At 38.6% G+C, this 68,054-nt stretch overlaps 1 protein-coding gene across 1 annotated transcript; it reads right to left on the bottom strand.

The window, feature by feature from the left end:
- Positions 1–23,280: 23,280 nt before the first annotated feature.
- aacs (acetoacetyl-CoA synthetase) lies at positions 23,281–64,297 on the bottom strand. The gene is made up of 18 exons (XM_080893650.1): positions 63,979–64,297; positions 62,859–62,962; positions 62,057–62,177; positions 60,975–61,088; positions 53,364–53,461; positions 52,661–52,775; positions 50,773–50,854; positions 50,539–50,692; positions 48,070–48,150; positions 47,216–47,340; positions 37,516–37,580; positions 33,722–33,844; positions 27,722–27,835; positions 26,712–26,837; positions 26,374–26,443; positions 26,119–26,177; positions 25,604–25,806; positions 23,281–25,486 (listed from the first exon to the last, which is right to left on the bottom strand). The coding sequence occupies exons 1-18, from the start codon at positions 64,115–64,117 to the stop codon at positions 25,349–25,351; spliced, it is 2,031 nt and encodes a 676-aa protein (XP_080749776.1). The 5' UTR covers positions 64,118–64,297; the 3' UTR covers positions 23,281–25,348.
- Between the last annotated feature and the right edge of the window lie 3,757 nt (positions 64,298–68,054).

Here is a 68,054-nt window from a genome sequence, read left to right as displayed (position 1 = left end):
TCATAGAAGAACATCATTTTGCCCTTGCAAAATTTACCCTGCATTACATTTTACATAGGCATACATAAACTTTCATTCTCCTTATCCAAACAAACATGTAGGCCTGGTCTACTTTGGGTGGCATGGTTGTGTTTTGGTCTTCACAATACGAAGTTTGCCTGGATGGGTTTCTTCCTGGCTTGCTCTCAAACTCCAAAGGTCTGCATGTTAGGGTAACTTAGTGATTCTAAACTGGCTGTGGATGTGAGGAAGATAAAATGCTTAAGATCATCGTATGATTGTATGATTAAAACACTTGAACTGGTGCTATTTATTCAAATTCATATTTCACTAGTTTAAGGAAACTGCAAAAACCACATAAAGGATAATTGATGTGACATTATTCATGAAGCATTACTCATTACCATTTTCAAAAGGTTGCCCACAGTATGCATCCACCTTCTGGGAGCACAGAACAGTAAAGGGTTAAAGCTATGGCTGTGGATATAATTACTTCTTGACTTTGTATTTTTGGCTGAATTTATGGTGTTTATATATGGTTAAACTAGATGTAATGTAGCTATTGTTTCCTGATCTTGATTTTAGCATGGGGTACATAGTATTCAAAAGTCCTGCACTTCCTTCAGAATATTTCAATCAACCTGGGCAGCTGACATTTAAAGAGGTGTAACTGAGATCTAGCAGTTGCAATGAATGTTGATTAGCAGCCACTGCAGAAGGTGAGTCTTCTCAAACTGCAGGGGAAATGATCAGGAATTTGTGGGATAATTCATAAAGCTGTACAACTACTATAAAAAAATTAACAAAAAAAATTCCCCTCTCACCCCTGCGGGCGGTCTATCCTTCAAGCTCGGGTCCTCTACCAGATGTCTGTGAGCTTGAGGGTCCTGTGCAGTATCTTAGCTGTTCCTAGGACTGCACTCTTCTGGACAGAGATCTCTCATCTTCCTGGGATCTGCCAGAGCCACTTGCCTAGCTTGCTCACTGCACCTAGTGCTCCGATTAATACTGGGACCACTGTTACCTTCACCCTCCACATCCTCTCCACCTCTTCTCTGAGCCCTTGGTACTTCTCAAGCTTCTCGTGTTCTTTCTTCCTGATCTTGCTGTCATTCAGTATCGCTCTAGTCCTCATACTAAAAAAATTGGAATTAGTGCATAATTTAATTTTAATTTCAAAATTTCCATTCAAATGAGTGTGCTTAAAAGTAAGTTTCTAATACTTTACACAATGTTCAGATGACAGCAGTAACACTAACACTTGTGTTTGACATGATTTATTACATATCTTAACACTATGTAGTGTATATCTATATCCCAAATACTAATAATACACATAATTCACATTTGCAGAGGAAAAAAGAAAGACAGAAAAAGTCCACATTCTCTAACAGGCATGGGAACAGGAGTGTTAAACAGTAAAATCCCATAAAAACCTTAAACCCTCTCCTTGGGCTCCTCCTGGTGCTTCTCTTCCTAACTTTGCCCCTTTAGAACCGACCTAGTCTACTTTGTTATTTCTGAGGCAATTAAACATGTTCCTTTACCCAGTCTGTGAATGGTAAAATGGAGTGGATGGCCTTCAGGATAATCCTAGAGAGGGGGCAGAAGGATACATTTGTAGCAGGTCACTGAGGAAAATGACACAAGAACTGTGTGGTAGTCTCTGAGTGAGGCAGGAAGAGACAGACCGAAAGAAAAGAAAAGAAAGCTTTTCCACAAAATCTCAACTCTTTAGATTCTTAAAAAGTGTAGAATCAGCATAGCCTAAACATTACGACTGAAACATACTGTACCTAAAGCCAGTCTGGAAATATCACAGATTTATGTGAGAACTGTAGACTATAAAACATGTAAAGTGAATTATTGTGGCCACTAGTAGTAGTAGTAGTATTAATATTATATTATTTAGTTGTTGTAGTTTTTATTGAGTTTGCTACTAATGTGGGTTTGTGAGGGGGAGCATATTTCATTTTACTCGATGGGAGTCACTGAGACTGTTATGAGACGTCATCAGTGAGGTCTGTTTGGAAAACTCAAAGACAATCAAAAGACCAAAAAATGTCGCTTTGTGTTACAATGGTGCTATTGCACAACAACATGCCCTGTTACCCTTCAACTATTCAACTATCTTTCTGGCCTTTAATTAGTTTCTGTCATCATTGGACGTATTAGCATCAGCCAAGATATTAGATATTCATAAAGATATCCATGCTCCCTAGAGACACTGATTAGGATGAGAAAACACTCCCAGGTGAGGGTTCTTTAGCCCTCTTTAATATCTTAGATGGAGATGAAATCGATCCACAATCCCATTCGGAGTGCTGAGGTGAGGATCTTCCCACAGTGAACTCACGATGTGTTATATAAAGCAGATTAATATCGCTGCCATATTTAGACCTCCAATAATTATTCCTCAACTTAATTTACAAGATTGTAAATGCTGCACTGAATGCATCTGAACACTAATAAAATAAAGTTTGCATGTCTGATGAAAGTGTATGTAGTTGATAAGGAAGAAAGACAGACTGTCGTAAGCCAAAACAATAAAACCAGTGTTTGTTTATTATTTAAAATTAAAAGAAATGTTTGTTTTTTATTCATTGCTGAAGTTTCTGTACTGCATTTCCTATTTTCTGCTGCACAATATTTCTTTATTTATAAATATTTATATAAAAACTGGGTTACTGATGTGAAAACCTGAGTAATAACCACAGAAAAGGGTGAAAAGGCAAGTTTAAAGTATATTCACTGCACATAAATTTTCATTAAAAACACAATTTTGCAAGCTAATAAGACTTCTATGCCTCAGTGAGTAGCATGTTTTTTGCCATATCTGCATTTTACATGTTGGTTAAAGCAGAAGCAGACCTGTGAAAAATCATGTTTCTCATTGATGCTTCCCTTCAATTTCATGCAAATATGCACATCCTGCTCAGCTCAGAGACCAAATGTGGATGTAATCCCCGTACTGCAAACTTACATATGCTCACAGGCAAACAAATGGAAAACATAAAAGGACAAAAATGCAAAAAGAAAAAAAAATGGCAGTGGAGATGCACTATTACTCTGACCCATGAAGGGTCTGTCTCCACCTGCCTATTTACTACTAGAGAAAGTATAAAATGACAGTAAAAGTGTGCTAATTTAGCCAAAGCTAACATGGTTTGATGAGGAGTTTGACATCTTTAGAAACATACATTTTTTAAAAGGAGTTTGATGACAAGATTGATTTTTTTTTTTCTTTTTTTTCATTTGTTGGCAGAGCAAAAACTAGTATCCAGTGATACAGTATTACTAAGCTCTTGCTTAAAGTAGGCCAGGTTTGTCAACTTTAAATGTGTAGACCACAGTTTCCTTCATTGCTTAACAAGAATTTGGACCAGAGAAAAACACACCTCTTTATAATTATGTGCTCCCTATCCATTTTTATATATACCGACAGCTTCATGCATCTTGCCACGTTCTTTGTATGGATGTCTTTACTTTTCTCCACTCCTTCCTGGCTGAAGAACTGTAAAATACTTACCATTAGCTAACGTAGCAATACCACACAGTGAAGTTATATAACTGTTAGTGTTATATGAATCTATATCACTGGTGTAGATTTTTATGGCTGAGCTGATTTTAAATATTTTATATTCAGTTTAATCACCAGTAATGCATCATATTCTCTATATTTATAAATGTATAAACATATTCATGAATATATTTTTATATTAACCTGTTTTATTAAACTGGACATGGACGGAGATGTTTGCTTGGTAACGACTCTCAAACTGGTCCCGGAGCAATGAAGATTCCCATCACCATCAAGGAGCTGGTCCACATGCATGTGTAAACAATCAAAAAGAGCTGCTTTTGCTATCGGAACGTGGACTTGCCTCTCAAAATTACAAGCGCTACAGATTTCAGTGAAATTGGAGTAAAGCAGTAAAGAGTTTATCATGCTTCTAGAAACACTAACCGCAAATTGGCAATAATTTAAAGGATGCAAAGGATGCCTGCTTTACGACAGAATGCCCTTCTGGCTGCCTCTGCCTCAATTTTATCCCACAACTTAGACATTCACATTACTCACACTCTCATTACACATACATATAGGATCTTGGGGGTGGGCACGATACACGGAATCCAAAGTACCATCAGGGTGTACACCCCACCCCTGGCGTCGTTGCCCACCTCTCAATGTTAAATACACGTAGACATTGAGGGCCAGCAGGAGGGACCATGCGCTTACCTGCTGCTCTCTGGCAGGTAGCTCCATGCCCTCCTGGGTTTTAAATAGAGATGGCACGATACCACTTTTTTATGTCCGATACCGATACCGATATCATAAATTTGGATATCTGCCGATACCGATATGAATCCGATAGTGTTTTTTAATCAACAAAACTGTTTTTTAAATATCTTGCTGCATTTTGTATAAGTTCATACTCAAGTTTAAAACAACAACTACACTAAAGCTATTCTGTTATACCTGTATGCAAAAAAAAAATATTTCATAGTTCAGCAATACTGATCAATCTAATAAACTTAAACCTACACCATCCTCCCTATTCTGGTATTTTAAAGAGTACTTAGCATAAATATTAAGCAACCTAACTAATAGGGTTCCAACTCCCAGCAACAACAAAAATAAATAAATAAAAAATAGGGAACCACCCCTCACGCTCCACCTCATGATGCTTAATCGACGTAATCAACCTTAATTTGATGCAGTGTGAAAAAAAAATGCACAGAAATCAATTATTTTTCAAGAAATATTAAATAGATTCAACATCTTTCTTCAACAAAATTGCAGACTGCACAGATGGTACCTTCCCAAAGAAAAAAGTACTATAGCTTACTAGGGTATATATATTAGACTTAATAGTTACTATATACAGTAATTGACTTCTATTCATTTTACATCAAATTAAAACTTTGGGTGTCAGATAATTATTTATTAAAAGCTAGACATTTTAAATGAGAATAAGAAAGAAAAGTATGTCTTTGTGCCCCCTTTTCCCTGTTAATGCCCTATCGGCCCCCCTGGCTAAACTTTGCTAGATCCGCCCCTGCACAGTTACCAGCGTCAGCTACGTAGAAAAAGATCCTCGAGTAGAAAGTAATATTAAATACATTCTAACAACAGCTGATCAAGCTTAAACGTGCTGCTGTTGTTCAGCCGCTAGTTTCCTCACTCGCGACAGAAAAGCCGATCAGCTGATCGTTAAGCAGTTTCATGATTGAAGTAGCAGCAGGAGAGGCAGTCGCTTGTTAAGCTTAACGCAGGAATGCTTTACAAACATTCAGAGATGGACTTACACACTTGCTTTACTTCTCTCGGGATAACTTTGTCGGAGATGAAATGCCGGGTTGCTAGCGAAGCTCCAAATGCTATCCAGACCACCGACAGGTCCCGCATGCCACAGCCGCTCTATCACGTGATGCATACTGCTCCGACGTGCTAACGTTCTGAGGTGAGTTACGGCGTGTTGCAAGTTTTGTGAGGTGCTTTCGTGATATTTAATGGATCGGATTACATTTTTTTATTTTTCTCCGATATCCGATCCAGTAATTTAGGTCAGTATCGGACCGATACCGATACGTAATATCGGATCGGTCCATCTCTAGTTTTAAATGCACCTTAGAACACACATGCATCAACACTACAATGAGCGGGTTGAGGGAGGTTTGGGGTCTTCTCTCACCCCCATTCTCTGCGACCTGCTGGAGCGGGGGGGCTAGGAGGAGGAGTTGGCCGTCCGACTGCGGTCTGGAGTGTGGGGCCTCCCTGCTGCTGCGGAGTCGGGGCGGTCTGCCTCCCCCCACCGCAGGGAAAAGGGTAACACCACCTGGGTCTGGGTGCAGTTCCCCCCCTCCAGGGGCAAGGGTACCTAGACCCGGGGCTTAGAGTACGCTTGGGGAGTGTGATCGTGTGTACAGCGTCTCTTTATGTCTGTCTCCACGTTGGTTGAGTGTGGAGTAAGTGTATATGAGAGCATGAGGGTGGGAATGGATGTTTGTATATGTGTGTGCCTGTATTTCTGTGTCTATATGTCAGGTTGGGTGTCAGGCGCCACCTCTCTGGGGACATCTTAGGCCTCCATACCTTGGAGGGCCTATCTCCCCCTACCACCACTTCCCCTGCCAGTGGCGGACTCCCTCAGACATCGGTGCGTTGGTGGTTCTTTGTGTCCGGGGATGGGCGTCCAGGTACACACCGGCTCACTCCTTGGCGGCCGCTTATCGGGGCCTGGAGCCTGGGGCTTGCTCGGGCCACTTCGGAGGTGGGGTGCCCCCGGCCTCTCGGCCTGGGGCTCGGTCACTCAGGCGCAGCTGGCTGCCGGCGGAGCTCACGGGCGCGTCACTGCAACTCCCCCTGGCTTCTGCTCCGCGGCTGCTGAGTGAGCCCTCATCTGGGACTCTCCTCAGCTCTTTCTGGGACAGTGGCGCGGCTGCCCCTCTGTTGGTCTTCCTTGGTCTCTTGTATTCTGGGGGCCTCTGGATGTCTGGAGTTTTGATCTCCTCCATACCTGCTTCATGCCCTGGAGGACGGGGCTGTGGCCCCCCCACACCCTCTAGCAGATCATTACATGAAGGAACCTTTTAAAAAACAAAAAACAAGCGCGTCCATGCTCACAGGTGTACACACGGGTGATCACACCCACAAACTACACCCTTTTTGGCTCCTACCTCAAAGCACACTGTGTTCTGTTGATCTTATGTGCTGCACAATAATGTTTAACATTTAGTATTTACTGTCATATTCCCATATATCATTGTGATGTTGTTTATTCTATTACTCTTGTTCTCTTCTGCTTGTTTTCTTTTTTCTTTCTCAGCAGGTGACCCAGGTGATTGATATGCATTTTCTTTTTCTTTTTTTTTTCTGCCCATTCTGTTGGTTTTTGGTTTTTGCCCTTCTCCCCCGTCCCTCTTCTCAGCTGTTTCTCTTTCCCTCTTTCTTTCTCCCCTTCTTTCCCCCAGTCAAGTCTGTCCCATATTCAGTAAGCGAAAATAAAATAAACAATAAAAGGTGAATCAAATGGACCATTATGGCAAGGCTGGGATGGTCAATTTGGTAAAGTAAATCCGTTGGGCATCTTTCTTTGCCTTTAGACAACAATTCTGATGGCAAAAGAGCCAAACGGGACAGGCAAGAAAAAAAAAAAAAAAAAAGAAATACAAGGAGAGAAATTGCTTTGATTTTTACTCACAGCTAATTTTAGATTTCATTGGACAAGCATTGCCTGTCTTGCTTGTCCAGTTACATCTCAATTGTTTGACTTTATTTCCAGCATTATAACTCACAAGTCGCATGAATTTTTTTACACAGTGTTTTATCATTATTGCACACCTATGCAGCCCCTGTTTGGTCTTACACCAGCAGCACACAAGCTGGAGGTAAAAGCATGCCTTTTCTGCTGCACCACATCATGCTCTTCCTGCTGAGGTGAGGCAGTTGTCTGCAATATATTACTTAGAAAATTTCATATATATTTTTTTAAAAGTATAATCATCCTTGGGTTTGGACCCAGGATTTTAAGTTCTCAATTTATATCATTCAGTTTAGGATTTTCTTTATTTTTTATAATAATAATTAGGGTTTGATCTATTGTCTCTTTGGATTGTTTATATCTCATTCCATGTGCCTTGGTTTATTCCCAGACCTCCCTTAGTGTTGTGAGACTGTGTATGTTTGTGGTTAGTCTGTGTATCTGTTGGTTTATTTCCCCCTGGAACTAGACTCTGTTCACCTCAAACATATATGCTGTGGCATTGCTGGTCCAGTTGTTGCATTTAACTCTTTCTCACAGAGTGAGTCAGAAACTTCAAGGAATTACCAGGAAGCAAAGAATTACTTTGAGAACCAGGAATTACTCTGAGAATGTTACAGAAGTCTTAGTCACAAGAGGTTGGCTGGAGTAACACTAAAGTGGAGACCAGCAATCTGTGAGAGAACAGTTGCCACAACTGATCCTAAAGTAGCACATACAGATGAGGGATATGAGCTGCAGGTGTAAAGAAGCAAGCTTGGGAAAAAAGATGCTCCACCCACCTCTCCACCTTAGATTGAAAAAGAAAGGGTGAAAGAGAGCGCTAGGGCAAGATCAAGAGATGGAAAAAAAAAACAGAAAACAGAGAACGAACCCTAGCCTGTGCTTAACCCTAACAGACCACATCAGAGTCTTGTGTTCAAGTCCTAAATTCTGAAATTCATGACATAAAGGCCGTGAATTTTTCCAAATGCTCATGTCAGTTTCCATTTCATGTTGTTTATTATGGGCCAGATTAAAAAATTAGGGTTCATCCAGGACATTTTATGAAGTTAAAACATCAGAGTATTTAAATAAGGGGAGCAAGCGTTGACTTGAGATGTTCACTGATTGAGTAGCCTGTTTTATATTTGCTGTCCATCTGGCTTCCCTTACACCTTAGTTTTTTTGTATTTGTGGGTCCCGCTTCTTGCTAATAACATGTGAATACTGCAAATAACTCAAAAAATCATTATTTTATGATGCATGCTGTGGCACACAACTGATGTAGCAAAAGTGCAGAAAGTTTTAGTTCTAAAAAGTAAAAGACAAGGACAGACAGATGAGACAATGGAATAATCGAATACAACATAACCTGCATCTGGATGAACTGCGTAATGTATACAAGAATACACACCTATTTCTATATCTGGGTGTGTATTTGCTGTGTGTACACAAGGTGAGCAAATGCAGTGTGTGTTTAGTCTTTGGGTCAATATCAAGAGTCAAGCCTTATCCCTGTGTAATCCAGCTACCCCGATAAAGCTTTTTTTTCTGTGTGTATGTTTCTGAAGGTGTGTATACACACACACACACACACACACACACACACACACACACACACACACACACACACACACACACACACACACACACGTGTTGAGGATGCACGTTTTATCCCTGTGTAATCCACTGAACTTGATGATCATGAAAGTGATACTTCAAATAGGTTTGTTTGTATGATGAAATCCTTTCTCAGTTTTTCTTTTTCAATTATATCTCCTTGGGAGTGTGATCTCATAATCAAGGACACAGACTAATGAGCATTTGCACTAATGGACCGTGGGAAAAATCAACATGACTCATTTTATCCAGACTAATATCAGGTAGACATTCATATGGTCCTTAGAGAGTACAGTTTGGGTCTTCTTTTTTTCCTGCTTCTTTCTCTCTCTCTCCTTCTCTAACCCTTTCTAGGTGGTTATTGGGCTGGCTCTGTCTTGCAGGTGCATCTGTTTGAGCCATCCCTTCCACACTATTTCCATATTGTGTAATCAAGTTTCTGGTATTTAAAGGCTGGATGGTGTACTCAGTCTCCACCAGACTGTCTTCATGAATATGGTTGTACTACTAATGGTTGTAGCTTTTGGTCTGTAACGTCATGTATCCATCTTCTTTTCCACTTGGAACCCAACCTGAAACCTGTCCATCTGGTTCTCCACTAAACTGAGGAGTCTTACAAGAACCTCAAGCCAAATCTACCCACTTCATTCTGTTTCTCCCATTCCCAGCCAAAGAAAGGACTTACCTGTGCTCCACCTGCCTGCCCACTCTCCACCTGCATTCTCAAGGATTCCCACCTGCCATTTGTGTACGTCTCTAGAGGCCTATTGAGGAAACAAACAAGTGAGCCAGTGAAAACACACTTAATTCTAAGCAATATTCTATTGTACTCACTTTGGCAGTTGCTAACATCCTCTCTCCTCTCTGGCAGGGTTTCCAGTCTCTGCCCTGCAAAATATACAACCTCAACCAGCCATTCACCAGTTGTTGTTTTTTTGCAAACACTTATCTTTCATTCAATAATCCTTTTAAAACTGCCAACTGTTGTTTGAGTCTGTTCTCTGAGTCTGCTTTAAGCCAATACATGACATTCAGAGACTTCTGCTGGTTCCTGAGCACTGAAGGTCATCTTGATTGTCTTGATATGAGTCATGTTTGTCCTTTTCTATGGTACACCAATCCTAAAAGGTTTTAACATATAGTCCATGTCTGAAACAAATGTGTTTATAGATTCATTACATTCCAATCAGTTTTACTAATATAACAACAAGTCATAATACCAGTTACATCATATTGTAAGATAAAGACCCTGCAAGGTAAAGCAATAATAGAGAGAAATTGAGACAAACCCCCAACAATCAAGGACTCTCTATAGAAAAATCTCTTTTAATGGGAAGAAACCTCCAGAAGAACCAGCTTCAGGGAGGGGCAGCCACGTGCTGTAACTAGTTGGTGTTTATGCATAGGAAACAGGACAAAAGTCCCACTGTGGAAGAGAGTCACAGTTTATTAATGAGTAATGATTAAATTCAAAATGGTGTGAAGAAGAAATATTGAATTTATCATAGGAAGCCCCAGCAACTCAGGCCTGTTGCAGCATAATCAAGGGGTGGGCGTGGGGGTGGCTGAATGTGTGTGGTGGGGGTGGAAGGTCATCTGATCAAACCTTAATTATAACCTTTATCAAAAAGAATCCAAATCTTACAAGTAGACAGGGTCTGTCTCCTGAATCCAAAGAGGTTCCACAGAAGAGTAAATAAAAAGTAGGTCCTTGAAAAACAATTAGACAATTCTACCATCTATTTTTGTGAAAAGGTAACTGAACCTAATATATAATATAATATAATATAATATAATATAATATAATATAATATAATATAATATAATATAATATAATATAATATAATAATATGTTAGCACATGGGAATGCAAACGTTAATCCTATCTAAATTCAAAATCTCACCTCCAATCTGTTCTGTATGGCACAAGCAAGTAAAAGACAAGTTTGTTTGTTTTTTAAAAATAACTATTTTCTTATATCTGTATTGTAGAGGTTGACTTTGCCTCCACACATAAAACAAAAAATGAATACAATCAATGGTTCCCCCAACTGCCATGAGATTTGGCAGTTGGGGGAACCCTAAGATCTGTTGTTGTGGCTAAATGTGGAGAAAAAAATAAATAATCTCTAATGTGAGCTCCAGTAAAGGCTGTGATCAGTTGACCTGGTCTCTGTGGATTAACACAAGTGAATTCAGCAACCTATATGCTAACTTGGCTGATTTCCATCCCCCACACATATACTACCTTTATACTAGACAGTGTAAAGCTGGTACAAAGGTTTAGTTAATAATTTGAAGAATAATCAGCTTGTATGCAAATTAATGTTTGCACTGAGCACCAGTCCAACACAGTGCACAGTTTACTAAAGAAACATTTACCACAGCTAGCCAACCTGAGACGAGACGAGTCCACAGTCAGAGGTCATAAGAGGACCATTCATCACCTTCATTTGTGCTGTTTCTAAACTTTAGGGATTCTGAATCCTGACTGAAACTCTTCAAATAAAGACAACAATTGTCTTTTGTCTTGTTTGTAGCTCTAGTTTGTCTGTTTTTTAAATCGTCTACATGACTATGATAAACATTATGTATTCTTTTGTCTTCATCTTCTTTCAGTTGCTCCCTTTAGGCGTTGTCACAGGGGTTCATCTGCCGCTTACCCTATCCCTGGTATCATCTTTAGGCACAACACCCCTCTGCATATCCTCCTTCACTACACTTATGAACCTCCTCTGAGATCATCTGCTTTTCCTCCTGCCTGGTTCCTCGATCTTCAGCAGATTAGTGTCTCCTGTGTTATATATTTTATTTATTGATGTTTCCAATTTGGACTAATAATTAAGGCATTTCTGGTTACTCCATCTGAAATCAAAATAAAAACTAGTATTTTTCCACAAAAATCTAGTTGGATAGATCATAACTTAACTATGAGAAAGCTGCGTATATCTACCCTAGGTCCTGAAAATGTGGAGTGACCAGGGAGTTTGTTACAAGAGGCAAATAATATGATAATAATCTGATTGTAATTTACACTAATCTGCACACAAATAGAAACCTTATCAAGAAGTGGAGTGGGTGTGCTTAAATTTTACTGACATATTAAAGTTTGCCTAACGACAAACCATAAAATGTTATTTTCAGGGTTTTTGTTGACACCTACTATCAAACCGTAATGTATACAATTATATCAAGGCTTATATGGTACTTTTGTAACAGTCTAATTTGTATTACATAACAAAATAAAAAGGGTACATTTAAAAAAAAACATAATGGCCTACTTTCTTCATCAATTTTGTATATATATACTTTTGTTGCTATGATGCCAGGTCTCTCTTGGAAATGAGATTTTTAATCTCAATGAGATTTTTTACCTGGATAAATAAAGGATTAATAATAAAAAATATATTATTTTTCTGCAGTGATCCATTTCTTCACTCTGGCTGAATTTCTTCCAATGTAAAGTAACTTGCAGCTCAGAAAGCTCCTTCAGCACTGCCTTTCTATCATTTGCATTTTGTCATCTCCAATGCCATTCATTTTTTAATTCATTCATGTTTCCTGCTGTCTCCCTTGAATAGATCTGTCTGTCAGTCAAATGTGAAATCTCAGAAGTCAGTGATTCAGTTTTTGGCAAAACTCAAAACCGCCATATTTCCATTTTTTCTGAGATTCCAGGTGTATTAACTCAAAACAGCTAGTGAGACACTGTGAAAGAATGGGTCACTTTCAGAAGCACAGTGATTTCCAGTGTGGTACCATGATAGGGTGCTACCTATGCAATAAATCAGTCATGAAAATTTCTTACGAAATAGTCCACGGTCAACTGTTAATGGTTTAATAACAAAGTGAAGGCAATCAGGAATAACAGCAGCTCAGCTACAAAGTGATAGGCTACATAGAATTATAGAGCGTGGTCAATGGATGCTGAGGCCCATAATGTCCAGAGGTCACCAACTTTCTGCAGGATCAATTGCTATGGACCTCCAAACTTCATGTGGCCTTCAGATTAGTGCAAGAACAGTCCTTAATGAGCTTCACAAAATAGGTTTCCATGGTTTAGCAACTGCACCCAGGCCTTATTTCAGTGCAAACTGTCAGATGCAGTAGTGGAAAACACACTGCCACTGGACTCTAGAGCAGAGTCTGGTGTTCTCTGGAGTGACAAATCCCACTTGTTGATCTGGCAACGCAATGGGCAAATCTGGATTTGATGGTTTCCAGGAGAATGGTACTTGTATGACTGCATTGTGCTAAGTGTAAAGTTTGGTGGAGGGGAGGTTATGGTGTGAGGTTGCTTTTTCATTTACCAAATATGGGCACGTAAACTAATCTCACTTTGCTCCTTTGAAGCTGAATGTTCAATTAGCTTTGAGCATCCGTGAACCTACCCAAAACAAGAGAATCATAATTCCTCAAGCATGCATCCATCTTGCATTATTGTACGATGAGTGTAAACACACACAAATAAAAACAGACTGACAGTGTTTTCCAATGTTTAGTAAAACTATTTAAAATGCATCTGACTCATTATCCATTTTTCACCAAACTAATTCCAATACACAAAAGAGAACAGAGCTGTATCTTCTCCAACAATCAGTCTCTCAGATTTTGTTGTGGCATAGGGGAGAGCCAAGATTTTTCAGGCAGTTAAACTGATGCACTTAGAAAGTCAATGATGTCTCCAGGAGTGGAAACTTGGTACAAATACACACTCACAAACTGCACTCAAATAAAAAAAATCATGCTGTGAGAGGAAGAGAGTGAGTACTGGTTACTTTCACAAAGCAGGAAGACACCTACAGATGAACAATCCCACACAAAAAGACGGAAAGATTGACGGGTAGAATTGGAAAAAAATCAAAATGTTCACGGCGTTCAGCCTGCCTGACTTATATTTATGACTTCATATATGATTCATCTTTTTCTCTTTCATTTCTTCCCCTTTTTTCCTTTACTGTCTTCCCATGTTTGATTTATATTTGTGTTTCTTTACACCATCATTTTGCATCAAGATGGATTAGCTCCACTTTCCTCCAACAGTCCAAAGATTTGCATTTTAGTTTAACTGATTATTGGCTATATGTGTCTCTCTGTGTCAACCCTGTGATAGTCAACCCAAATAGCCCAAAGGAATCTCAAATCCCATTTAAATTAATTTGAGCTCAAGTGCTACACCTTAGAGAGAAACAAGTTCTCTTTGGATACATGAGCAGAAAGTGCAGTCACTGAATTATTTTCATGCTATTCAGTGACCATTACCTAATAAAATTAACAATAAGTGAATGAAAGACATTTCAATATTTCTCTAATTTGATTTAATTTTGGAATACGGTTACACTGACGTCTTTCTTAATTACTTTTCTTTTTGCCCCTTTCACTTTATTCTGAGGTTTTCATTTTAGTAAGCAAACTGAAATGTGGCGCTTAAATGAATGCACTATGTATTAGCAAATTGTACTTAACACAACACCAAGTGAGGGTGTGGGTGGTACCAAGAGTCTTTGCAGTTGCAGCAGACAAGTGCAAAGACTCCAGAATAATAACACTGCTCCACAGGCAACTCAAATTACTAAAAGTGATGCAGGGGAGCAAAACAGAAACTCTTGAAAACAGCAGTGAAACATCGGGAAGCCTGATTCCTCAGACAGCGTTCGCTTGAGAGAGCTTATGGGGATACCTTGATGTTTTCTACTTAAATTGAATACTTTTATCTGTCAGGCACTTGTCAGGCGACAGTAAGAAAAAGTTACTCCTCAGGTAACCTAAAGTAACTGCTGCAGTCTCTTTAAAAGGACACTGCTCGGCAAAAGTTAAGAATGCATTTTCACAATTTCTCAGTCAGTGTTTTGAAAAGACAACAAAAGGCAAAAACTATCAAATGTAATAACTCAGATAAATAACTAGAGGACTTGAATGAACACTTAAGAGGCTGATAGTAAGGTAAAAGCAATTTGACTGATGATGATTTTCAAAAGCATGACTTGAGAAAGGTCTTAATGGACCATATGAGTAACATTAAATAAAAGGGAAAGACATTTTACTACACTGTGCATACAAAATAAGTGTGAACCAGATTTTTAACAATTTTTTAAAATTATTTTTATTGACAGTAAATTGATAATATAAAGACATGGACAGAAAAGAAATAATGAGAGATATAAAGAACATCAGAGGTTTGCTTATTGCAAACAGGTGGGTTTTCTTTTTGCATTATTTATGATTTTTAGTGATTGTTTTTACGCTGTGTTTAATAAATTTAGATGAATACTGCTGCCATTTATCTTTCAGGAGGATCAAGGATGTATGAAGAGTTGAGAGGAGTGAATTGAGGGTCAGTTCATTAATAGTATGATGCACTGTATGATGATGTATGATGAGACTGTGCACCGTATGGGAAATACAGTGTTAAATAGGAAGTTCAGAATAAGTGATTGTTATTATCACCATGGCAGTCTGATCAGAATGTAAAGACTACAGTCACCAGTGTTGCTCCAGCGCTCATTTTATTTTTAGATAAAGGCACTTTTAACTACATGGACTACTAAGCTCAACTAAACCGCTCCACATGAAGAGAGTGGAAGGGAATGCAGTCCTTTAATCATTTGTGCCAGGTGATTTCCATTAATTGACAAAGTAACACAGGAGCCAGTCGGTGATAAGAAAATGAGGACAAGAATTGACATACAGGAGCTGGAGGAGGAAGAGAAGGAAGCATGGATAAGCGAGAAAGGGTAAATAAAATAGGAATCTTTACAGCACATTGTCATTATATTAGAAACCATGCCTGTATAAAACATGCTCATCAGTTAATTAAAACTTGGGAACTAATTATATCATATGCACACAGCAGCATTTTTTTCACTTGCTATAGTTGCCTCAAAATATCTTTGTGCCTCTGTGGCTACTGCCAGGCTCTGTAAATCCTTACAAGAGCTGTAGTGCAAAAGAAAATTTGTCAGGTGACTCATGGAAAGGAACACGATGCAAATTTAGGAGCTGATGAAGAAAACGATAGCAGGTGTAGAGGTAGAGGTCAATGCTGAGTGCCAGTGAGGGCAAAAAAAGCTGAAGGCAAGTGCAAACCAGAGTTCTTGGACAAGAGGATTCAGTTAGCCGACAAAAAGCTTTACTTTGTTCAATGTTTTAACAGTAAACAACTTGAAAAATTATGTCACATTTTTATAATAACATACTCAGCTCCTTAGCACATTTAGAGGTCAGTATTCTCTCTCTGGATTTGCAGATGTGATTCGACATGGGAGGAAAAAAATCAATAACTCTAAAGGTTGGCCTGCCTGCATTTGTATATGGCCTGCATTTGTATAGCACTTTTCTAGTCCATAGGACCCCAAAGCGCTTTACACTACATTCAGTCATTCACCCATTCACACACACATTCACACACTGGCGATAGCAAGCTACATTGTAGCCACAGCTGCCCTGGGGCGCACTGACAGAGGCGAGGCTGCCGGACACAGGCGCCACCGGGCCCTCTGACCACCACCAGTAGGCAAACATGGGTTAGTATCTTGCCAAGGTTATCAGGTTTAAGGATACATGTACATGTTTCATCTGTTTTTCAGTAAAATAACAATACACCATATACCTTTGTATAGATTTTTAAAAATAGTTTTGTTATACAGAATCCTAAACATAGAATTCATTGTCACAAAAACAATATCAGCCTGTCTTGGTTACCTTGACCTGATCAGCTTAATTATTACAAAAAAAGCCCTTTCTGCACCGCAGTTGTTTCAAATGAACATTTGGAATGAAAGTGACAAATTATGAACATTACTTAGACCTGTTGCCACCAAATGTCCTCTATGCTTAGTCCTTTTGTCATGTACAAAGGTGAAATTTATGAATTCATTGTATGTCGCACGGATGTTCCCCACATTGCACCGATCCATCATGATGGGCAGACAGAACATGTATCAATACATCAACATTTGGCATTTTGCGTCTGTCATGCTTTGCATGTGCATAATTCTACCGTATTGTCCTTTAACCTTTTTATTGATTATTCAGAATAAATGAAGGTGACAGTTACAGTGAAATATAAGCTTTCGGGTTAAAATAGGTTGAACTAAATTGTACATTTCCCCTCTACTGTTGTTTGATTTGGGACTTTGTTTCATCCACAATCCCCTACCCACTCTGTCATATACACTCATGCCTGTGGCCTTTCTAGCACAAAATAAATTGCGTCTAGTCGGCTTTTGAACAGTTGGAGAACAAGGAAATTGCCATTCACAGGTCCCAGGTTCCATGGAGACTGTAACATTTAATTAAATATCCTTTAAACATTTTAAAAGAAATTACTATTTTAGGGGACATAAGAAAAAAAATTTCTATGTGACAATCTGAAATCAGAAAATATATGAGAGCAATTTGCAAAACTGCTCATCTCAATCTGAGCCACTCTACACAGCCGCGACTCCTTTACATTTTAGCTGCTTCCTGTGTCAAACTCAATTGATTGACCATATAAAACAAATTGAAATTCAATTGCTTGCAGGGGGACATGAAAGAATTACTTTTGGAGATAACAGAGTGAAGGGAAGAGGGACTCCTCTCGAACAAATTATTGACTGTGAATATGAAATAAAAGTCATGCTCAGTGTGTTCCTGCGAGAAAACAAATCTAAAGATCAAACAGGAAAGGAAGCAGGAAGAAAGCAGACTAATTGCCAAAGTCAGTTTTACTGTGTAACTAATGGATGGCTATTATGAATTCTCCTTTTTATTATATGGTTATAACCATACTTTGGGGTTTTTTGTTGTGTATGAATTAGATATGCTATGGCATACACAATCAATGTTGTGGTTTTAGGTGTTGAACATGATTTATTCACATCCTTTTTTGTAAATCATCAATGTTCATGTTCTGATTTCCAGTCAATTATACTTTCTGCCTCCTGCTGGTTTTGTGCTCCACTTATAAGATATCTAAATGCATTTATAATGTATATACCCAAACATCAAACACATTAGAGGCTGTATAAAGACCTGCTTATAATGAGATTTCCCCAGCTCCTAACCCTGCCAACATGTTGACCAAATATGCAGTAGCTTTTACAAAATTACTCTCTACTAATGGCCCCCATCTTCAATGTTATGTCACTGAAACATCAAAACAAATAAATATCAAAGCCATCCAATTTCTGCTGTTAGAAAGGACAAAAGCAGATCTCCGCAGTTTAAAAGCTTCATCTTCTATAGCATCTTATTGCAATCTATTAAATAGCTGTTGCAATATTTCACTCTGGACCAGACTGGTGGATTTACCACCACCTGACCCACATTGTCATTCCCAGAACTATATTCCTCGTGCGTCTAAAGATAAATCAAAAGTTTGCAAGTTCAAGGCTAGCTGTGTTTCACTTATTTTGTTTCATTCATTTGTTTAGCTGAGCAGTGATTTAGTCATATTTTGACATTATTAACTGAAAACAGGAAGCCTCATCCACTCCCTGCTTAGAACTACCTCAGATTTACAGCAACTTTTCAACCTGGGCGACAATATGGTTTGGTTTAAGGCACAGAAAAATATAGGTATTATTATCATATTATTATTATTATTCTACGAAGACTTTGTGACTCTGTAACTATGTCACCTCACTTGCTCCCCATCAAGCTTGAAAAAACAACCTATGGAGTCGTTTTGATGACAGGACATGAAGAAATATTCATTTGCTGCAGAATCCCTGCTTACCAGATTTCTTCTGAATTACAGTAGACACTTAGAATAAATAAAACTCTCCCTTTCTCCTCAACTCCCTGTGGTGATCCTGTGTCCTTTGATCAGCCTAAAACGGAGGCTCCCTCCCATTCCTTATATATGAATATGACAGAAACTGGGTGAGGTGCTTCATTTTCACTTCAAGAACAAACACGTCTCTGCTACATTTCTGTCACCACAAAGTCTGCTCAGAAGTACGCGTGTGCAAGCATGTGGAATATTCATTGATGTTGTGATCAGCCTTTCAGGAGAAAGTCCCTTTGGAGCAGTTTAGATTTAACAAGTCTCCAGTGGGGGGGAGAAGCAAGGGATGAACAAAGTCACCTGAGGATAATTGGGAACGCAGACAATGGAATAGACTAGACAAATTAAGTGAGATGGGATGACAAAGTAAACGTGGAGCTCCCAAGTAACTCCACTTTTGTAATGTATGCTCTTCTTTCGTATAGCGTGATTGATCTAACATTTTGTGTGATATCTGTCATGTGACCTCAGAAATGTAATAAACCAAGGTAAATGTTTGCAAACAAAAATATCTTTGTGTTTTCATAATGTATGTTGTCTGTAAATCTGTAACCACATAAACATCAACTACACACATACTGCAGCTAAGCCCCACAGAATATTGGATCTTCTTCTAACACCATAAATAATGTATCAGTATTAAATTTAAACATTGTCATTTAAATAAATCAGTATTGTGACCGGAAAACAACCTTAGTTGATTTCTTACGGCTGAAAGTTAATTTCAGTGTCATACAGTTAGTCCCCATTAGTATTTACACAATGACACAATTTTACCTCCGTACATCACCACATTTAAAACCTAACCCTAACCCTAACCCACCACATTCAGTTTAACCCTAAACTGAACAAATAATGTGTGACTGAAGAGCAGACTTTATGCTTTAATTCAAGAGGTTTAACAAAAGTATTGCATTCATTGTTTAGGAATTACAGCCATTTTGTACATATTCACCCATTTTCTGAGGCTCAAAAATAATTGGACAATTAACTGACAGGCAGTTTGTGTACAGGCGAGTCCTATTCCCTCATTATTTCATGACAAATTTAGCGGGTAAAATATCTGCAGTTCATCCCAGGTGTTCCAGTCGTATTTGCTAGCTGTTCACTGAAACACTGTTCAACTGGAAAGTAGAGATGCTGATGTGATGAAGTCATTAGGCTGAAAAACCAAAATAAAGCTATCAGCTATCAGCTTTAGGAGTGACCAAATCAACAATGCAGTTGATTTCTTAAAATTCTCTCATTCTTAAAAAGAATAAATGCACTGGCCAGCTCAGCAATATCAAAAGGCTTGAAAGTCCGCTGAAATAACGACAGTGGATGACAAGGAGGAAGGCAATCACGCCAAGGTTTATAAGGTACAAATCATGATGTTACACTAAAGAACCAGAAGACCTGATTAGGTTTTGTCAGAAAAGTTAAGAGCCTGAACACTTCTGAAGATAATGATAACAATAAAATTGGGGGGATGACAGTTAACCTGCTGCAGAAAATTGGGTAGAGAAAAGTATGGAGAAGGAAGGGAATAGCTTGTGATCTGAAGTATACCACATCATCTGTCAAACATGGTCGAGGTAATGTTGTGGCATGGGTATGCATGGCTCCAAAGTGAACTGAGTCATTAATATTTACTGATCATGTGACTCTTGTTGTAAGTAGCAGGATGAATTGTGAATTGTACAGATAATAAAAAATACAGAGAATTGCACACTGCTCAGATCCAGCTAAATGATGGAAAGCTGGTTGGATAGCACTTCACAGTGCAAATGGATAATAACCGAAAGCATACTGCAAAAACAGACCAGGACTTCCTCTGGGTCAATATTAGTATCATTTCCTCTTTATTGTCCAAATACTTATGGACCTGACTGTAAAAAGTAAATATGTTACTTGACCCAGTGGTTAGCTCTCTTTAGCATAATGACAAGAAACTATTCTCTAAGTCACAGGTGTCGAACTCCAGGCCTCGAGGGCCGGTGTCCTGCAGGTTTTAGATGTATCCTTGATCCAACACAGCTGATTTAAATGGCTAACTTACCTCCTCAACGTGTCTTGCAGTTCTCCAGAGGCCTGGTAATGAACTAATCATTTAATTCAGGTGTGTTGACCCAGGATGTTATCTAAAAGCTGCAGGACACCGGCCCTCGAGGCCTGGAGTTCGACACCCCTGCTCTAAGTTAACAATATCAGCTTATGATCACCACTAAAGTTCATGTTCGTCAAACCCAATGATATCGGCAAACCTATGAGAGGTTGCATGAAACGTTTAAGCTTGATACAAAAATAAAATAAAGAGCTTAGAATCTGTTGTGTAAACTTCAGAACCATAACATACTGCGGGCAACCTTCATAGGAGTGTCAAGCATGTAGTGTGACTTTAAACACATGTTTTACTGCCACAACTATACCTGGCCCATCTATGAGGGCAGTGTTGGGAAGGTTACTTTTAAAATGTATTCCACTACAGATTACAGAATACATGCCCCAAAATGTATATAGTAACGTATTCTGTTACGTTACTCAGCGAGAGTAACATATTCTGAATACTTTGGATTACTTAATATATTATTTAGCTTTTTACAACAGCATGAATGTACCATTGCTGTGTGGTTTATTACTATTACTGAAGGTTATTCACCATACCAATAGCAACTAGATTTTAAAATCTTAATATAAAATGAGTTACAGTAGGGTGGACATTAGGTAAGACTGCACGTTTTGCAGCGATCTTGTATAGAAAACTATTCCGCGTGTATATAAAACAGGTTTGCGGCTCCAAGCCGTAAAGGGACCTCCGTCGTGTTCCGTGTCGGGCTCGTAGCTGAAAACTAGCTTTACTTTGTTGTCTGGGTCAGCTTTGCTAAGGAGAGACGGAGAGAGACGTTGAAAGGCTGCTCCAACGGAACTTATTGTTTCGGAGGAAAACACGAACACAGTGTACAGTCGAGTCTTAATAGCTTACTTACAACTGGGCTCGTCAGGCACTCTTTTTGGCTGCAGTGGTTATTATAATATTTACATGCTTACAGCTCCCGTTTCTGGTCAGTGACAACTCGTACTTTTCCACTCTTTTTCTCCCTCCCTCGCGCTCACCGACACATAACGGGTATGTATGGCAGTACACCTGGGCCTGTGGTGCTGAACAATACCATCCATATTTCACCAGCGACAGAGTCATTATGAGACGCGAGATTGAGACACAGGCATTTGAGCCTCTTAATGCGTATTTTGTTTGGTTTCCACCGGTGTGGAATTACCAAAAATAGAGAGGGCATAGCCTAACATATAAAACAGGAAAAGACCGCTGTGTAATCCCTTTATTTCAACAAAGTAACTATTCTGAATACCACCTTTTTAAACGGTAACTGTAACGGAATACAGTTACTCATATTTTGTATTTCAAATACGTAACGGAGGTACATGTATTCCGTTACTCCCCAACACTGTATGAGGGTGACCTTAATTTTGATCTCAAACATGCAACGTTTTGTGAATATGTCCTTACATGATCAAGATGTTATAATTTTGTCAAAAATTGCTCACAAACCAGCAGTAAACGCCAGCCAACGTACTCAGAACTACCTTTGTGTTAGTTCCCACTACAGGAGACGTCGCCACAACCACATTATTTGAAGCACAAACAAGCTGATACACAGACACAAGGTTCGTGGATGGTAATTAACAGTCAACCTATGTAAAGTGCAACATCAGGTGGTAAACAGTCATTTCCTGGTTTGTGATGTGCTCTCTTATGAGACTGTTGGGATAAATCAAACAACTCAGAGCCCCTTGGGGAACTGTTTGGTACTCAGCACTGATGTTTGTTAGCCTTTCTACACTGAGGAACTGGACTCTAACCAAGCCTCCCTGTTTCTATTTTTCTCACTGCTACATTTTGAAGTTTGGGTGACTGGCAGGGCTGAGCATTCACACTTATAAAGGTTATAGGGAGCTTTTAAACTGCCAAGTTTATTTCTAAAGGAGCTGTCTGTCAAAATGACTGGCTTTACACAGATCAAAACACACAAGCTGAGACACAGTTACTCAAACACACACGTGCACACACATTTTTTGTTATTCAATGAGTGTGTCAGTTTGTTTTATGGTGTTTTTTTCCACAGTTCGTATGCCGAGTTGTTCATCTCACATCGAAAGCTATAGCACCAGTGCTAACTTAATAATATCATATTGGCTGTTGGCCCTGCGACAGACTGGCGACCTGTCCAGGGTGTACCCCGCTTCTCGCCCTATGACAGCTGGGATAGGCTCCAGCGCCCCCCGCAACCCTGAAAAGGATAAGCGGAAGCGAATGGATGGATGGATGGATGGATGGATATTGGCTGTGGATGAAGATAAAACTCAAATAAGCTGTATACCTCAGCTCAGAATATTTAGGTCTATAAACTTTCGGCAACTACTTATTAGTTGCTGGTAGTTTTGTGTCAGAGCTCAGAGGTAAATATTTTAGTTAAGCTGTTAAACATAAATGTTGATTCACACTCCTGTTTACTTCATACATGTGTGCTGTGCCTAGAAAGCCTTGGATGAAGAGCTTCCCAGTTTATCTTAGGAAAGCAATGTGGATGCGTACTGTAAATTTACAATAAGCATAAAAGGCTTACATTTTGGAACACAAAACTTTTTGTTTGCTCTCAGACTGGCCTCACTTTATTGGTTAGCTGACAGTTTCCAGCCAGAAAATGCATACAACAAAATCCCTGTGTTAAACAGCTTTAAAGTTGTTTCTTACACAGATATTCCCTCGGAAAACTCAACAAAGACAAGGTGTGCAAATAGCGTTCACAATCACACAGCTCGAAACCAGACCTACAGTGACCAACGTTATCCCGTTATCAAAAAGAACATACAACCTAGAATATCGTCCAAAACATCTGTCATGTTTGATTCTTGCATTCTCAAACTAAATACACACAGTAAAAATGCTTTATCATAAGAAATATTTGATGCCTAAAGAACATATATTTACTAAAAACAATGCAGATCTCCAATGTTCCACCTGATTTCACTCAAGTGCAAACCATCCAGTTATTTATGATTCTTGTCTCCTATAGGAGTAAAAGGACTTGTGCATCTTTATGAGACAAAATAATTAAATTAATTAATTTAATTTAATTGTCTACATACAAAAAAGCAGTATTCCAATCAAAACTTTGTTCCTGGAGCTTTTGTTTGATATAGGCATGATTGTGAACTCAAACATTAAACGCACATGTATCCAGTTAAATGGTTTACAGTTATACCAAATATTTAAAATAATCATAAAGAAAAGAAGCTTAACGCACCAACTTATACAGGAAACCACACACACAATAAGCCAAATGAGCAAATGGTCCCTATTTTTTTTTTTTTTCAGTTTAATTCTTATCCATAGATCAAATGGCTCTCTGACATCTGTTCCTTTGCACAATTGACACTCTGGTCAGGTATTTGCTTCTCATGGAAAATGGAAATCAAACCCACAGGAATTGTGTTTTATTACAGATTTACTAGTGACCAAAACCACTACAGTTAATAGCATCAACTAGGCTACAGAATTTGTTATTATAATTAGGAAATTTTAAATAAATAACTCATTTTTTCTATGTACAAAGTACAACACACTTTTCTTAGCGTTGTAACAATCATGGAACATAGATACAAATGTATACAACAGGCTTCTGTGGTGAAATGAGAAATGTGCATCTTGACTGAATCCTTGCTACAACAGATTGATAGATAACGACCTATTCTGGTTTTGGATGGGGGGACAACATTGAATAGAGGATTTCGAAAACAAAGGTTCAGAATCAAGTATGAAATGTGATATAGCTTTTTAGGCAGAAAAAAAAAAGCTATATTAGTTATTAGTAAGCTATATTAAATTATATTATATTAGTTTAGTTTTCTAGGCTTCCTTATTCAAGAATTAAGTAAACTAGAACTGTTACACAAACATAATACAACTTCCATGACTTTGGTTAACACGTTTGGGTGGCTATCGTTAAAGGCATAACTGTAAAGTCAACACAGTTTCACAGTTCCAAAATTTATACCGATATACAAATATCCACATTAAGATAGCAATCCACACCACATAAACATGATATGGTGATATGAGCAAAAGCTGAGGCGTAACTCCAAGATGCGTGGGTGTATTTATCTACACACCTCCATGGATTTTATTCAGGGACCCACTCAAGGTTATAGGCAGGTGACACGGGGAGATATGGTTCTTCAGTAGCTGATAACAATCAAAGTGTGAAGCCGAAGCAAAGCACTTTATACTGCGTTTCATTTCTTCAAGGGCTTCAAAGCATGAGCTTATTCACAAGCACTGCTAAACACACGATATTATATCCAAAGCCTCTTTCAGTGTTCCATTTCCAACACTTAATTGTGCAGTACGGTAGACTATGAGCAGCTGCTTGATGACTTGTGGAACACTATGTCTCTCTGTCTGCCTGATATAATTAATTTATTATTATAATACATCTTGTTTGGTATTGTTATATATTATTTTGACACACATCATCACCTTTTTGCCCTGTATGCAGCGCAGGGTGCCTGTTTGAGGAACCCATGCAATGAACTTTGCATATCACCCTGTACCTGTAAATTTACATAAACTTAGTCTAAAATCAAAGCTAAAATCTTTTCAGGCTACGTGTCTTTGCAGACCCTCTCTTCAGCTCTGTGAAGCCACATCTCTAATAGTTTTGCAGTTCAGGAATGTTTTTGTAGAGGTCCAGTGAGTCAGGATTGGAGAATGCTCCTCTTTGTGTCACCTCCCGACCAGCAATCACTTGTTTTACAGCTACCTCCACCTTCTTACCGCTGATGGTATACTGTAGAGGAATGAAATAAAGGCTGTCATTCAACAAAAAGGATTTTTCTATTTGCAGCCTGACAGAATAATATAAAGTTTTTTCATAACTAACTGATAGATTTCTTTTTTTTCTTACAGGAATGTCTCTGGTCTCCAGCAGCAGGGCGGGTACGTGTCGAGCAGACAGAGCTTTTCTAATGGCTCCTTTAATCTTTGCCACCAACTCTGGACTGAAGGGCTTACCAGGTGCCATCTTTAAGAACAAAATAACTCTCTCTTCTCCGTCAGCGTTGTACTGTGGAACACAAAGACTGTCTGACACTTCCTCAAACGCCTCCACTGCAGAGAGGAGAGGAAAGGAGAGGGCAGAGGGCAAAAAGGCAAACCAAAAAAGATGAGACACAGAGAGAAAAAGATGTGAGAGGTGAAAAGAAAATGAGAGTAAAGATTAAAAGAACAGAAAAGACAAAAAGTGTCAAACTAAGCAGCATGAGTACGTACGGAGAATGGCAAGTGAGTAAACTTTAAAAAGTGGACAATGGGATGGCAAAGTCTTATTTTTCCAGGAACATAAAAAGAACCATGACTCAGAACCATTTTCTTTTATTATCTTACACCCACACCCTACTCCATCTGCAGATAAAGACTCACCAATGTTGTAGATCTCTGAGCTGCCGAATCGGACTCCGTTGGGGTTCAGCGTGCCGTCACTACAGAAAAAACAGATTTTCTAAATTCAGAGCTGGCGTTCCTGTAATTGCGAGCCATTTTGCCACAAATTTCCACAGGAAAAAAATGACTCTACTGCCTAGAGTTGTGACAAAATATCACACAAAAGGGTATGAAGTACATTTAAGCCTGTCCTGATGAATCAATAAAACGTATTGATTGCAGTTAATGGCTGACCTTCTGCCCAGCATGACAATGCCCCCTGTCTTTGGATTGATTTTACAGTAGTCTCCGTGGGCCCACACCCCTACAGAATGAGAAAAGGAAAAATTTGTCTGAAACTTTGATTTTTTTCTTTTGTGCATACTTGAAGAACACATACTGAAAACAAACATTAAAAAATGAAGGAGCAATAAATGCAAATAAAAACAGTTACATAATGTAAGCACAGATAAATTTAAACTGGGCGATATTGCTTAAAGGGTAGCTGTACAGCAGGGGTATTACAGGTGTCTCTTTATGTACATGTAAACTGTAAATATGTTTCTATTTTTACACAACATTTGTGTGGTTACCGGGATATGTAGAAAAGTATGCTTTATGATATTTGCTCTGATTCTCGTCATTCCAGAAGTGTGTTGGCTGGCAGGGGATTGGCTTCAAGCAGACAAGCTCCCCACTCTCTCCCCACACAGGCTTACCTGTTAAAACACATATTTCACAGGAACAGAAAGTTGCGGTGTGTGTTTCCCTGCAACCCATATAAACCTGGGCACACGTCCATATGCACAAACACATAAGCGTATAAGAGACACAGTATAAATCCTTCTCTGATAAAAACAAAAAGAATGTGTGTCGCTCTCAAAGAACCTGATACCTTTAGTGTGTGGTTTCACACAACCCTAACAGCCTCCCTCAGGACGGTGTTATAGGCTTAAAGACTGACTAAAATAATCCCAAACTCTTTCTACAAAACTGCCTTTAAATTATCCTTCAATCCACTCTCCTTTGAGGTGGTGGAGACATGCCAGTACAGCCTGCAGCAGGGAGCTGGGGAAAGAGGGACTGAAATCAATGACAGAAACCTAGAGGGCTTTGAAGACTTCCACCATGATAAAAAATAAATAAATAAATAAATAAAGAACAACACCCTTTTTATTTGAAATTAATAATTTAAAAAAATGTGTTTCGCTAAAGTTGGTCAGTATATTATATATATATATAAAGTTATCTTTTTTGTCAGGTAAAGGTAAAGTTCAAATAGAGGTGGTTAAAATCATAACACAATGAACACGTCCATATATATATATATATATATATATATATATATATATATATATATATATATATATATATATATATATATATATATATATATATATTAATATTATTATTATTATTATTTTTTTTTTTTTTTTAATGCAGCCTGAACCTGAAACTTATTTAAAAGCTGACCACAATCCCCTTGACTCTGTTGCTCTATTGTCCCCATACAGTAAATCTCTTAATTGCTATTGAGGTTGAATGAAACAGAAAGTGGTAGGAGGGATTATTAAATTCTGAAGAGATTCACCCAGAGTCTTACCGTCAGGGCTCCAGGCTTCCACAGCCATGCCGAGATTTCTTGATTGAATCTCACCTCGATACACTGGAACTGTTGGGTTCTGGCCCATGAAACACGACACTATGTCAGTGCCACCTGGGAAAAGAGTTGAGAGAAACCGGGAAGTTTTCCATTATATTTCTGCAACAGACATATAATTTTTCTAAGAAGTTAAAATTGACCAGCTTGTGTCTTAAGTTTTTGTCATTAACGCTGTTGGAGGAACCTTGACCTACAAAAAAGACAGAGCAATGGGAAGTCTGTTAACTCTGTAGCGTCTTAATAAATTCATTGCTGTGGTTTTCATTGTACCCTGAATAAAGTCAGTGAACCCTATAACAGTTATAGCAAGGTTTTCCCATTATAACAGAGTACCATCTGTGTTTCAAAGAGGTGTTCTTTTCTTCTTTTTTTTTCTTATTCCTCAGTGAACATGGAGCTGATGAGCGATTCTAATTGTGATTTCTCCTACAAGCACTGTTGCTCGTCTACATGTATTTTAGCAAACTTTATGCTGGCTTTTTTATTTCTGTTTTAAAAGTGGAATCTCCTCAGCTCTTGCCACAAAGAACCTTGGCCAAACATTACTATTGCCCCTGACCTCTGGATCTTAAACTTTATAAATAATAGTAAGAGCTGTGGTAACAGGAACAGGAAGTTGCTTTGGTGATTCTTCAAGTCTTAACTTTGACCATGTTTGGCATATACTTTTAACGCCTATGATAAAGACAATCTTTAGTTTCCATATTCCACTTATTTATCACCATTTCTGAGGGGTACCAATAATTTTCTCTACAAATTTTAATTTCAAAAACTTTCCAGGAAGGCGTAGACCATTCTTTAATCCTTTAGAGTCATTGGATGTGCCAGTTTAAGATGACCTAGCAGCAAGACGCAGTTTCCTTTTAAATTATATTGAAAGTGCAGACAAAAATAGATTGAAGCCAACAATATCGGGTATGCTTCTGTTTTAGACACATTTTACTGTAAATAGTCAGAAGTCTCTTAGATATTTTATGATGTGATAAAGATAATGAATCACATTTAGTGTGGTAGGACTAGGGTTAGGGTTAGCACATATGATGACTTAGACCTCAAATGGTGAAACTGGTTGGAGGGAGGCAATGTGTACGTTTTTACCTTATTTCATTTAGTTTGGAATACTTGGAATGTACAGAGCCACACCCATATCACGTAACTATGTAAAATATCAGCAAACACTGACCAAGAGACATTATCACACTTAATACCAGTGTCTTGTATTTTTTTGCTCCACACACAGGCAGCATTAGCTCGCTGCTCCACCTTCATTGACCTATATAGGAGTTCCTTCCCTTTGCAGCACTTTCCTAAAACTGTCATGAAGACGCACACATCTATTCATCTCTTTCTACCTTCCAATCATATACCATTTCTGACACGTTCTATTCATCTCCCTTCTTATTGTTTGTTCTCTACCTCCCTATTTCGTTCCACTCTGCGTGACAGATACCATCCATCCATCTCGTTTGCTTTCTCTCAGTTGCTCTATGCCCTTCTACTGCTCCTTCCTCCTTTCTTGCATTTCTTTGTTCTTTACACTCGTTTTCTCCGTCTCTCTTTCTGGCAGGTTCTTTATTGAGCTCTAATTGGCTCCCAGGAGGAAGTAGAAACTTTGTCTTCTGATTAAACACACACACTTATAGTGGGACGATACGCAATTAGATTAATATTACATTTACCTTAATAGGTGAGTACAAACACACAAAAATACATACATACACACACAAACAGAAGCACATTTAAGCCAAAAGTCAATGTGGTTTTCTTGGGATGCCTTCCATCATCTGACATGTAGTGTGCATGTGTGAGTAAGGTGTATATACACAAGAGTGCAACGTGTCACACTGATCTGATGCTCCTAACAGCAGTGACTATTTTGAAGTGAAGAAAAAGTTTTTTTGAACTCCCCAGTTAGTTTTCATAGATTTTTGCACATGTGAGTGCGTGCACGCACATCTTCTTTCATTTGTGGAGGTGTTACTGCTTTGAAAAACTACCTGCACAGTTTGAGGTCAAACAAAGCCACCAACTGAGACAAACCAAGCAACCTACACAGCTAACCTACACATGAATTCATTTATCCAAAAATGAACTGAATTGAAACCAAAAACTAAAGGAAAATTGAAAAGATGACTTGGTAAATACTTCAAAATTAACACAGAGAAGAGAAGAGAAGAGAAGAGAAGAGAAGAGAAGAGAAGAGAAGAGAAGAGAAGAGAAGAGAAGAGAAGAGAAGAGGCGAGGCAAAATGGGTGTGGAGAGCTGACATATGGAGAGTCAGATGGAGGTATATTAGGATTGAGTAAATCCAGCAGTGAAAGTGTTAAAATCACCCACTGAAGAGCAACAGGGGTCTGAGGTCCCTGCTGAACAGAAAACACACAAACACTCTCCTGATATACACGACAATCTCCGTTAAAAGTTTTCACAACCCCAAGTAGACTTTAACTGAAGCACATGTTTATACACACACAGTGACACGGGGTAAAATCAGCAAGGGACCCACATATATGAGCATTCAGAACACACACACACAGCATTGACCTCATGGGTCAAGGTTAGGTCGGTTGGCAGCCAAAAGGGTTGCAGCCCTCTGTTGCCCTTGGCAGCAAGATGGAAAGTGACTGGGGCAGGACCTGCTGTTTCGAGTCACACATTCACAAAGAGCCAGCGCTATAATTCCAAAAGGACGAGTCCAGATGAATAACAAATTGGGTCTTCTTCACAATTTACCACTTTAGCTATCATTTTGTTCAAATATTATAACACTATACTGTCAGAGGAACAGCACAGGAACAGGTTGAGCTCTTTGGAGACAAAGTCAGAGAGGCAAAGCTGAGATGGTTTGCACATTCTAAATAAAACATGTTTGATGGCCAAGCAGTAAGGTATACAGGCATCTGAAATCTTCTACTTTTTCCCCTCATACTTCTGCTGCTGGAGTATGGCAGTCCCAAAACCTTATGGTAAAATATAATGTAATTTGGCACAATGGCTGAACTGATGCACCTCAACGGCACTGTTGGGATTAAACTCATTTTTCTAATGCCAAAAGCTACAATAGTTACAATACCTACTGTTTCCATAAGCCATTTGACTCATTAAAAAATCTTTACAAAGTAACTATAAAGGATCTTTAAAGTGGAAGAAGAAAACAGTTTTATCTGTTTAGCTAACATGGTTTCTCAGTGCCTCTGTTATGTGATACCATTTAATACTGAACTTGTTTTATTGACTTACTAACGCAATTAAAAAGGGGATGAATACAGCTTTGTATTGAGCTAATAAGCAAAAACTTGTTTTTCCTTGATTCGTTCTATGTGTTTGTCTCATAAAAGTTGTTGATGTGTGTCACAAAATCGTATGAGTTGTTGAGTAACAACCTATAATGCAAACAAACGAAAATGTGTAATTGCCATAACCAACTATTTTTGAAGTTTTCAGTAGATTCTTAAGCCTACAGCAAATTTTGCACAGACCACCTTCCTCACTAAACAGATTTCTTTCTTCACTTATCTTACAGACTCTGCAGAGACACAGATATTTACGACAAAAATAACCTAAGAAAATCTGCTTGCAGATTTCTTCTGTTTATTTTCCATCTCTCACCAGATTTCTGCCTGTGATTGACATTTCAGCTGACGCTTGTGTCCAGCATTTCGACTTACATGTCATTGTGAGCATGTGCAACTTTGCATATGTTTGCTTGTGTATTTGAGGCTATATGCTGTACCCATTTGGGCTGTCATTCACAATGGCTGCGTGTATGTGTATGCAAGCGTGACATTCCAAGCTGCTTCTCAGTGTGCGTATGTGTGTGTGTGTGTGTGTGTGTGTGTGTGTGTGTGTTTGTGTGTGTGTTTAATACGTCAGTCACCCAAGCTCTGCTAAATGTTAAACGTTTCAGGACTCACAGAAAGAGACAGATAGCATTCTACTGGCCTGACAACATCACAATGGGCTGAGAAGCACTGTGTGCGTTAGACCCGTGCGTGTGTGTGTGCATGTGCGACAGTTGTGGGTGGTGAGGAATATGTAGCCTTCTATACAATTTATTGTTTTATTATTATGCATCAGTCCTTTTGTGCTTGTGTCAGAGATGCTTTTCTGTTTTAGCTTTAAAATTTCAAAATACAAATACAGTATATATTTTAAATGTTTTAAAATACTTTTTTTTTTAGTTTAAGTATCCGGTTTCTGTCATAAAGACATCGGGAACCAAACAATTTGTTGCTCAGACATCACATTATGCACCAGAATCATCTTGGATATAAATATCTTGATTTGTCAATATATATATAAAATAACATTAGGTTAAATATAAGTAATCTTACATTTACATAATCCTTCTTTTCTTTCATTTTTGTCAGGGATGTTCCTTACAACTAACTTATTAGTTGTTTAAACACGAGAGAAAAAAAAATCAAAGTGGTCAACCAGTCTAAATTAAAGAAAACACTCAGAACACATCTAAAAATAAACACAATCTAATGGACAAGGCTAGACATTGCATTTGTATTTGGGATCAACAGGCTTGCTAGTTTTGCTAGTGTGTGTTCTAATGTGCTCTTCTTCAGTTTTGTGAAAAGCACTTTAGGGGGAATTTCAAAAGGTCAGAAAAGCTCATGTTTCAACAACAGTGAAGTATTGTACAGTTATGATAAATGTTAAACTGGCCAGTTCACGTTCATGTTAGCTGTTAGCTATTAGCAATTACCCGTTTACCAAAAATCTTGCCTTAGGGTGTCACAAGCTAGTGCCAGTGTTGGTCCCAAGCCCAGGTAATTGGGAGGGTTGTGCCTGGAAGAGCATCTGGCATAAGATTTTTGCCAAATCAAATATGTGGATCCAGCTGCTGTGGAAACCACTGGAGAAAAAACAGAGCAGCTGAAGTTACCTTTATCCAATAGCCACCTTAGCCATCTGTTATCATTAAGATAGTGGTTAGCAGCTATGGCTAATATTAAAATGATAACATTAATGTGAGAGCCAGGCAACAAACACCATCAGTCCTGTCTGCAGAGTTGTAATGGATGGTGTTAATTTTACAGAATAAAACAATTAAGTCTAAAAAATGCCAAGTTTCTCTGAAAGTACCAGACTGAAACTGAGGAAAGTCTAGACACAAGATAACAGCCTACCTGACTAACTGTATTTGATTGGTAATTAAAATGTGGAGCTTAGTCACCAGATGCACAGAACCACAATTTTTTTAAGTAACTTGGAAATAGTAATCTCCGATAGTATTTTATCAAGTATTGAGTAGTTTCTTGGGTATCAGTTTATCAGTAAATTCAAGTATGGTCACTCACTGATAAAAGCTAGCATATCACAAGTTGTCCTCAATGTAGCTACAATGCAGCTATTATTCTTAATCAAAAACAGGAGAAAGATGAAATGGAGTATAAAGGATACTCGATGGCTGAATCAAATTAAAAATAAACAGAACTTGGTTTCATTTGTTAGTGAACAAAACAGACAACAGGTCTTTAGCAATAACTGGAGAAAAAACAACAACAGCTGGCACGATTAATCTTTACTTATTGTGCAGGCATTTCATGCATTATGTTCCTAGTTAAGTAGCTATTAATTTGAAGCGCCACAGATTGTCTGTCAAATTTTTATAAAGAATATATTATAGACAATAGTTTTTTTGTCAAACCACAACCTGATTAGCAGAAAATGCACTAATATGCACCTGTTGAATATTTCATTCATTAAAAAAGTATACTATAAATTGTTCTTATTGAGTAAAAGCTTGACATTTTTAAATTAATTAAAACTGTAATATTAATGTCTAAGACAAATATTTATCTACAGTTCTTTTTAATGATTAAATGATTTTGTGTCATAATTCTAAATAAACATTATGTTATTCTTAAATTCTTAAGTATTAGAAAAATAATATGTGTCCTAGCAGGTTATGTGTTATTGAGTCACCTGAAATGGAGCCCAGCAGCACGGTGCTCTTTATGCAGCGGTAGACATAGTCGTAGATCTGAGGTTTGAGAGGAGATCCAGTAGACAGGATAGTGTGGAGGGACTGGAGATTGTGTGTTTCCGCTAGAGAAGGAAAACACAAAAGGTAAAAATAAATAGCGAAAGAAGATGAACAATAAACTCCGTAGTTTAGTTATTAGTAATACATAACTGTGTTTGAAGTCACTTTTTGAATACAACCTAAAATGTTCCTAAAATGTTGAGTGTTAAAAATTCAGTGAGTTCCGGAAGTACAATAACTTTGGATTCATTAACTGGTCAAAAATAATGTGGGCAAATTGGAAAATCTGAAAAGATTATTTGGGATTCTCATTTGCTTCAAGAGAGCAAATGAGCAAAAACATTGGTTTTTGATCAGACTCAATATGCAGTTTACCTGCTTGTATTGAGACAACAATAGTCACACTTTTATAGTGAGGCTGCACATATTTTAGAATTACTGGTCTGGGATCAGTTATCACAGTGGTTACCCCCCCCCCCCCCCCAAAAAAAAAAAAAACAACCCAAACCTAACCAAGTTGGAGTCACCAATCATTTGAACCAAATTAGTAAACCAAACACATAAAATGGGTATTCACATTTGAACAGCTGTGGCTTGTTGCACCCCAACTTGTTGTGTTATTGTAGTTTGCCACCCTGATGTGACAGAGCATGCAACGTACCGCACACATCGCTTTAGCCATCCTCAAGATCCATGTCCATGTTCTCTGTCACACACATATGCCCAAACCACAAGCCAATAACACTCTGGGAACTAATAAGGTTCCAGCAACTGCCCCTTGCTCTGCGCACACACACACAGTTGGACTTTTGCTACCCCCCACCATGCCTCCAGGTGTCCAGTCCAAATGTCATCCTAGGGAAAAGGGCCTCTCCGCTGGGGCAGCCAGTGAAGAAGCTCCCACTATCCTCCTCGGGCCAGTGGAGGCATGCATGTACGCACGCACGCACGCACGCACGCGCACACACACACACACACACACACACACACACACACACACACACACACACACACACACACACACACACACACACACACACACACACACACACACACCAACATCTCCCTTTGCCACGCTCTCTTTCTCTAATAAGCATCCAAATGCACACACACAATGCCAACTGGATCAAGTGGCTGGCTGACTAATAGGGGTGGGGCAGCGAGCGGGAACAAGAGAGCGAGACAAGCACAGAGACACAGCAATGTTTTATTTTTTTTATGCCTTTCTGTTTAGTATTAGAATTAGGAATGGGTTCAGCTCATTTAAAGTTAAAGAGAGACGCACAAACAAGGGCAACAAATGCAGATTTGTGGCGATTATCAGAATGCACTGTGCTACATGGTGACACTTGGTATATGCAAGTTTTTTCTGTTTGCACTTCTGACAGAAAAATTGTTAAGCCTGGTGGCTGCAATTTAGCCATACACTACAAATGTTATTACTGCAATGTGTATGGATGACACACACAGAGCTCTTAACACACACAGCTGGTTTGGTACTTTACTTTCTTGGAATCCTATTTCAGTGTCCCACTATTTCCTGTACATTGTACTCCTGAGTGTAGATGGACAACAAAGTAAATTTAGACTAAACTCACATTAAAACCATTATATTTTGATTTGATGAAAATCATGTAATGTTTCTTATATGCCATATAGGCTTAATAAATCCTGGACTTCACTGTGATTTCTTCATGTTTGTTTTAATTTTTCCAGCTGGCAGCGGATGTTTAAACCCATCAATTTTCTTCCACAAATTAGGATAACAGTTGGGCTACAGCCTATCCCAGCTGCCATAGGAAAAGAGGTTGGGTACACCCTGGACACAATGCCAATCTAAAGAGAGTTAACACAGAGAGACAAACAGCTATTTCTGCTCACATTCACACCTATGGCCAATAAGAATGTCTTCAGGCTGTGGAAGGAAGCTGGAGAGAGAACCCACGCAGACATGGGTGGAATACAGACAGCCTGTGGATTCGAACCCAGGACCTGTGAGGAAACAGTGCTAACCACTGTGTTACTTTAGAAGTAGCTAAAAATCGCCCCCAAAAACACAAGTGACTATAGTTTCGGTAGAGCAGTTCATCCACTTACTGAAAGGTTGGTGGTTCCCTGGTCTGTATACCCAAGTATCTTTGCCCAAGATACGTAATCCCAAGTTAGGGGTGGGCGGTATAAACAGTATATGGTAGAAACGATATAAATTTGGCCAGCAGTAGAGATTTTGACCATACCACTCTACCGCGATAGCGCATGTTGCTAGGCTACGAAGCCGGACCGCTTGATGGATTGTCGGAGCATTACGGCTACCGTAGTCGGGAGCCTCAATGAGTAATACGTACTGTGCTTCAACATAATATTACTGCATTGTGTGTGTATAACCTCTTTTTAGGTTTTATGGATATTATACATTTTTATGCTAAGGATATGTCGGCCAATTTCCACTGGAAATGCCTTTTGGTTAAACTGTCAGCAAGGAATTTGCATTTGCACTGTTAAATTTTTATATAGCTTTAATGCACATAAAAACCAGCTGCTTGTTTAAGTGAAAATACATAGATGGGGGTTTTTTTGCACTAATAAAGTTGTGGAGGAGACAAAGTATTTTGTCTTGTGCCAATTATATCGTCAGTTATATCGTTATCGCAAATTTTCAAATAGATATTGTGCTAAATATTTTTGGCCATATTGCACCGCCCTATTGACATATCTATTGTAGTAGTAAGGAGGTGGACTACAATATCAAGCTCAACTGCAATCTGATCAGATCTTAATGCCAGCCCACATCGATCGATGGCTAATTGGAAAATCTAATATATTTATATCAATATAGTTAATCTGCGTCAGACTGCCTGGAGTGAATGCATATCTGCAGGTATCTTTAAAAACCACCTCCACCACAGCTCCTTCTTTTATGATGTGTTTCACTTAATCAATGTAATATCTGCTTTCATTGATGCTTGTTCTATTTTGTGCTAACATCTATGGATGTGGAAAGGCTGGGAGGTGTACAGTCCCAGAATAGAGGTATCAGATATAAATTACTGCAGATGGAAATAACTGTCTCTCAAACTATAGTTTTGCTGTCTAAAATATGGCTGTGTGAAACTGAAATATAGCTTAACTAATTTAACTAGAATTCCTGTTGCTTTCCAGTGAAATGAACACCTACAATAATGCGAAACAGGTATAAAATCTAGAATTCTTACAAATAAGGAAAACCTGATGGAAGTTACTCTATAGCAAAGACTAACAACTGTGCTGTGATAGTGTTTTGTTCTAACACAATACAGTATCTAATTTGTTGCTGCACAAGTTCCAAAGAGTAACCACTACATGAAAGCTAGCAGCAAGTCAAAAAAAAAAAAAAAAAAAAAAAGCACCAGCACAGCTCTGGTTATCTGTCCAGATCTTTTTCTTTCTCTAGAAAGTTGTGTCACTAAAAGCAATTAGGTGGACCTATCCATGACTCATATGAAAAATCATAACAGCCTTTTTATCCTTTTAATTCAGTGTCATACTCCAGAACATAGGGCAAACTGTTATTTCATCCAGTTAATGGAATAAAGGACATTCAGAGTCAAACAACATTACTATTATAATCATTACTGTGTCCATCTGCTCTTATTGCTACAAATTCCATTCTCATAAAGTAGGTGTGTATGTCTATATGTCTGTGACCATGCTCACATATTTATTTTACTCTCTTCTATCCATGAACACAACTTACAGGGTGTCAGGTTCCTCTCCTGCAGCACAGACAGCCACTTGGCCCCGGTACCAAAGATAGTGATGCTGATGAAGAAAAAAAAAAAGATAAACATTATTCAGTTTGCCAGAAGTAGCGAGTGTTCTCATATACTTTGAGAAGAAAAAGGAAAAAAAAGAAGAAAGAATTTGCGTCAGTGTTGCCAACACTGACAGTCATTGCAAAAGGCCTCCTACATACATGTACTATATTCTGCATTGTGACAGCAGGAACTCCAAACAACAGAACCAAGCTAGCAGACTTTATGAGTGGGGGTGGCATAAATATTGTTGCCAAGTTTCACTGCAATCTGGCTGGCTATTTTGGAAAGATGCTGCTGGACAAAGTGATGGATGAATAAGTGATAGATTCACAAAGCTGCCAATGATCCTTGTGACATCACAATCTTTACCATCACTGGGATATTCCTGAGTGTGTCAAACACAATTAAACATATCCTGTTTTAGTTCTTGGATGCTTTTGATTAATATCTTTAAACAAGAGACGCGGTGAACAACTGCAAATATTAAGAGAAGCATTTTTAAATTCTCAAGGAGTTTTGTATATAAAACCCTCACAAATCTGTGACACCTGTTACACCAACAGGCCAGTAGTCACTGTCAATGATGAGGATATATACATCCTGGACAGGGAGGAACGGTGATTTGAGCAAGGAGTCAAGGAGGACATTTACGTGAAAAGGGAAAGACCATCTCTGAATCGAGGAGGGGGCGTAAGGGTACATCTTTCACCACCTTACAATGCTGTTATTGCAGTAATTCACCAACTCTCTATGAATGGTACTCATGGCAATTGATCAATGGTCATTGACCAGTGGCCATGACAATTTTCATATTATTGATCATGAAACGGACCTCATGGCCCATTGTTAGTCAGTGGTGCTAGTTTCAGTCATTATGTAAATGTAATGTTTAAAAGGTTGGGAAAACCTGCAATGAAAATGAAGAAGTCACTTGGATGAGTGACGAAATGTTTCTCACACTGAAAATGCTGCATCCAGATGAAGAGAATCAATTTTTGGGGGTCTCTGAATTCTAAAAATGTGACACTTTAGATATTAAATAGTATGAAGATTATTTAGATACAAAAACATTGTACATCGTTTTAAACCAACATTTCTTGGTTAAAAAAAAAAAGGTTAAGCTTATCTTCTTCGTAACATTTGCCAGATTGTTTGCAAGTACTCTACTCTTTATGGGTTTCAAAACATTTTTCAGTTGTCCCATGAAATCCATTGCCAAGAAACACATGCATGAGTGCAATAAAGCCCTTATATATCTGTATTAACATCACTGTACATTACTTTTAAGGCAACGGTCAAGTAACTTCTGAATACAATATTTGTGATACTTGAAAGACCTGCCAGTCTGCTTAAGACTTTGGTGCTGAGACTGAACTGTAACATGGCTTCACTTGTTGCCCTGAATCTATGCAGACAAGGCATAATTTCATTGTATCTGCTCTGAATGCAAAAACATAAAAAGGGCAACAGTTATTCAGCAGACCTTTGCCCTTAATCCCATGTGCTCCAGTGGAGCTGCTCAGTAGTCTGGTTGGACAAGGAAGCTCCCAGCGGGGGAGTGTGTGCCACTGTGTAAATGTAAAGGAAGGTGATGTTAAAACAGCTTGTGTGCTCATCCTTCTAGACAGATAACATTTTAAAAAGGAAAGAAAGGGGGAAAAAAAACTGGCATGGACAACTTTCAACTGGGTAAATACAAAAGAGAGCTGAAAAAAAAAAGACAAATTGCTTCTTTTTTAGATGTTTCGCAAGAAAATTGTTCAGATGAGAATGTAACAACACAACGGTTGCTCACAACAATTCTGGGAAAAATAATTTTAGAAAGTTTTGTCTGCGTGAATTGATGTCACCCTGACAGCTGACAACAGTTGGGAAACGTGGATGGTAAGAAGCGACAAAACGTCACTTTTGTGTTCCCCTGCAGTTTTAATTTTAAAACAAAGGGCCTTTTCAAGCCTGTCTGTAAATGGGTTTATTTGTGTCTCAGTCTATGTCTTGCTGTCTTTTTAAGTTATTTTTGTTGACATTAAATCAATCAAATTTCATCCATCGCTATGGTAACCATTTATGTCAATCATAAAAAGGGCTGTCTCTATAAGAACAAACAAAATAACAGCTTGATGAACAATAATCAGGAATTGTTTTGCAGTGCAAGATCTCCTTTGCTCTCGGTGGCTCGTTTTGATTAGTGGTGATAGGGGTAAATGAAGAGAGTGAGGATTTGATAACTGTCTCAAGATGCAACATGAAGTATGATTACGCAACTGTTGTCAGTGCTCTTACTGCCAACTCACACTGAATCAAGTGTTTTATCTTGTTTTACCTTGTGAGTCTAATGTTATATCACACTATGTGTAACATTAAATGTTAAACCTATCTGACGTGATCAGACCTAACCAGACTTGGATGGCCATTTTCTGCAAATCCGGGAAAGAAGAACTGGGACCAGTAACAATGGTTTATGACATTCATACAAAAACTGTGTTTCACTCTTGTCGTCCTGAAAGCATGCCCTCAAGGGCACCAACTGTACATGATGGAAAACCAAAATGAATGCTAAATTTTCAAAAGGTCCTTCTCCACCAGCATTTGATTTAAGATGGAAACTTACAAGACTTTGGGAAGACAACAGAGGAACATAAAGTATAGAAAGTACAAAAGTAGAACTATAGTGTCTAAAGTGCCTACGCCTTAGACGTGTGCTTTCAAGCTGTACTTCTCATTCACTTACAGTGTGGTTCATAATAAGGTAATAATATATTTCATGATATTAGAAATCTAAGAAGATTCAAACAGAAGAAAATATTAGAAAACAACATACTTTATAATACTTATGTATTATTTTGTCAGTATTTAATTAAGTTCTTTTAAAAATCGATTTTTTAAATTCATAGAATCTGTACTTCATCAAATGAATTTACAAAATAATTTCCAGTGAAATACACTGCAAATGTATCAAATCCTTTAAATATTAAATATAGTGTGCTTGTTTTAGTGTAAAGGAAAAAAGAAGAAGATCACACACCAAGCAATTTAGACATATCGATAGACTAATGGACGTTTTTTCTGCATTTTGCATGCAGACCCTTTTTTGTTCTCTAAACCTACATACAGACAGTCATTATCCATCCTACCTATCATCTCTGATCCGCATATGAAATTTTTGGTTTCTGGCTACCATGGAAACAGTCTCTCTATTCTGATTGGAGGCAGGTGGCCAGGTGTAGCTGCTAATTGGGTGCTTAGGATGGAGGGTGGAGGAGAAGCTGTGAGTCTCTGTTTGTCAGAGTGTGTGACAGCATGTGCAAATATACCCGTGTCTGTTTCAGGGAAGACATGTTACTGGACGCTACTAAGTCAATAAAAGACACTCAGGAGCAATCAGACACAAGAGCACCTCTGAGCAATTATCATGGTAATGTGTCCCTACGCGTGTCGTGATGTAGCAATTGAAGCTCCACTTGTCAGTGGAGTTTACAAATTATTCTCACACTTGTTCTCCATCACAGTAAGTTGTTTGAATATGTTAGAGATATGAAGCATTGTCCTCTTCGCATGTGCGTTAGACTAGAAAGAACAATGAGTAACTCCTGTTTGACAGTACATTTGTTTATTCAAATGTGAAACTTTAGTGTAATTGCTATAGTTTACACTCTAAAGCTGCTAAATCAACATAACCTGGTAACCTGGATTTCAAAATTAAAGTCGTGACATTCTTTATAAGGTAAATATTGCATTTTGGATGTAAAATAATTGTTAATTATGTTAATTAATTATGTTAAAGATTTGAAGATACCAGAAAATCCCATTACAGATAAGCTTTGAGTGCTCAAATACAGTAGAAAGCTCTGTGTACGAACTATTTACCATGTACGATAGATAGATGGATCCAGCTTGAAGAAGTGGATATTTTAATTGTTAAGCCCACATGTCTAAAACTGTAGCTGAGCTGGCAAGATGCAATCTGTTAAACTGTCTGTACTGTACTGAATCTCTTCCAAAGAATAAAATTAATAAATAACTGAGAATTTCATCTGGCAGTAATTAAAGATAAGACTTCCACACGGCAGTCGCTGGCACAAGCGTGGAGGAGGAGTTTTCCTGGACATAGTAGTTCAAAACATAATGAACAAAAGATTGAAGGGAAAACCCTTGAATAAATCTTGTGGCCACTTCATACATAGAACCCATTGAATAGAATTTTTTTTTGGCTCTCCTCAGAAATAATGCTAATTCAGTTTTCACTCTGGCTGGTAAATCAACTAAAGTATGACACCTTACTGTAATACATTTAGTGACTGACTTTCTTCCTTGAAAGACTTGGAATGCCTTCCATTCAATTAAATGTTTGTATTTCTTGCTTGTCTGAATGTTTTACTTTAGAGATGACATCCAAATGAACATTTTCCATCACTGGGTCCTTTTAGGTATTCAGATCCCTTCATGGCTTTTGGCAGTTTTTACCACTGCCTAAGTAAATACAGCTTTCTGCTTTTCATCAAAGCCCCATTGTGACCCATTACTAGTGGTAATTTTCCCTTCCAAGCTCTAAAAATTCTTGAATTTTATTTCATTTCATGACCATTGATATTCTGATCGGTTAGTAACCCAGCTGCATAACTGCACACCTAGAAAGTTTGATTGCAATCAGAGTATTACCTTTGGATTAAGATAGCAAATGTGATACTAGGCTATGAAGATCTATACTTGGCAAAAGATCTTAGAGCTATTTGTGTGTGTGTGTGTGTGTGTGTGTGTGTGTGTGTGTGTGTCACTGCCACAACTAAAAGATAACATGAATAGCTTTTTAATAAGAATTTAAATGTCTCTGATATTTGCCTGAATCCCAACACTGAAATTAACTCAGAAGCAGAAAGAGAAGACTTCTAAAAATACTATTATCTCTAATGAAGCTTACAGGATGTTTCTGAGGGACAGCTGCAGGGAAGAAAAGAGGAGACATGAAAACATAATACTCTTTTAATAATATTGTGCGGTGGAATTCAGAACTAGTCTTCCAGCCTTGTCAACCCTTTCCAGTTTATCTGGATGTTGCCTAGCAACACAAACAGAAATTTAGAGGCCCAGAAACAATTTCATGACATTTAAAATAGGAGACTGAGATCAAAATTGAAGCGAATTAATGACAGATATTTTTATGTGATTTATATGTGGCATTTTGTGGACTGGATTGCAACAATGTGGTCTCGAAGTATTGGTGGTAGATTTTTTTCTGCCTCATAACCATAACAATTTACTTGTACACAAAGTACAAGTAAATCAATATGTGCAACCAATTAAAATAAACATCTCTACAGAGATGCTCCACAAACCTCAGCCTCCCCTCACCTTTTTTTTTTCTTTCCACATCATAAACACAGCAAATGTGCTCCAACTGCTAATCTTTTCCTATAATTTAAAATTATTTTATTCAGCATAAATTCAGCTGTTAAATCATTATCATGAAACACTAACCAATAAAACTCAAGGCAAAATGGGGATGCTTCAGTGTATGTTCCACACTTCCTGGGGCTCTAGCAGATTTAGTCCCAATTAAAATGTCCACCTTGAATTGAGAAGATCAATCTGTGAAAAAATTCATGTCAGTCTTTCCCAGAGGATTTTTGTTTTAAACATAGCACTAGAAACTTGCTAATAGCGCTGACATCAGCTCTTAGCTGATCTTCACACAGTTTAAAAGGTTCTATCCATCTTTCTGTCATGGTGGTAGTCTTTCATTAAATTACGTGGGTATTTTTGCTAACCGCACTCTTACCTTGCTCATTGAATCGTTCCATGACATACAGGGCCATAAGCATCTGGACAATTCTACTTTTTTGTCATTTTGCTTCTTTTTTCCCCAGAACTGTGCGGACACTTTTAGATGTTTTCTGGCAAATTATAATCTGCTCTTCTTGTTCTTGACTGTAACCAGTGGTTTGCACTCTATTTATAGCCATTAAGACATCTCTTGATTGTAGACTCTGACAATGATACGCTTCAGAATACCAGTATTCTTGATTTCGGTTTTCTTAATAAAGGAAATAATTCTGCGATTATCTGCTTTAGTTGTGTTTCTGTAGTCTTTCGGGCCTTTTGCCGTTAAAATTTTTCTATCTCTCTGATTTATTTATTTTAGGTTTTAAACCTACAGTAATAAGAGCCTTCTTTAATTGCATCAATCTCTTTAAACCTAATTTCCAGTATGCTACAAATTCTGCACTTTTGAGTCAACTCCAGATCTTTTATCGGTTTAATTTGTGATGGAATAATGAGGGCACAGGCCTCATCTGGCAATGAAGCTGCTTGTGTGTCAATTGTCCAGTTACAACTATGAACAAATATGGCTGCAATTTCTAAACAGCTAATGCAATACATTTGTTAAAGCTCCTGAATTAAAACTGAAAATCTGACATCTTGAATGTTTAACTTAAAGATTATAGATCCTAATATATCCAATCATTGAAATGACTACTAACAATGAAATTTGGTGTCAGGACCTACATACTGATCCTGTTAATAGTTTCTGCAGGAGTACTTTTTCTTGGCACTTGAGCTACTCCCCATGTGTCAAAATGTTCTCCCCATTATTCCAATTCTTGCTGAAGGCAATATGCCATCTCTGAAGATGGGTCTGCTACCTTAAAGGGTTTTGCTTTTGCTGACCACAGTACATTTCTTTTTCAACTACAGCCTGGCTGAGCATATAAAATAACGCACAGTTACAGTCAGGAACCCCACATAACAAAATATATGACTGTTGCTCGAAATTGTGCAATTGCTCAAAAATGCTAAATACAGGCTAGTAAATATAAGCGACATTGTTTTTTAATTAAATGCAATTCACAATCCATGTAGATGGACTGCTACTAAGTATAAGAAAAGCAAATATTTCTGGTGTAATAATAAACCATTAAGTGTTACTGGGCATTTCTTTGGGGCAAGTTACATAATACAGTTTACTCTATCATCTTTATCATCTCTATCTTTCACTTTTTGAACACTTTCTAACTATAATCTCAATTCTTTAAAATTGTGGCAGTAGGTTATTACAGAGAGACCATTATCATATATTATTTTTAATGAATAAATTACTGTATTCAGAATCTATCAAAAATACTCAATATCAGTTTTGTTTCCAGTGGATGATCAAATATACTGCTGGTCAAAATAGCATATCATACTACTGCTGGAAACTTGTATATTGTATTTTGCAGGCAATTATCCCCTGCTATTTTCCACTTTCTCACAGACCATTATGCCATGTCCTAAAACTAGCATTTTAATTGGAAATGCTATGAGTATATCTACTGGAGCAGAGCACTTGCATAGCTTTTGAGAAGATCTACATAGCAAACAATGAGGAAAAATATGTGCTGACCATCTTCTCTATCATATTTGAATCAATTAATTGCTTCTCTGCATGCATACACTTGAATCCTTGGTCTTTATCCCTTCTGCAGTCAAATGATAACAGGGGTTTAAGGTTGTGCTGGTGGATGATGATGTCAGGGAGTAACACGGGTCAAAGCGATTGGCAACTGCTTGCCAATTTATGCATTAAATTAATACAAATATTATAAGATCCATAATAAATTTCCTCTGCCTTGCTGTAGTTTCATGTTGCATATCTACAAATAACTGACACGTGCAACACAGATGTATCTCTGTGTGCACAGACACTCGCACACACCTTCTCAACTTCATGCCCAGACTTCTGCATGCCTTCAAATTAAGTTTTAGAGTGGAGCAACAACACCGATCAATAAACATCACCATCATCATTATAATCATCAAATGAGAGAGAAACAGAAGGATATTTCTGACTGCTCGTTTAATTTTTAAATTGGAGTGTAATGTGTGTAGATTTGCAGATACATTTGTTTATCACTTCTTAGCCCCGCACCATTTTTTTTTTCATAAAAAAAACAAAACAAACTCTGCTTCAGCATCAGAGTACAATGCAGAGTGGAGGACAGACAGATGAGATATTTTACACAGAAAAAAATAAGTTGACAATGTAGTCAATTAGATCTAAGGGAAAAGTAAAGAGCGTGCATAAAAAGGCTAAAGGTGTTACCCTAATGAGTGTATGTTAACCTCTCTGACGCCGATCCTATTGGTTATCGCTGATGTCACAGGGCAACGACAGAAGAACTGAACTACGAAGCAGATCATCCAGTTCTACAGAGGATACCCAGTTTAACATTTAGTATTTTTGATTCTAATAGTGGTGGTGGGAGGTGTGTTTAGGACATTTACCAAGATAGAGGATTTGCTGGAAATATTGACATTGTAGACTAGACAGTTTTAACAACGTCAAACTCTCGAATCCCAGTAGCAAACTCACCTTTAAATCTTGTTTTACATTATCAATTTATCTCGATGAAGCAAATTTACAGTGGGAAAAAAAAAAAAAAACATTGAATCTCTGAATTTGATAAATCTTGACGAGCTTCTAAACCATGTTTCCAATGTGGGCATGACATTCAAAAATGAAATGAAATTCCTGTCTTAATATGATCCACATTGTGCATCCTTTGAGGTGAACGTCCTCTGAATTGAATACCCAGATCCAGGTTTCGGTATCTGCGTTTGTCTTGCATGGGTTTTTAGGTTCATCCAAATGAACATCACCATCAATCTCCACATCAAAAAGCTTAAAGGACTGCTGACCCTGCTGACTTGGAACAGCCTGTTCAGCTGAGCGCAACACTTCACTGTGCACTTTCAAAATGACAGCAAGGCAGCTCATTTGTGACGATCAATAATGGAGTTCGGGGTGTCTTTTGTAAGTTTGAGCTGGTTTCTTTTTGAGATATGTGAAACTATAATTATGTTTGGTCCAAATACCGATACATCACATGGTAAAACTGTCACATAGCTGCTGCCTGGTGGCTTGTGACATGACAAGTTTTGGGAAATATTAAAAACCTGTTTGTTTTTTGTTTTTCAAACATATTTTTTTATTCATATAAATTTGTTTAAAATATTCCAAAAATATAACAGTTATCTCAATTACCACTATATGTTCCCTTCATTTCTTCCATTTCCTCCTTTACAAACAATCCTTCGTTTTGAGATGATTTTCCTTTATCTCTTCTAATTTCATAAGTAATAAGTTATATTAATTGTTAAATATTAATGTGCTGCTGCTGATGTTAAATATTGTGTGAACATTTACAAGGGTCCCAAAAAACAAAACTGTATGATTTTCTCTGTATTCTTAAGATCTATTTTCTCAGCACTATACAGTTAAAGGAAAACTCACTTGTTCTTATCCCTTATTAAGAATGCTGTGTTTCCCAGACTTCAGGTCCAGTAAAGCTACAATAGATGTCAGTACGATCTATTAAGAATTTGGAGTGTCCATTTTTTAGACAATTAAGGCACAATGGTTTATCATTTCAGCCCTGGTGCCAAAACCTAAAGCTTCACTTACTAAAGTACAGTCTCAGCAGGTCAAAACATTGAAAACGCTAAGAAATATAAACAAAAATGTTAAAAACAACTTATATAATAAGTACAAAGAGCATATCCTCTTTCAGCACAGTTAGCCACTGTCATTTCCTTTTTTATCCTCCCCATGCGTGCATGCATGCATGCATGCGTGCGTGCGTGCGTGTGCGGCTAACTCACCCCAACTGGTCTGTCAGGTTCCACAGTACATTGGGAGTCGGCATTAGTGGTGAACCATCATACAAAACAACAGAGGCTCCCACTGCCAGTGCAGATACCAGCCAGTTCCACATCATCCAGCCAGTCTAAGACCACACATGCAAACACAGTGGTCAGTTTATCTGGTATAAAACACCTTTCGTCTTAACACGGATAAAGCAGAGTGTAGCAAAATGGACATCTGCAGCAGACTGTGATTCACCTGATTATTTTTCTCATTTTACTGCATGCTGAGATACTGCTTTGACACCTGTCTTCACATGCGAATAAAGTGAATTTTGGTTCTGCTGCACAAAAACTGTCAGTGAAGAGACTTTTACAAAACCGCTGAAACTGCTGAAACTCAGTAAATTAATCAGTTTAAAGAAAATGTCTCAAGAAGTTTAATTTATTTTACGCCGGTATTGCCAAACATTTGATGAGTTGTTGCTTTTCATGATGTTTATCTTCTGACTTGCTCTAAATAATTATCATTTGTCCTTCTGACTGCTTTTTAGGAATAAAATACGCTATTTAGATACATCGACTAAAGATTGTTATGTATATATTTCAACAGATTACTTGAATCCAATAGCTGGAACTTCACTGAAATTTAAGTTGGTGCACGCTTGGACACCACATCAAAAAAAAAACTGTCAGATTTTCACATAATCCAATGAATACTTAAAAAAAAAAACATGAGTAAAAGAAAGTAATCTCAGACTTTTCAACCCGACTTGCACATGAAAAGTTAAACTTTTAAACATTACACACCAGCTGGTATTTGAAAATATTCAAACCATGAGTGTGTCACTTTGAACAGGTTGTGAGCTTACCGTAGTGTAGTAAATGATGACATCACAGCTGGTCATATTGCCATGGAGAATGTGTTCTTTCAGGTGCTGGATGAGAGAGCCCTAAAAAGACAACAAGTATTAGAGACTAACGAGTAATCTAATGATCTAATGGTTGATTTATCTCATTATTATCTGTGAGTAAAGTTTAGTTCATTTGAGCTGACACAAATTTGACACGTGTCACTCATATTTAAAAAATTCTATGCAACAGTTCTGACAAGGCCTCGACACATGACACTTTATTTTTAGACTAAAAGGGAAGTTTGTGGTTAAGTGTTACAGTCTCCAGCACATCACAGCTGGGTACATTATTATTGCTGGTGAAGGGTACGCAAGTATCTGACCGTGTATTTCGGTTTTGAGCCCATCCTTACATAGATACAGGTGCTCCAAGTATTCGTGTGTTTGTGTGTGCATATAGTCTTTAGCTGGACTCAGCTGCCATACCCATCCTTTGGTGCGTGCCATCTTGTTACTGACAGCATGTTAACAGAGCCGTAACAAAGCAGAAAGCACAACAGTACCCAGGCTAATTGGCTGAGCCAGAGAGGACTGCCAGCGTCACAGTACGAAATGTTTTCACCAACGCATTACTGTCCAATTATCGGCTGCAAGGGGAGAAAGGGGGGGTGGGGGCAAAGGAAAGAGAAGGGGACAGAGCGAGAGACAATAAGGGAAAGAAAGAAAAGGAAGCTATACTGTAGGAGAGAGAAGGGAAAGCAGAGGGAAACTAACCTGATGAGGATCTTAAAAGAAGAACTAAGAAAAAGGAATGCAAGTTTAGAGCATAAAACCAATGTGAAAGGAAGGTGAGAGACTAAAAGCCAAGTTGGAAGCAGCAAAAGGACGAAAGGAAAAAAACTGGGTGCAGAGAGGCAAAGTATGAGCCCATTAAAAATGTAATTGAATTTTTTTCTTTTTTAAGAACCGCACAGCTGTGTCTCAGGTGGTAGAGCGGGTCATCTACTAATCGGAAGGTCAGTGGTTTGATCCCCGGCTGTCAAGTTGGCCTTGGGCAAAATACCAAACCCTAAATTGCTCTTGATGCACCCATCAGGATGTGAGTGTGTGCATGACAGGTAAAAGCCTTTAAAGAATAAAGTGCTGTTGGAATGTGGCTTGTAGTGTACCTGAGCCCTCGGTAAGAAACCTTTCACATTCTCTCAGAGTATGCTTTCCATTTCTTCTGGTTCATATGCTGAGCCTAACTCACTGTTGTATTCTTATGTCGCAATTATTTTATTACAAGATAACGGAAAAAGTCCTAAAAAAATTCTGTTTTTGGGGGGAGACTTCCCTCAGACAGACAGAGTGCAAGACCAACTGTTTAGTGAAAATGCATGAATGCATTTGTTTGAGTGGGTTAAACCTTTTGAAATGGTGAGTGCTCCAGCTTTCCAAGTCCAGTGGTCTTTTTGAAATCAAATATTCTTCTCACACTAGCCCTACCTCTGATGTGGTATGTTGCAGGGAAATGTCATTCATGCACTCTCTGGAGAGCAAGTAACCTTTTTTAGGATCTGCTGATGGAGGTCTGCTGCCACCTTGTGTTGGGAAGCGGAATGAAACGACAGACCACTTCAGCAGATGTCTTACTGGAGCTGCTTTGTTAGGATGCTAAAAGTGATCTCAGTAAGATGTTCAACAGCATTAAAAAATAATAAATTGGATTAATGCCCTTTCAAAAAAGAACAATACATATAAGACTATGAAGTAATCTGCACTCACACAATGAATATCATAACATTAATAAGCCTTCATATTTTGCCAAGTCATAAAAACAGTTTTTTCTCATATTAAGCAGGATGTGTGTAATCGCGGACATTTTATTTCTATAGCACACATCACAAATCATCCAGCAACTAAATGATTTTTTTTTATTCTGTTTTAAAGTTTAACAGCATAAATGAGAAATGCTTTCAATGTTGACAAGATGGAAATCCAGCAATCCATAATCTCATGACAACTGGGCATCAATCTGCAATCTGCTGACTGATGCGCTGATGTTTGACTAATGATGATGTGATGTTTTACTGAACAAATGCTTCCTTAAGATTTTCCCTATTTGTCTTCTTGAAAACATTAATCTAGTCTTTTAGAGAGGATCAGACTCTTTACACATGGGTCAGCCCAGGAGAGCTTTGCAAACAGATGTGACCAGAGTGGGTTTTTTCTAAGTAAGTGAGACAGCTGCCTCTGCCTCTACCCCTTGTGGAGCATTAACAAAGCATGAGCTACAAAAACAGCAATTATGTTTTATGTTATACAAGGACAAACAAGCATACACAGCAACCCATGGGCTTTAATCAGTGATGGCATTGTGATTTTTTTTATTATATAGTTATCAGCAGTGTGCTTGTGTTTATGTATGTGAAAAATACTGTGTATTTGTGTATTTAAACTAAAGACTTTTAATTCAGAGCAAGTGCAAGCCATTGTGTTTCTTACCCCAGTAGAGTGGACCATACATTTAGGAGCTCCTGTGGTTCCAGAGGAATACATGATAAAAAGAGGATGATTGAAGGGAAGCTGCTCAAATTCCAACTGAGGGAACTGGTCACCCTCGCCACGCCCAGATGCCAAAAAGTCATCCATAAATACACTGTGAAAAAATAGACGTAGAGCATGTCTCTTTTTGTTTCTCAGTTTAAAAACAGTGTAATTATATTTACAGACACACACCTGTTGGGGATTTTGGAAAGGTCAGTTTCATGTTTGGTGCGAGCGTAAGGAATCACAATGACTTTCTGCAAGTCTGGCAAACCTAGAAGAAAGAGCGAAAAAGGCTAATGTTTTATATTCTCTTTAATCCTCAAACATAGTTAAAGCCAGCAAGTTGCGCAGAAATTCTGATTTGTAACTACTGTCAGTAAACATACATACATACATACATACATACATACAGTGGGGCAAAAAAGTATTTAGTCAGCCACCGATTGTGCAAGTTCCCCCACTTAAAATGATGACAGAGGTCAGTAATTTGCACCAGAGGTACACTTCAACTGTGAGAGACAGAATGTGAAAAAAAAATCCATGAATTCACATGGTAGGATTTGTAAAGAATTTATTCGTAAATTAGGGTGGAAAATAAGTATTTGGTCACCTCAAACAAGGAAAATCTCTGGCTCTCACAGACCTGTAACGTCTTCTGTAAGACGCTTTTCTGTCCCCCACTCGTTACCTGTATGAATGGCACCTGTTTGAACTCATCATCTGTATAAAAGACACCTGTCCACAGCCTCAAACAGTCAGACTCCAAACTCCGCCATGGCCAAGACCAAAGAGCTTTCGAAGGACACCAGGAAAAGTATTGTAGACCTGCACCAGACTGGGAAGAGTGAATCTACAATAGGCAAGCAGCTTGGTGTGAAAAAATCAACTGTGGGAGCAATCATCAGAAAATGGAAGACATACAAGACCACTGATAATCTCCCTCGATCTGGGGCTCCACGCAAGATCTCATCCCGTGGGGTCAAAATGATCATGAGAACGGTGAGCAAAGATCCCAGAACCACACGGGGGGACCTGGTGAATGACCTGCAGAGAGCTGGGACCAAAGTAACAAAGGTCACCATCAGTAACACACTACAACGGCAGGGAATCAAATCCCGCAGTGCCAGACGTGTTCCGCTGCTGAAGCCAGTGCATGTCCAGGCCCGTCTGAAGTTTGCCAGAGAGCACATGGATGATACAGCAGAGGATTGGGAGAATGTCATGTGGTCAGATGAAACCAAAGTAGAACGTTTTGGTATAAACTCAACTCGTCGTGTTTGGAGGAAGAAGAATACTGAGTTGCATCCCAAGAACACCATACCTACTGTGAAGCATGGGGGTGGAAACATCATGCTATGGGGCTGTTTTTCTGCCAAGGGGACAGGACGACTGATCCGTGTTAAGGACAGAATGAATGGGGCCATGTATCGTGAGATTTTGAGCCAAAACCTCCTTCCATCAGTGAGAACTTTGAAGATGAAACGAGGCTGGGTCTTCCAACATGACAATGATCCAAAACACACCGCCCGGGCAACAAAGGAGTGGCTCCGTAAGAAGCATTTGAAAGTCCTGGAGTGGCCTAGCCAGTCTCCAGACCTCGACCCCATAGAAAATCTGTGGCGGGAGTTGGAAGTCCGTGTTGCTCGGCGACAGCCCCAAAACATCACTGCTCTCGAGAAGATCTGCATGGAGGAATGGGCCAAAATACCAGCTACTGTGTGTGCAAACCTGGTAAAGACCTATAGTAAACGTTTGACCTCTGTTATTGCCAAAAAAGGTTATGTTACAAAGTATTGAGTTGTATTTTTGTTATTGACCAAATACTTATTTTCCACCCTGATTTACGAATAAATTCTTTACAAATCCTACCATGTGGATTCATGGATTTTTTTTTTCACATTCTGTCTCTCACAGTTGAAGTGTACCTCTGGTGCAAATTACTGACCTCTGTCATCATTTTAAGTGGGGGAACTTGCACAATCGGTGGCTGACTAAATACTTTTTTGCCCCACTGTACATACATGTATATATATACATAATTTGCTGGTAAATGTCTTTCTCCAATATGAAAACCAACCTTTCACAACACTAATTAGCTTTTCCATGTGGTCGTGTGTTTTCCCATTGTACACTACAGCAGCAACAGAGAAGATCAGTTTAGGCTGAATTTGAGAAAACCTGTCAAGGACACCCTGAAAAAAAGAGAAGGACAGAGTTCAAATTTAGGAATTTAACAAATATACATAAAACCCTTATTTCTGAGAAAAACACACACCTTCCAGAGAAAAAACAAACATATAAACAAACAAACAACCCCCCTAGAATAATAATGGAATACAATAATAAAATAGAATAATAACATACATAATAAAATAAAAACATTTTATAACAAAAAGGAAACAAGAGTAGAGCAGAATCCAAATCCACAGGTTTGTTTCATGGTTGCAATGGTAATTCTCGGATCTGCCAGTAGGGGGAGTAGAAGCTCAAAAAATACCGAGACCAAAGGCAAAAAAAGACTTTTGGGAAAGAAATCTCAAAGGCAAGGTTTACTTCCCGATCCTCCAATAAGAGCAGATGAAAGACCAAGAGGAAATATAATACAACAACCCTAATACTGCTACAGGTATACTACTACCTAACTTACATCCACAAATATATAAACTACATCTAAGATGTCAGATTAAATACAGCTGGTTTATTACAGCTTTAATACAGCAGAGGGGAATAAAAGTCTGACTCAAATATATATAAATTAAGAAATAAAGGAAAGTCCTTACATTGACTCCAAAGTCAACAGATGTTGAGCTCCAAATAGCTCCGATGCTGGCTGCTGCTAACATTGCCTCCACTGCGTGGATACCATTGGGTAGGTAGCCTAACACGGGAAGAGAGAGGATGATAATACAGTTCAGTGCAGAATTTTAAATGAAGGTTTCCTTATTAAAAGATTGGAATCAATATGATGACTTTTAAAAATATAAAGATATAGAAAAGTAGTAAAAGTACACAGTGAACACTTCAGAGACAGAATGCACATAGATTAATCTGATTTCAAAGCAGCAAAAATTAGCTTTGTTTGTCAAGCTCTGTAGTCATATGCTATCCAAAATTAGTACAATAAAACAGCTGGTCTTTTGTAGTCTTATCTGTAGTCATACTGAAAAACTTCACAGTCAGTTCACATAAATGACACACTTAAATGACAGAATATTGGAAAACATCAAAGAAATGAAGAAGAAACACGTGTAGAGAGAGAGACAGTGAAATAAAACAATCTGGATACAAAGAAGAGCGAGGAAATACTCTGGCATATTTCATTCTGAACAAGTTGAACTGAGACCATAACTACTGTCTTGCAGTGACATATTCCCAGATCAATAAGTGAAATGGTGACTAAGTCAAGCCCACAGAGAATAATTAAAGAAGAAATAATTAATTTTGTGTTTTTGGGACAATCCCACTGTAAACTGTTCAAATTAACTTCCCTCCAGCCTCCAGTCATCATAAAAGTTCAGAAAATTACCAAATCTACTGCATTTGATTTTTGGTGATCAATGTTTCATTTGAGCAGGAAAAAAGCTAGATCATTATGACATGCATGACAAAGTAGCAATAAACACATGACTGGAGCTACCATGCTACCTTTAAACATAGAGCTGTTCATAATGTGTCTTATCTAAACTAATAAAACATAAAACAACTGGTAGTTCCTGCTAGACAAGCTGACTGGTCAAAGACAAATAGCAACTATATTGATAATCTCCATGTATAAATTGATTTTTATGGTTGTTATGCATACTCTTGCTGCAACAAGGATGCTGATACTGCCTGATAACATCTTGGGCTGACAGATCACCACCCTGCTATGTTGGCTCCTAGACTAATATCTCCTTACCTTAGCCGGGAGCAAATTACGTCACGGATCATATTCTTACTACAAAATCCTGTTTGACGACCTCTGTGGCTGTTATTATGAAAGACTACTTTGTTACACTGTGAGAGTATTGCTTACGCATCAGTGTAACACACTGCCCTACCTGTTTATTCATGCATGCTAAGCTGTCAAGTATACGTGCATGTTGGCAATGAATTAGAGACAAATTTCTCCTCATGTTGACAATAAGCACTTTAGTGTGATGCAGTTGTTTAACCACACTGGATACTAGGATTCGATGATGCTTTCTTTTCTAAAACAAAAGAATTATTTAAGTAAATACCTGGGTAAAACTGAAAACTATATACTGAATACAGCCTGCAAGGTTTTAAATAAGCTGGGAATTGCTGAGTGAAGTGATTCCCGTTTTTAAGTTTTGTAGATAAGTGCTTTTTAAATTCATTTTATTGCATCAAGGCTTTTTGACTTTGTCAGGAGTCTCAAATTAAACTTTATTTAAACAAAACAAAAAAAGAAAAGAACAATTTCATTAAATTATAAAATCCTCTGGTGAAAATTAGGATATTTGTGTTGTCGGTTTTGAACCAGTTATAATATAACACTATAAAAAAAAAAATCAAAGTGCTAAAACTGAAATCATGAACACACTCTGAGCTCACCAACACTGTCAGAGAGAAGTTAGGGGCTTCTCTATTTACCTGTTTGTCTCCTTCCCTGAACAAACAGCCCCCTTTATCCCCACTGCCTCACTGAAAATCTCCAGATGGAAATGTACAGATATGTAATGTACGGACCAACTCAGTTTAGTTGGTGACTTGCAGAGTACAAATCTCCAGGCTGTAGCATACAAAAATAAGAAGATTTACAACAAATCAAGCTCTGGATCATATCTTCTGCATCAACAGCAATATGGATGACCCTCTTTCTGAGCAGGACGACGATTTAGATAAATATAGATACATCTGATAAGGAGGTAACAGGTGCTGAAGCTGCTCCTGCTTCTGCTGAAACATACAAATCCAAGTGGTTATATCTTTTGGATCCAGTACCTCCTGGCTTACATGGCAGGGCAACATGTAAGCCAGGAGGTACATGTACCCCTGGGTAATGCCAGGGGTACAAATGACCCCTGGCATTACCCAGTTTGCTGTGACAAGAATAAGTGACACCAAGACATGTTTTGATCGGTTTATGCTATTGTCACCAAAGAAAGTCACCACTGCTATCACAGACCTTGAAGGAAAAAAAGTCAATGGCGACATTTAGAATGACAGTGATGATGAATAAAAGGGCTGTGCGATATGACCAAAATCTCATATCCCGATATGAGACATTTATCGTCCTGACAACGATATAAATCACAAAAATGTAACATTTTCTGTAAATTCTGTGAATCTCGGGCAGCTCGACTTGCATGAAGTGTTTCCAGATGGGCGTCGTGTAGCTGGAGTCGAGTGTTTTAACTGATGCATGATGAAACTACACATTTTTAGACATAGGTTGTAACGGCCGCCGTTTTCTTTGTGAGTATTTATTACACGGTGTACTGTGGCGAAAGGCCTGTTCTAACGTTTGAGTCTATTTTTTTAGCACTTGACGGCTCTTTTTTGCTTCTCATCCGTAAATTCTCTGCATACTCATTCACCGGATTCAGTTTATTTTGAAAAGTCTCAACAGGATCTTGAGCTTTATAGTGAAAGGTTTACGTGGAAAACAAACAAGCGGACGGCGGAGCCACGCGATGGTTTTACCATCATTGTTGCTAACGACAACACGTAAAAACAGGTGCTTGTCCGTCTGTAGTGTGGTTATATTAAATATAAGAAAGAAAGAACTTTAAGAAATGAATATAGCCACTACAGTTACGATCAAAACGATGAAAAGATATTGCTGTAAACAGTTTATTTGCAACAACACGAAACTAACGATAGCGTGCTAGGAAACGATAGACATCATCCGATATATATCGTTATATCGAACAGCCCTACCTGAAGCCCTATACTGGTGTTCCTTTTGATGGAATGTACAGATCCAGCAACGACACCACTGATAATCACTGGGAAACATCAACAGGCAGAACTATCTGGTCTTTAAGTTTGAGTTCATGAGCTGTTTCCGGATCCAAACTCCGCTTCAGGTCCCAAAGTCAAACAAACACTGCAGCATCACTGAGAGTTAAAAACTGTTTTTCACCTTTAATAAAAATGATCAGTGAGGCTGCTCCACCAGGTGTAACGATCAAGTTTAACATCCAGGCATCCTCGAAAACAGAATTTATGAAATTTAACGGAGTTAGACGTTAGCAGGGAGTTGGATCGCTAGTTTTCACCCAAACATAACATACAATGATCTGACTGAGGGATTTCTTAAAAATTTAAAACGTACAGCTCTGATATTGTTTCCAGCATAAATGAAGATAAAAAACTAAACAACGGTGACGTTCTGTAGGGCTACCAAAGTTGAGGTAGCTGGTCTATAATGATGTGCTACATGGTGGATAGCTACACAGCTATGGTAAGCATTCATATAAACACAGTGAAGCATGAGGATGAACACTAACTTTTTTCCATTCAGTAAAAGTTAACGTGAGGGTTCCCGATGGTTAGGGACAAATGTAATTGCATGGCAGGAAAAAGATGCTGTAAACGGACTAAAATTTAGTCGGGAGAACAACTGAGATAATCCATCCACAAGACGAGGTTAGTCATTCATTTACTGCTGCATGGGCTGGGCTGTAGTTACATGGTAAGGTTTTAAAAACTGAGCTTTAAAATGAATAGTGGTAATAAAAACCGAGAGAGGCCAACAATGATTACTGCCTTTTTTTAGGGGCTTGTTCAGATTAAATAGAACAAGATACAGAGCATTAAAACATGTTAAAAACACAACAGCCTTAATAAACAGAGTAGTTTGGACCCAGAAGCAGTGTTCATACATCATCACTTAAAGACCAAATTTTCCAGGCAACAATATCACTTCAGACCTTTAGAATAATATCAAGCGTCCTCAGATTTTACAACAACAGCAACATCTGACAAGCTTGCTCACATTAGGGATATACGGAAGAGATGGATCCAGCTCCTTTCACTGATGTTCAACCCAAGGCCAGAGGTGACAGTAGATGAATATTTTGCCCCTTTCCATGGAAAATGCTCCTTCTGGCAATAAATGCTCAGCAAGTCAGGAGAATATGACATAATGTGATGCAATCAAAAACCAGCTATGCATGGAATTGAAGAGGACTGGAAGTTTTGGAAAAGGCAAACCTGCGAGTGGCATTCCTTGAGAAAATGAAAGGAAAACGTCTAGTCCTTGATATGACTACTGGACTGCAGGGGTCACAATATCACATGTAACAATTTGTTTGCCATCTATGATGTTGGACAAGAACTTCTCAGGAGGAAACGTACCATGGTGAGCAAAATAAAAACACAACCAAGCAAATAGATTTTAATCTGAGCTGCCCCCTGAAATTTTGCAGGTAAAGGACACCACTCCACTTTCTTCAACATGTGTTTTTATAGACACCAACACTGGTGTTTAATATTGTCCAAAACAAAACATTTTTTTAAAAAAATAGAAACACTTTTTTTAAAAACCCTTTTCTTAAAGTAAATACGCACGAGTCAAAATTGATCTGTAAAACCAGAGACGTTACTACAATTAACAATAATAAAATAAAAATAAATAAAACAAATTTTATTTTAGAGATGTGATCTAATACTTCTCAGTAGTAGTAAGGTAACATAAGAACCTTTTGTTTTTTTAATATTAATATTAGTATTAAAACCAACCAAATTAAAACCAAACTATTCTTGGACAAGGAAGTCTAACAGGGTAGCCAATAGCAATTTTTTTTAAACCTTCTGTTTGTTTTAGCTTAATACATAAATGCAACTACACTGCAATTGCTAGAACTGAAACACACTTATTCTCCGTATACTTAGTTTAGTTTTAGTATGTGTTTAAATAACACAAAAATCAAAAGAAGTAGCGGCTGAATGGTGGTCATGCAAGACAGGGGCTTCTTAACAGAGTGTAGGATTATGCTGAAGTTAAAGCGACCAAGGAGAGCAATGAAAAGCACATGAAAGGGAGAATACGTGTGTGTGTGTGTGTGTGTGTGTGTGTGTGTGTGTGTGTGTGTGTGTGTGTGTGTGTGTGTGTGTGTGTGTGTGTGTGTGTGTGTGCGCGCGCGCGCGTTTGGCCCAGGGTCCACTATAAAGCATGCCAGGCTTCATCAGCTAAGTGCTTATATATCTCCTGGATTACAGACACTGACAGGACATTTCAGTCACAACTTGGGGGACAAGGACATTTCTGTCTTAAACACTTTGAACACACACACACACACACACACACACTCTTGTTTAGACATGCGAGGAAAGTAATTGGGATAAAGGAGAAAAAAGGAATGATGTAGCTGGTCTCTCTCCTTTTCCCTGTTTCTCTAGCCCCCCTCTGCCTTTCTCCATCCTTCTCGTCTTTCTAATGAGATTCCCATAGAGAACAGGTCATTTAGCTAATGGATCTCCCTACCGCAATATTCATCTTCCTTCTGAACACACATAGCCAGAACCTTTCATATACACCCTGACCGTTCCTCAACAGGACCAGCTCAGAAACCAAACAATAAGCTCATAAACAGTCTTAGAGATTTACCACATTGTTGCCTTGTAACAAAAGCAGAAACCCCTCCTTGATTTATTTTATGACTTTGGATTCTAGCACCCTACTGATGATGGTCAGAATATTTTGTTACACATACTAAGATCTGAAAAATCCTAGCATAACTGAACTCCCTGATAATACCACAGTATAGACATGTTAATAGACACTCATTTCCATGACATCTACCAGTCTGCCACATCCCAAACATCCCAAAGGTGCTCTATTGGACTGAGATCTGATCTGATGGTGAATAGAGTGAATTTACTGTTATATTCAGACAGTCTTAGATTTTTGAGCTTTGTAATATGGTACATTATCCTTCTGGAAGCAACCATCATATAATGGGTACGCTGTGGCCATAAAGGGATGGACACAGTCAGCAACAATACTCAGATATGTTCTGACATTTAAACAATCTTCTATTGTCCAATTTTTCTGAGCCCATGCGCACTGTAGCCTCAGTTTCTTATTCTTAGCTTCCTTCTTAGACAGGAGTGGGACCTACTGTGGTCTTCTCTTGCTGTAGCCAAGCTGGTTCAAGGTTCCACGTTTTTACAGATGCTCTTCTGCATATCTTTGTTGAAATGAGTGATTATTTGACTTGCTTTGCCATCAGCTTGAAGCAATCTGACCAGTCTCCTCTGACCTCTCTCATGAACAAAGCATTTTCACCCACAGAAGTGACGCTCACTGGATGTTCCCTTTTCCCCCTCCTTTTCTATGAAGACCATTCTCTTTGAGATGGTTGTGTGGGTGAATCCCAGGAGATCAGCAGGTTCTGAAATACTCAGACATTCTCAGGAATACCTTTTGGCACTAGCAACCACGCCATGTTCAAAGTCACTTAAAACAACTTTCTTCCCATATCTGATGCTCAGTTTGAACTTCAGCAGGCTGCCCTGGCCATGCCTACGTGCTGAAAAGCACGGAGTTGCTCCAGTGTGATTGGGAGATTGATTAGATATTTGGTTTAATAAGCAGTTGAACAGATGTACCTAAGAAAATGGCAAGTGCCGTGTCATTGTTGGATTTTTGTTACATACCACATAATGAAACACAGACAGTGACTGATAAGGCTCAGTGTAGCGAACCATGCTTCACCTTTAAAGTATGAACCCACTGCAGGTGAAGAAATGACGAACAATTCAAAAACTTTATGGTGGCAAAAAAAACCCAAAACAAAACAAAAGGTAGTCTCATTATTTAATGATACTCATCTGGATCTTGTAAATGTAATTTTTTTAATTAATCATAAGTACTACAACAGCTATAATCAGACTGGAATGATGCTGATAATAAGTTCGCCACACACCAAGTCCACAGTCTGTGCTTGAAAACTCCAACGTATCTAATCGCCAGATAGCCCAGTGTATGTTTCCGCAGCCAGCAGCAGTGATACAGACAAACTTGCAAAAGAAACCCAGATTGTAAAAAATAAAATACTTAATTTAAAAAAATGACTTGAGAGATGTAAACAACTGCATTACAACTTTTAAGATTACTGTTCACTGGAAGGTTGAACTCTTAACTCTATATGAACAAACTTAATGGTGGTGGCTGAAAAAAACCAAGCACCTCCCTATACAAATATGAACTTTGAAAAAATAAATGGTGCCATTCAGAAAGAGGCTGCAACCTGAGCCAAAACAGCCAGCCAACCTTCCCAGTGAGTACATGGAACACACTGACAGAGAAGTAAGGGATGAAGTGAAGAGGTTGTAAAGGACAGGAGTTAAATGGAAACAAACTAATACATCACAGTGAACTAATTTATGAGCTATCAACCAGTGTGTGGCTACCAGGCTTTAAACACGAGACTCACCTACGACCCTGTCTCCAGTCTGGACTCCCATCTTCCTCATGGCTGCAGCAAACAACGCCACATCACGCCTCAGTTCTCCAAAAGTCACCTTCACAATTTCCTCATTTGCCTCCTCTGATAGACAAAAACACAAAGTAAATTTAAGACACCTACACAGAAACAAAATTACATTTTTGTAACATCCAAAAGGTTAATATGCAAATCAGTAAACAGGAATTTAATCACTTGATTTTTGATATTGTTGCAATAAAGTTGCAAGAGGAGTGGTGCACATATTGCAGGTTTATCAGCTTCAAAAGCCTTTTTCTACCACTGGTTGAGTTTAAGCACTAAAACTATTTGGTTAGGTTTAGCCTCTTACAACTGCTTGGTTAGGGTAGAACAAGAAGATCACATGCCCCTTTGCACCTGTTATCCTTCTCATTCAAAAAAAAGTTGGTAGTGACTGCCCAGTGTATCTGATGTCACAACCTGGCATCTCGCACATTCCAGAAAATTGAGTTATATGGGTAAGATAAGATTTTTAAGAAAGAAAGAAAGAGCAACATCATCCAGTACCACAGACAGGAAGAGTCCTCTTATCTCTCTAAGTAATAGTTTACTGACATTTAGAGGCTGCACAGCATTGTGACCAATGGGGCTTCTTATAATTGTGTTACAGCTCCTGAGGGAGCTTGCACACAGGAGCAAGGGCCCACTTCGCCTCATATATATATGCACACATAGCAATAAAAGCAGACCTATCCATTAGTACCTGACAGAGAACCGTTAATCTAATAACAAAGTGACGTATGAAGCTTCATGCACAACAACGCATCAATCCTGTGCCCAACTACCCTCCCAACTCTCCACAAAAAAAGCTCAAACACACACGAAAATCAAATAAATCACTAAGTAATTACAATCTGTGTGATACGGTGCCTTGTGGTGTCATTTTAAAAATTCCCATTAACATGTGTGGAGTTGGCGCCAGGATTAGGGAAGTTATCCCCCATTAAAGCATCATAAATCCCGGTGCAGAACTGTCCTTTTTAATTTCTTATACCTTCATCAGCATAATATACTCTTAAGTATATACATACTTGCAGCGTAGAGAGCCACTTTGTCATGGTCTGCATGTTTGAGCAGGTTCTCAGCGTAGTTGAGCCGAGCTCCTTTAAACCACTCGGGAACATCTGAGATGCGTTTGGATACATCCACCACCTGATAAAAACACACGGAGGGGAGCGACACATCAGAGAAGCTCTGATGCTTTCTATCTTTCTCGTGAAATTGTCCAGACAATAATGTTTCACAACTGCTATGCTCTCCTTTTCTGTTTTTTTACTGTATTTGCAACAAAATTTAAGAATTGCGGACAAAATTTAAAAAGTAAGATAAACAATTTCCTAGAAAACTCCAAGGCAACACTGGGATATAACAGTGCAGCCCACAGTGCAAGACTGTAACAAAACGTTTGATTGACTGGCTAATTGCTTGCCTGTCCTCTATTTATTGTCTGCTTAGACAAAAGAGTGAAGAGGAAACATTAACCATGTGTACAGAAGGGGCGTGTGAACTACACACTACGGTGTGAGACACTATTTATTACCTCACACACCCACGTCAGAGGGTATATCCTGGAACTAAGCAGCATTAAGACGATGAAACAGGAAATTATATAATTATCATAATTTAAAATCACTGAACCTTACTTCAATTCTAGTTGGGTTTTCAGTTTAGCATGACCATTATATTGATGTACAGTAAAATATCAAATATTATATGTTTTAGTGACCTAAACTGTTTAGAAATGTAGTCTTTGGCTTTAAAACTGGGATAAGAAATACACACATGTTTCTATTCCCATTTTTAGGTTATGCCATACATGAAGGTTGGACTCACCTCTTCATATGGCTTTGAGCTTACGACTCCACAAAAGCGCCAAACCTCTCCCCAGAACTCTGGGTAGGAGTCCACTGACCACTGGTACAGGTCACTGTAGTTGGCTAGAAGACAAAAGATTCGTCATTATTTGAGAACAAAAGTTTCCAATTTTTATTGTATTATTGTAGAGATAAGAGGAAACGTTAGTGTAAGCACCCCTTAGGCTTAGACCAACTGAAACATGTTGATATGAAACATTTTGGTATCTCTTCTTTCCTAAATCCTTACTCAAAATAAAATTGCAATTTATCTGGGAAAACCTTCAGCAGAGAGAAGTGGTCCTTATTCCTGAAAACTAGATCTTTTTATTTACAGGAAAGGTTTCGCTGTCCATGAGATCTACTTAATCACTGTAGGAATACTGTAAGGATCAGAACACCTGGTGAAATTAGGAACACCAGATTAAGGAAAATAGAAATCTGGATATCAGCACGTTGAAAATAGGATGATACTATTTTTATTGTTTCAATTACACATTCCTTCCGGCTATCTACACTGATGTATCAATCCTATCCTCGTCTCCTCTCTACTTATTCATTAGCCGGCTGACCATGTTTTTCAGCATTCCTTTAATCCTGTTTCTTTAAAATGTCACGGTACTAGAAAGACCATTGAAACAGGCCGCTCTCTTCCATCCTGGCAGCTCTGCAGGCGCAGTCTTTCAGTTCCGAGCTGGAAGTAATTCAAACACCACAGGCTTGTAAACGGCTAATAATTACTGAACAGGGAGTGTCAGAGTGGTTGTAGGTCATCATTAATAAAACTCTTCTAAGACAATAAATTCGTAGATTTGTTTATGCTGATTCACCGCCTATACATGTTCTTTACATGTGTTCAAATGGCAATAAGCTAGCTTGAAATGCTCCACGCAAGCCATCACTACACTGTGCCGATTGTGAGGTAACGTACTGCCTTTAAAACATGAACTGACACATAGCAAAAGGGAGAGATGCTGCTCGTTTCTGTTTTTCTATCTGGCTGAGTTATGCAGCTTCGTAGGCTCAATAATCCGACTTGTATTCTCTCCAGCACACCTACTCTGGAGCCTGTCTGGCTCCCTCCCTCTGACCCCACTCACCCAGATTAAGCCCGTAGTCCTGGTTGACCTGTATCCTAAACTTATCCATCTGTGTGTTCCTCTTAGAATCCGGGTACCACAGAACCTTGCTCTCCATATCCATAATTTTCTCACTCTTTCCTTCCGTGTCTTTGGACATCTTTGTCAAGTCCCTTTGTCGCCTGTTAACAACGAGTTAAAACTAGTCCCGAGCGTCGTATAAAAGCTAAGTGCTCCTGAGGTGACTGCTCTGGGTAAATTAGATCACAGGCTAACCTCTCAGATTGAATGGCACCACACTCCAGTGCGTGACAGTAGCTACGCTCACTGTCAGCGGAGAGCGTGGGGCTGCCTAGGAAAACTGAGAGGCCACGCCCCGGCGTCGTCACGTAGCAGGGCAAGTTCGGTTCAAGATCGACTTTGGTTGACAAGTGTTTGATAGTGTTACGAAGAATGCAAGCAACAGTTCCTAATTCGTTTCTTTCAGACGTCACAATAGGCATATATGCACACTTTTAATCCTATCTTAAATAAATAACGATGATTCTGAAGAAGGAGGCCTTACACCTGACCAAAATATTATATTTTTCATCAATACATGTTAAATAAAATGTTGATATGATGCAAATATGCAACAGTAACAAGCAAATTCTGAGCAATATATTGGTGATCACCTGTAACACATCATCATTGACTGACTGTATTTATCAGATTGCCACGGTCCTTCTGCTGTTGTTCATGCTTAATCATTTACATTATTGTGTTGATATTTTTTAATGATGTTTGCAGACAAAATGTTGATACTTAATGAGATGATCAAGGAGGCCGAAGAAAACCATGAGAGGTGGAGGTATGCACTGGAGAGGAGAGGAATTTAAGTCACCTTTAGACAGCCAGTCAAAGATCCAAGGATTAAAATTGGTAGAAAAATTATCTTAAAGCCATTAATTCCACCATTCAAAGCAATAGACAGCGCTGAAGAGGGATACTGAAGAGACAATGGGCAGGGTGGAAGATGAGTGTCAAGGGGGATTTGTGATAGAAGGATAGCACCAAGGGTGAAATGGAAAGTTAACAAGACAGTACTGAGACCTGCTATGGTGTATTGTTTGGAGAAAGTGTCGCTAACAAAACGACAGGAGGTAGAGCTGGAGGTGGCAGAGATGAAGATGTTAAAATTTTGTTGGCTGTGTGCAAGACTGAGAGAATTGAGTATGTTAGAGGGACAGCTCGGGTTGAGCAGTTTGGAGTTGGAGAGGTAAAGCTGACCACCACCACTGGCCCTTTATGCCTCTTTTCATTAAAAGTTATCATTCTTTAACCCGCGCACAAAAGCTGCAGTTGCAGAAATCTTGAACATCTCCCGCACGCAAAGCGAAGGCTTTCGATTGGTCCTCAGGGCACTGGCTCCACATCAGCCGACAGATCGCTCTATGTGGGAGGCGCATAGCTGTCAACGGACTGGCTTCTAGGCGTCAAGGGAAGGCTGTCTTTTAGGTTCACGATGTGGTTTCAAAAGCATTTGAACCAGTCAAAGAGCAAGAATGTTGGGGTCCGGTTTGAGGGGTGTGCCCAATTAGAATCGAGAAATAACGACACTCCTTATTGCGTGGTGGTGTCATCCAACCTTGTTTTCATTAAGTGATGGAAAAGCTACTATATAGTTGTATCATGTCCTGACTGTTCTAGTCTAGATTACATAATATACCAATAGTTTTTTTTCTGTTACTATATTAATACTAATTTGTATATTGATATTAATCCCCAAGCCCAAAATGAATTGTAATCCACTGATGTCAATCTATAGCCTTAAAATATCCATGTACACATGATAGTAAGCATGAAGTCAAAATCTCTAGTTTCCTAGCTTTGGAGTCCAGATTATAATACCAAAGGCCTCATGGCCATTCTACCTGGAGCCAACAAAGACAATAAAATACTTGAGGAGCTCTGAATAGCCCCAGTGTGTCTTTTGATTTGTTGCATTTATATCTCAGTCTCTTAGCAACATGCCTTGAGTATACCTTGATAAAAGGCAAAAACAAATAGGGAAGGACAACGAATGTGTCCTTGTGTGTGTGTGAATACATATGTGTTTATAAGTCTGGTTAAAGGACGTGTTGCTGAATTTACACATTTTGAGAAGCATGGATATTCATTTTTTCCATGGCAGTTTACAATTAGCAAATGGAAATTTTCACATACTTTGTCCATGCAGGCCTGGTTAGGTTTGGATAGATGTGCGCTTTAAAACTGCATCTTGTATTTACTTGGGTTGTCTTTGTCTAATATTGAAATTTGTTTATTGATCTGAAACATGTAAGTGTGACAAATATGCAAAACAAAAAACCAAAAGAAAAATTCTTTTAAAAATCAGGAAGGAGGGAAACTTTTCACAGAACTGTATAAGACTTAGATTCAGCTTGCATTGTGGTTGTATAGAAATGTATTCGTAAACCTACAAAGTGCTTTATTCACATGGGGAAAGTACATGAATCAAAGCAACAGCATAACTTATACAAACATTCTGTGATCAGGGGTTGCTATTCAGTTGAACATATTACTGGTTTGGGAGCTTGACTGTAGTAGAATTAAATGCATAAATGTCACTGCATTTGGAGACGGTTGTATTTAGATGTAACTTTTTCAATATTTTCCTAATAGATTGAAAAACTGATGTCTAAAAACCCATATGAAACATATGCAGTGGGGCAAAAAAGTATTTAGTCAGCCACCGATTGTGCAAGTTCCCCCACTTAAAATGATGACAGAGGTCAGTAATTTGCACCAGAGGTACACTTCAACTGTGAGAGACAGAATGTGAAAAAAAAATCCATGAATTCACATGGTAGGATTTGTAAAGAATTTATTCGTAAATTAGGGTGGAAAATAAGTATTTGGTCACCTCAAACAAGGAAAATCTCTGGCTCTCACAGACCTGTAACGTCTTCTGTAAGAAGCTTTTCTGTCCCCCACTCGTTACCTGTATGAATGGCACCTGTTTGAACTCATCATCTGTATGAAAGACACCTGTCCACAGCCTCAAACAGTCAGACTCCAAACTCCGCCATGGCCAAGACCAAAGAGCTTTCGAAGGACACCAGGAAAAGTATTGTAGACCTGCACCAGACTGGGAAGAGTGAATCTACAATAGGCAAGCAGCTTGGTGTGAAAAAATCAACTGTGGGAGCAATCATCAGAAAATGGAAGACATACAAGACCACTGATAATCTCCCTCGATCTGGGGCTCCACGCAAGATCTCATCCCGTGGGGTCAAAATGATCATGAGAACGGTGAGCAAAGATCCCAGAACCACACGGGGTGACCTGGTGAATGACCTGCAGAGAGCTGGCACCAAAGTAACAAAGGTCACCATCAGTAACACACTACAACGGCAGGGAATCAAATCCCGCAGTGCCAGACGTGTTCCGCTGCTGAAGCCAGTGCATGTCCAGGCCCGTCTGAAGTTTGCCAGAGAGCACATGGATGATACAGCAGAGGATTGGGAGAATGTCATGTGGTCAGATGAAACCAAAGTAGAACTTTTTGGTATAAACTCAACTCGTCGTGTTTGGAGGAAGAAGAATACTGAGTTGCATCCCAAGAACACCATACCTACTGTGAAGCATGGGGGTGGAAACATCATGCTATGGGGCTGTTTTTCTGCCAAGGGGACAAGACGACTGATCCGTGTTAAGGACAGAATGAATGGGGCCATGTATCGTGAGATTTTGAGCCAAAACCTCCTTCCATCAGTGAGAACTTTGAAGATGAAACGAGGCTGGGTCTTCCAACATGACAATGATCCAAAACACACCGCCCGGGCAACAAAGGAGTGGCTCCGTAAGAAGCATTTGAAAGTCCTGGAGTGGCCTAGCCAGTCTCCAGACCTCAACCCCATAGAAAATCTGTGGCGGGAGTTGAAAGTCCGTGTTGCTCGGCGACAGCCCCAAAACATCACTGCTCTCGAGAAGATCTGCATGGAGGAATGGGCCAAAATACCAGCTACTGTGTGTGCAAACCTGGTAAAGACCTATAGTAAACGTTTGACCTCTGTTATTGCCAACAAAGGTTATGTTACAAAGTATTGAGTTGT

The sequence above is a fragment of the Rhamphochromis sp. 'chilingali' genome (assembly GCF_963969265.1).
Source record: "Rhamphochromis sp. 'chilingali' genome assembly, chromosome: 10".
In the NCBI taxonomy this organism is placed as follows: domain Eukaryota; kingdom Metazoa; phylum Chordata; class Actinopteri; order Cichliformes; family Cichlidae; genus Rhamphochromis; species Rhamphochromis sp. 'chilingali'.
This window is presented reverse-complemented; position numbering and strand designations above follow the sequence as displayed.

What these genes read in the sequence shown, in the direction of transcription:
- aacs (XM_080893650.1), bottom strand. Translation starts at nt 64,117, where the DNA reads ATGTCCAAAGACACGGAAGGAAAGAGTGAGAAAATTATGGATATGGAG. An exon ending in GGACTACGGGCTTAATCTGG is followed by an intron (nt 62,963 to 63,978) that starts GTGAGTGGGGTC and finishes TTTGTCTTCTAG; the next exon opens with CCAACTACAGTGACCTGTAC. An exon ending in GCTGCTGGGCTCCATTTCAG is followed by an intron (nt 27,836 to 33,721) that starts GTGACTCAATAA and finishes CTCTTTTCCCAG; the next exon opens with GTGGCACTGACATAGTGTCG.